Source organism: Anser anser (assembly GCF_964211835.1).
Source record: "Anser anser genome assembly, chromosome: 1".
NCBI classification, from domain to species: Eukaryota; Metazoa; Chordata; class Aves; order Anseriformes; family Anatidae; genus Anser; species Anser anser.
The window spans coordinates 122,123,292-122,177,773 of NC_139720.1; the positions used below are offsets into that span (position 1 = coordinate 122,123,292).

General features: G+C 36.2%; 2 long non-coding RNA genes across 3 annotated transcripts; one reads left to right on the forward strand and one right to left on the reverse strand.

Moving 5' to 3' along the window:
* Nucleotides 1–18,225: 18,225 nt before the first annotated feature.
* On the reverse strand, nt 18,226–29,769 carry LOC310892731. Its single transcript, XR_014578344.1, has 4 exons — nt 29,198–29,769; nt 29,004–29,110; nt 28,135–28,214; nt 18,226–19,267 (listed from the first exon to the last, which is right to left on the reverse strand). It is a non-coding gene; the product is annotated as an uncharacterized lncRNA (long non-coding RNA).
* Nucleotides 29,770–33,652: 3,883 nt separating this feature from the next.
* On the forward strand, nt 33,653–39,559 carry LOC310892254. Of its 2 annotated transcripts, XR_014577986.1 has the most exons (4): nt 33,653–33,704; nt 34,048–34,100; nt 34,545–34,604; nt 38,641–39,559. It is a non-coding gene; the product is annotated as an uncharacterized lncRNA (long non-coding RNA). The 2 variants fall into 2 exon arrangements; XR_014577987.1 differs by lacking the exon at nt 34,048–34,100 and having other exon boundaries at nt 33,688–33,729.
* Nucleotides 39,560–54,482: the final 14,923 nt, after the last annotated feature.

A 54,482-nucleotide genomic window follows, 5' to 3' on the forward strand; every position in this document is an offset into this window, starting at 1 on the left:
GCCCCCTGCAGTTATAATGAGTTTTCTTTGTGTTATAGGACAACCCCTAAATGCTGCAGATAAATAAGGTCCACAGTTTTCTTGATAATTCTTACATTTCTTTTCTGAATAAGTTACTGGAATTCTCACATTTCTTTTCTGAATGAGTTACTGGAATTGCTCAGGCATGCTCTGGTACTGTACTCAGTTTGAAGCAACGATGGTTTCAGGAAACACATTTAAAACCAAATAACATATCCTATGTTTTTGGATAATTAGGATTTCCAGTCATGAAAACTTATAAAGTTGTCCTTTTAAAAAAAAATAATAAATAAATTAGAATTTGTCTACTGATGAGTATCTTAAGCCTGTAGAGTATAGTTTAAGCCTCCAAACTGCTGTCCATTTTGCTTTTATTGTAGTTTTGGAAAAAAATATTTAAGAACAGCTTTCTTGCATGCTAGGATGCTGAGAAATCCAAGATTAAATTGTTTAAGAGGAGCAAGTATTTCAAACTATGTTAGCAGAATAATGAAAGAGGATTGAAGAAGAAAATGTTCCTTCTACCATGTAAAGGAAAAAAAAAATGGATTCCACATAGTTTCTAAATAACCTTGTAGCTGTTGTTAATTTCCCTCTTAGCTGTAAAGTCCATCATTGCCAAAGAAAGGAAGCAAACTGTAACAGACACTGTTCAGCTAGAGCAAATGAAAACACAAATTGTATAGTAGTTATGCATGTATAACATGTAGACAGGGATTGTAAGAGAATGATAGTGAGCATAAAATATATTTCTGAATCTTCTGGAAGTAAAAGTCATATGAATAACTATATACTCTCTATGTGGAGCAAATTTGAAAATAACTGTTTTGCCTATAAAATTTGAGATGTTGTCTGTAATTTAAAATGTTCTCTTTGGCTTCAGATTATGCCCCCAGTATCAACAAGGGACCAACTTTCCTGTGTGCTTTAGGCATTCAGAGAATAAGCAGTACTAACAAGTGACAAATCTGCCAGCATTACAGCTCAAGAGATACTAGCAGCCCAGGCAGCACCTTAACTACAGTTACTGTTCTTCTGTCAACAAATTTTTGTCATGATACTCCAGTCTGATTTTCTATGACTGGGCTTTTCCAAGGTGAAAGGGCTCTTCATAGAATTTTCAAATAACAGGCTATGATAACTTACACATTAAACAAATGTGAATGATTCTGAATGGAGGGTCCTAGCTTGTGATAACAATCCTGTTCAAAATACAGTTTCTTCAAAAGGGAGCTTGGAGGCAGCCATGGGCCTTTTGGAAATGTCTTTGAGGTTGTTTGTAAAATAAATAAATAAATAAATAAATAGAAGAAAAGCGTAGCTAAACTTTCTTAACAAGATGGGGTAAGAAATCTTGCATAAAACACTATCATTGTATATCAGGGAGGAAGTCACAGGTAATTCTTGCTATCATTGTTCAGGAATAACTTTTTTTTAAGGATGTACAATCTGCTTCTGTTTTTTAATTGTATCTTTAAAGAGTGCTATAAAAAATAAAAACAATTTGGCAAGACCAAAGGAGTCCAGATGCTACTATTGTAAAAAGCACAGACAACTGATCAAAGAGTACCCCAATGAATTCAAATACAGATTAGAAGCAAAATGAAAATGAGAAAGAAACACTCTCCTATTTTATTGTTAGCTTTTATTATAGATGGAGAAATCACAGAAACTGATACAACAATGTCAAAAAAGCTACTACATTCTGTCCGCAAAACCTAACTGGGAAGGGGCAATCCTGTCTCTATGTACAGATTAAGGTACAATATGCTGGAGAGCCGTCCTGCAGAAATGTATCTGGGGGTTTTGTTCGACAGCAAGCTGAAAATGAGCCAGCAGTGTGCCTTGGTAGCCAGGAGGGCCAACCATATCCTGGATTGCATCGGCATTGCCAGCCAGTCAAGGGAAGTGATTGTCCTCTACTCTGCACTGGTGCGACCTCACCTTGAGCACTATGCGCAGTTTTGGGCTCCACAGTATAAGAAAGTTATAAAACTGTTAGAGAGCATCCGAAGGAGGGCAACAAAGATGGTAAAGGGTCTAGAGGGGAAGACGTCTGAGGAGTGGCTGAAGTCACTTGGATTGTTCAACCGGGAGAAGAGGAGACTTAGGGGAGACCTCATCACAGTCTACAGCTTCCTCAAGAGGAGCAGAGGGGCAGGCGTTGATCTCATCTCTTTGGTGACCGGTGATAGGAATGGCTTGAAGCTGTGACAGGGAAGGTTCAGACTGGATATCAGGAAGAGGTTCTTCACTGAGAGGGTAGTTGAGCACTGGAATATGCTCCCTGGGGAAGTGGTCACAACACTGAGACTGCTGGAGTTCAAGCATTTGGACAACACTCTCAGACATATGATCTGATTTTTTTTTTTTTTAGGGGGGGAGTGGTCCTTTGGGAATTTGGAGTTAGACTTGATGATCCTTGTGGGTCCCTTCCAACTCAGATATTCTATATGTCTATATGTCTAACTGAAAGCAGTAAAATTCTGTTGTGTTTAACCCCCATAACAAGGATGTGAATTCTGTGATGAAATATTTGCTAACATTTCTCTTTTGACATAAAATTTTGTCATATAAGCAATAACATCACCTAATATGATGTGGTTCTATTAGTGAACATTACTATTCCTGAACTTTATTCCAATCTAAAGAAAATGTTTGCACATGTTGATACAGGAGTGTAAAGTATAATTGAAAATCATAACAATATAACCTAATTTAGTAATGTAAGGCTAAATAAAAATCTAAAAATATGAACAGTTTGATTATTTAAAGTATTAAAATTTGCCCCATGATTCTGGTCAAGGATCTGAATAAAAGTTTGCTTAGAGTTTTTCATTGGTATAACTTTTCACTATCAATGCTATTTCCAGCATTTAACAAATGTTGGAAAAATCAATTCTACTGATTTAAAGAAACTGTATCAGGAAAATAAGAAAAAGTTTGTATCTCATTAATTGATTTGCAGCCAAAAATACTTTGTCTAATTCCACAAGGAAAAAAAAATCTATATTGTACTGCTTTAAAAAATGCATTAATGGCCTTTCTTAGGACTTTCTCTGGGGAATTATGTACCTCCTACTATGCTGAAGATTGTAACACCACATCAGACCAAAACAGATAAATTACCAAGTCAATTTAATTGGAAAGAAATTCTTACAGGGTGGACACACACACAACAAAAAATCCAGAAATACATATATTAGGCAAGAAGAAGGTTGATTTGACCCAAACTGAAGCATTTATTTTGAAATGTCCGTGGTCATTCTTAATTACTTTTTTTTTTTTTAATTCCTCAATATATTTTCAATGCCATACTCATTAGCAGTGCTAATTTTGTATGGAATTATTTTTGTTACTTTATATATGACAAATTTTATCTACATAGTAATCCACAAGCAAAACAAATGTTTGGTTCTGGACCCAGTTTGTTGACAGATCAACATACCAGGAAAAGTTTGGGATAGACTAAATGGAAATGAAGTAACACCACTGCTACGTCATGACGTGCTGGTGAAACAAAAATCTCTTAATATAGAAGGTACTAGCCAACAACTTCCTTTCAAGAATTTGATTTTCACCTGTTTGTTATCTATTGTTATCTTGAACCCCCAATGACCTATGTTGGGTGCCAAAAAAGGACTGTGATGGGTTGACCTTTTTCAGAAGCTAAGCCCCCATCTGGTCATTTGTTCACTCCAGGTTGGGGGAGAAAATCAGAAGAACAAAAGCTAGAAAAATTCATGGGTCAAGATAAAAACAGTTCAGGAATTAAAAAGGAAAAAATATAAATAAATAAATATCAAATGATGCAGAGGCAATCACTCATCACCTCCCACCAGCAGACTGATGCCCGGCCAGTCTCCAGGCAACCGCTACCTTGGAAAAACTCCCTCTACCCCCCTCACTGTTTTACTGCTGAACATGGTTTTATACGCTATGCAATATCTCTTTGGTCAGCTCAGGTCATCTGTCTTTGCTATGTCCCCTTCCAACCTCTTGCCCTGCCTACCCTCTGGGGGAGCAGAGTAAAAAACAGAGAAGTCCTTGACATTGTGAAAGCACTGTTCAGCTTTGACTAAAACATTGGTGTTTCAACACTGTTTTGGTCACAGATCTAAAACACAGCAACATGCAGGCTGCTATGAAGAAAATTAACTCCATGCCAACCAGAACCAATGAAGTAGTATTACCTGAAATTTTCTGTTATTAAGCCTCTGTTTAAAGGTTGTTTTTTTCCTTCAAAATTCAGGAAAAATATTTTATAAATATGCACGTCTTTAATGAAGGTAATTATTTCAGTGGAAATAAAACAAAGCAGATCCTATTTCCCCCCCAGAATATACAGTACCTTGTAGATGATTTCATTGCATTGAAGACAGGAGACTAAATTTGAGTTACTGGAGGTAAAACTGTGGCATACACATCAGAAGAGAAACTCTGAAGAACTACTAGCCAGTGATACAACAAAGTCATAATTTCATTGTATCAAAAACAGCAAATGAGTGCAGGATCATATGTTCCACATCGGCAAAAGACTTAGAGAGAGGATCTGTATAAGCTAGAACAATCAAGGATAGCAAAGATAGAAGAGAGAATAGCCTTAATGTGAATAGTGTTATTGGGGGCTGGGAGTCAAATTCCAGGAAAAACAGACTGGTAAAGCATCCAGAACAGAAAGTTCAGGAAAGTAAACTGGTAATGTATTCAATATATTTCATGATGGAAAAGAGGATGAAAAACAAGGTGAAGCAGGGGTAGTTGCATAATAATTTGTTGATCAGGAAAATAACAGTATATTAAGAGGCAGAAAAAGAAAAGCTAAATTGTTGGGGAAAAATTTAAAGCAGAATAAAAACAAGGTGGTAGTTTGAACCAGGGGAAGTAAAAGAGAAGAATACATAGGAACACAGGTCCATCTTGAGAATTAAAAGGGCTATTTGATTGTGACTGTCTCAAAACAAATGTATATCATGAAGTAAAAAGGTGGGAAAAAATGAAGAAGGAATTTCCAGCTGTTAATATGTATTTTATTCTCGTGTGTTACTGTTGTGGGTTATGTCAATGTTAAATATAGGGAAGCTCAGGTATGCATGGATAATTGATGTTTCTCAACTTCTTTTTCACAGTGTTCTTGATTGTACCAGCTACTGAACACACTTTTTTTTTTTTTAATTATTTATTTTTAAGAGCATAGATAGACATTTTACAGTTTCTAGAGGAATTAACTTCCTCATTATGAATATGCATTTCAGTACCCTTTAAGAAGTGATCAAAAGCAACTGAGATCATATCCTTCCACTTTCCTTTTTTTTCCTTTTTATTCATCAGACCAGGCAGTAAAATATATAAAAGTCCATTGAGAAAGCATAAATCACTTCTGAAAGCTTATTATCCAGTCAGAAATGTATCCTGATACTCTTCATTATGGGACAGCGTTTGATCCTTATTCATCTATCTGAGTAACTACTTCAATAAGCAATTCCACACAGTTGGCTGGAATCCTGTTTAACTGCACTCCTGACTAACTTGTGAGCCTAACCGCTTACAACAGATAGCAAGGGATTTAGCATTTGAGATCACATGTCAAACAGTCATTCGACTGCTTACCTTTTGCCTCCTCACAAATTGTGAAATAACTCTCAGAAGAAAAAATTTCACATGGTCACACCATTGGGCATGAAAAGAAATCAAGAAGAAGAGCACAAGATCAATTAAAGAATTCAAGCACGCTCAAAAATAGAATTTGTTTTAAAGATAAATTGAGCGATAATGACAATGACCTTCAACAAATCAATAAAATTGTATTGAAACAGCTTAGCTAGAAAGATAACAGACTAGTAAGCTAATTCTAATATATAAGAAAAATCATAGGGAAAGGGATTATGACAGACTTGGATAAGTCTGATGAACTATAGCTCTAGGCTTCCCTTACGGCTCACAGCAGGACCTCCAGGTGTGATGAGGATATGTCTAGGATTAATTCATTCCTAGCTGATATCCATTGGTTAAACCACTTTTGTAGCTGTTAACACTGTTGAGCCAGAGGTCTAGTTTGATATGCCAAGAAAGTCAAAAAAAAAAAAAAAAAAAAAAAGCTACAAACATTTCTTTAGCTTGATATGTCTGCATTGGATGCTCTCAAGCAACGTCTACATAGCCAGCCCCACATTTCCATTCCCAAGTGACAAATCATGAAGGAAGGCTGGTGCTGCTTTAGGCAGACAGAAATGTTCTTTTTTTCTATCAATACTTACTGCCCTTACCCATGCAGTTGTTACTGCCTGGGTGTCTAAAACATGTCCTTCAGGGATCCTTGTTGGGAAAATATCACTTTACCCAGCTCTCTGTCCTCCTTTCCATGCATAGGAACTTCCCACCTCCTGGGCAACCTGGTAAGGTGTACTTATCACCTTCCTTGCCCTTGCTCCTGGAAAAAGCTGTAGTCTGTAATAGTAGGTAGATGCTAAGCTGGCCTATGAAGCTGCTACTAAGAAGGTGAGAAAACAGTTTAATAGAATCATAGAGTCATAGAATATCATGAGTTGGAAGGGGCCCACAAGGATCATCGAGTCCAGCTCCTGGCTCCACATAGGTCTACCCAAAAATTCAGACCATATGACTAAGAGCATAGTCCAAACACTTCTTAAACTCCAACAGGCTTGGTGCCGTGACTACGTCCCTGGGGAGCCTGTTCCAGTGCGTGACCACCCTCCCGGTGAAGAACCTTTTCCTGATATCCAGCCTGAACCTCTCCTGTCATAGCCTGACACACCATTCCCTCTGGTCCTATCGCCAGTCACCAGAGAGAATAGATAGGTGCCTGCCCCTCCACTCCCCCTCATGAGGAAGCTGTAGACCGCAATGAGGTCTCCCTCATTGAGACCCTCAATGAGTCTCCTCCTCTTCAGGTTGAACAGACCACGTGACCTCAGCTGCTCCTTGTACGTCTTCCCCTCTGGGCCCTTCACCATCTTAGTAGCCCTTCTCTGGACGTTCTCCAATAGTTTCACATTCTTTTTGTACTGTGGTGCCCAAAACTGCACACAGTACTTGAGGTGAGGCAGCACCAGTGCAGAGTAGAGCAGGAGTCTCAGCTGTTCTCAGGCTCAGCTGAAAAAAAAATAAAAAATCACCTGAGTTATAACTGAATTATAAATCACCTGAGGTATAAATCAACTGAGTTATAAGCAAGTTATAACTTCTTCATGTGTTAGCATGTGTTAGTGCAGGCTATATATGATTATCCTTCGGAAATTTTCCTTTCTTATTTTGCAGGCATATTGTTTATTTTTCTGTTAGGTGCCTGCTTCATAACATTTACCAGGGTGTTATCTTCATGCCAGATTTATCCTCAAACTCCATCACTTTTTCCTTTTAACTTAGAAAGACCTCAGGAAAAATGACTTTCTCCAGAATGTCAAAGTTGGACGGATCTGTTGCTGGAGATGATGATTTGAGTATATTATGATCATTAGTAATTAAAGCTTCATTTTATTTTACTTACTTTTTCCTTTCTAAGGTAAAAAGGTGAGGAAGATTTAATTACACTGAAGATGGTACTTATAGAAATAATAAAATGTAATCGTTTCGTATATTATGTCCATTAATTCTCACAAATTACAGACTATGTAGTTCTCTGTATGGAAAACATATATCGGACATTTATATGACTAGCAAATTATTCCTTTTATTAGCCAATGACCTTAATTTGAAGGTAGATACACATCAAGCTTCTGGACACAAACCTACCTCAGAAACTGATGAAAAAGAACTGTGATAAATACATTAAAAATTATTCCCTTTGGCACTCTTGCCATAAGTCATTCTTCTGAAACATGTATGCTAACCTTTCTAAAAGTCATATTCAGACTTGATGAACCACCAGTTAACTGCTGTAAGTCCCATTTCTACTTCCCTTAGATGATGTTTCAAATGTAGTGTTTGGGGAAGTTTTTTCCTCTGAATGAGATGTTCTCTGTCCAGTGGGAAGATAGAGATTCCATTATGTGTATTTTAAAAGTCATAAAGGATAATCTTCATATCTTAGGTTACATTTATTTGCTCTCACTAAATGTCCTACACTTCCAAGGCTGAGCATGAGCAATTACCAAACACATAATTGAAGAAGAGCTATGCAATGAGTAAGTGTCAGATCTAGAACCTCTCAGTGAATTCAGTGTTGTTTAGAGAGAGAGAAAGAGAAAGAGAGAGAGAGAGAGAGAAAGAGAGAGAGAAAGAGAAAGAGAGAGAGAGAGAGAGAAAGAGAGAGAGAAAGAGAAAGAGAGAGAGAGAAAGAGAAAGAGAAAGAGAAAGAGAAAGAGAAAGAGAAAGAGAAAGAGAAAGAGAAAGAGAAAGAGAAAGAGAAAGAGAAAGAGAAAGAGAAAGAGAAAGAGAAGAGAGAGAAAGAGAAAGAGAGAGAGAGAGAAAGAGAAAGAGAAAGAGAAAGAGAAAGAGAAAGAGAAAGAGAAAGAGAAAGAGAAAGAGAAAGAGAAAGAGAAAGAGAAAGAGAAAGAGAAAGAGAAAGAGAAAGAGAAAGAGAGAGAGAGAGAAAGAGAAAGAGAAAGAGAGAAAGAGAAAGAGAAGAAAAGAGAAAGAGAAAGAGAAAGAGAAAGAGAAAGAGAAAGAGAAAGAGAAAAAGAGAAAGAGAAAGAGAAAGAGAAAGAGAAAGAGAAAGAGAAAGAGAAAGAGAGAAAGAGAAAGAGAAAGAGAAAGAGAAAGAGAAAGAGAGAGAAAGAGAAAGAGAAAGAGAAAGAGAAAGAGAAAGAGAAAGAGAAAGAGAAAGAGAAAGAGAAAGAGAAAGAGAAAGAGAAAGAAAGAGAAAGAGAAAGAGAAAGAGAAAGAGAAAGAGAAAGAGAAAGAGAAAGAGAAAGAGAAAGAGAAAGAGAAAGAGAAAGAGAAAGAGAAAGAGAAAGAGAAAGAGAAAGAGAAAGAGAAAGAGAAAGAGAAAGAGAAAGAGAAAGAGAAAGAGAAAGAGAAAGAGAAAGAGAAAGAGAAAGAGAAAGAGAAAGAGAAAGAGAAAGAGAAAGAGAAAGAGAAAGAAAGAGAAGGAGGGAGAGAACAAACTGAAGTCAAAAGCTCTCAAAAGAATCTGAAGTTTTAAAATTACAAGAAATTTTCTTATTGTTTTCAACAGTTGCTATGATTTTTCTACATGGTGGTACAAAATGCCCTATTGCAAGTGAAATTTTGCTGCTGTTAAACTAAACTTTTTAAAGGATAACGATCATTTGATCATTTGATCATCAATAAAATGACGAGAACTGAGAAAGAGTTACTTCAAATTTTGTCTTCTATACTCAAATAGTATTTTGAGTTGTACACAACCAGCCATATTTTCTATGTTTAGTTATGCAATAAGTAATAATAGGTGTTTGCTCAGATTTGGCCTTTAGTTATTATTCTGTTCATCTCATGAAGAGTCCTTAAATGTTCAGCAATAGTGACTACTAATAATAACAGTTAGTGGATTTTTCTGACTGTGTGGTTTGAAGCCGAGAGCTTCTATATTCTATTTGATTCCCTGAGCTCTCATCTTCATCCTCTGAAGAAAACTTCTGAAAAGCAGAAGCTATTAAATATTGAATACTCCTAAACTATAATAGAGCAGAGCTCTGGTTAGGTGCCTGGAATCCTTCCAAATTGTTCTATTCAATTAATTCAAATGAAGACAAGTTCTGTAAAACATGTATTACAATAAATGTGAGGAAGGTCAGAACCATAGCTTATAACTAATCAATAACAAATAGAAGGAAAGGCAGAAGAATACCTGTTTTCTTCATTTATTTTTTATTTTTAAACTAGAGGACTGTATCTAATGAATAAACCCAAATTTATATCTCAGGTTGTGTTTTATACCTCCACAAGGGACACCAGATTTCACAACAACCCAAATAAGAATACAAGAATTCTTGAATTGTCGTAATCTAAACAGTAGACTTTTTACAGTTCCCCTTATATCACTTGCTTTTTCTTTTTACCACCTCTTTCACTTCTCATTTTTCCATGTTCATCAAGGTCATACGGTTGTTTTGTTTTGGTTTGTTTTTCTTTGGTTCTAATTTGATTTCAGCTTGTGCATTCATTTTTATGTAAATTTTAGAAGAAGTGGTTACATCTTCATTTCTCCAGCCATCTGGCACACTGGGAAATACCACAGCATTCAACCTCTAATGATACAAATAAGAAAAGAGATAGGGGATTTCAAGACTTAATAAATAAATAAATAAATAAATAAATAAATAAGATGTGATTATTAATAATGGAACCCTGCAAATATTTTTATGAACATTTAGTGTGAGTTTTTGGCATTGAAGACTTCTGATATATTTACTTTTCAGTAATAGATCCCTTTCACATCCTAGCACAATTTTTCTGTTGTAAAATTAACAAGTAGAAATATTTTACTTTCTGTTCCCTTTGAAGAAGTTAGGCACATCATTGTTCAGATTGAAAACAAAAATACAAGAAGAAAACTGAAAGATAAAATATTAATTGCTACCACAATAATAATAATACTAATAAATAGATTTGTGGTATTTTGCATTTGCTGAATTACATTGAAAGAAGAAAAGAAGAAAGCCAGAAAAATGTTTAAAGCCATTACTCCTTGTCCCATCACCACACTCCCTGACAGAGTCCCTCCCCAGCTTTCCTCTAGGCCCCATTTAGGCATTGGAAGGCATCTATAAGGTCTCCCCTGAGCCTTCTCTTCTCCAGGCTGAATAACCCCGACTCCCCCAGCCTGTCTTTATAGCAGAGGTGCTCCAGTCCCTTGATCACCTTTGTGGCCCTCTTCTGGACTCATTCTAATACTTCCATGCCCTTCTTGTGCTGGGGACCCCGGAGCTGAGATCTTTAATGACTATTGCATAATTCTTTTTTTCTGATAATAAACTTCCCTAAATAGATCACTTTATGATCACCTACATATCCTGTATTTGAAAATTACAATCCTATAGTAATATCTCTCTATATAAGTGAATATACAAAACATTTTATTTTTCTAAATAAGATAATGTTGAGTGAATTAGAACAGGAAGAACCATGAGACTACATATGTACTTGCAAATCTCACCTGTGTTCAAAAAGGAGTAGAGCCTCACCATAGCCAGGAACCGATACTATTGTTTTGAACTTTTATATTAAAGACTTAAAATCTAATGCTAATAAGTGCAATTCTAATATAATTCGTTGTGGGCTAGACTCAAAATATTTTGGCAAAAACAGTGTTATAAAAAATTCAGACACACACACAGACGAAGCTCAGAAATGTCTTTTCTGAAGCTATTAGTGAAGTTATTAGTGAAGTTGTTCCGCAATCTATTAGAGTCTCCCAATCCCTACAAAACTTTAAAGTGTCTAGAGGAAAATAAAATATCTTACCAGGATCATACCTTGCTACAACAAGGTGTTAGTCAAAATCTCAAGTGGTTTGATTATAGAACTACCAGAATCTGTTTAAATTAATATTTAAACTTTATTCAGTAACAGTAACGTACTGGATTGCTTCCCTGATGTATTTTCCATCTCTTGTCTGGGAAACCACTTTTGTTCCATGTTGGATTTCTGCCAACAAAATCATTTGAAATTCTTTATTTAAATAAATATTTATTTATTTATTCATTTTGAAAAAGAAATCTATCCAATTTTCTCACTAGAAATATACAAAGTGTCTAAAAGGGTAAGTGTAGAATATAGTGCACAAGAAACAAGATATGGTAATTGAGACCATCTGTCTCACTAAATATAAAGCACATTTGCCTGTGGTTTACTGCCTCTCTTTCTGATCTCATTGCAGTTCCAAAATCTGACCATTCAAGAAGAGGAAAAATTGTCTGATGCATGACAAGAAAAATTTAGATGAACCCATTCCAAGATGAGTAGAACATGTTCTTAAATTCTTTCAGAGCAAGTGGAGAAGCAGAAGAGCAGAGACAAGTGCAAGAATAGCTGCTCCTTTATGGCTGCCTTTGACATTTGACTATCCTGACACCTTACACAGCAGCAGCTGATCTGGCAGTAATTTTAGTGACAACATAGCCTGTGGCCTAGAATTATTTTCTTGAAGCATTCATTACTGTCATTGCTGCTTTCATATCCATTAAGTGAACTATAGGTCTGACACAAGCAATCACTGTTCACCATTCAGGTGTCATTAGACCTGATACAGCACCATGAGGAACTAATCCAAGAGAAGTATCTTGGCTATTTTTCTCTCTCTCTCTTTTTTTTTTTTTTTTTTTTTTGTAGCATTTCATTTGCTGTCAATTGTTGATGTGGTCAGTAACTACTATATATATTGTGACATTCAAATACTATGTACACATTATAATCAGTAAATACATGACTACCTTCACAATATCATCTTATTGTGGTTTAACCCTGGTAGGCAGCTAAGCACCATACAGCCATTCACTCATGCCCTGCTCTGCACCCAGGGTTGAAGGGGAGGAGAGAATTGGAAAGATAAAAGTGAGAAAACTCATAGGTTGTGAAATAGGTGGTTTAATAGGGAAAGCAGAAGTTGTGTGCACAAAGCAAAATGAGGAATTCATTCAGTACTTCCCATCAGTAGGCAGATGTTCAGCCATTTCGAGGAAAGCAAGGCTCCATCACATGTAATCACAAAAACAGAATATCCTGAGTTGGAAGGAACACACAAGGATCTTCAAGTACAGTTCCTGGGTCCTCACAGGACCACCCAAAAATCAAACCACGTCTGAGAGCATTGTCTAAACTCTTCTTAAACTCTGTCAGGCTCAGTGCCATGACCACTTCCCAAGAAATGGTTTATTAGGGAAACAAACACTGTAACTCTGAATATCCTTCCTTCTTCATCTTTTTCCTTCTGCTTTTACTGCTGAGCATGATGCCATATGGTACGGGATATCCCTTTGGTCTATTTGGATCAGCTGTCCTGGCTGTGACCCCTCCCAGCTTCTTGTGCATACCCATCCTCCTTGTTGGCAGGGCAGCATGAGAAACAGAAAAGTCCTCTGGCTCTATGCAAACACTGCTCAGCAACAACTAAACATTGATGTGTTACCAACACTCTTTTCATCACAAATCCCAAACATATTACCATACCAGCTACTATGAAGAAAACTAACTCTATCCCAGACAAAACAATTACATGTCATCTACATTGCTGTTCCTTTGTAAGTGCAAAGCCATGCATGAAATTCCAAACTGGAGTTATTCAGCACCTCTTGACTCTAGGTATGTTTTACTGCTGTTGTGTTTGCTGATGGTTTGGTTACATTTGGTTGTTTCTATCTCTTCCTAATCTCAGGAAACAAATTAAACATAAATGGTTATTCAAGTAAAATGTGCATACATGCATAAAATATATGTAGTATGTACATACCTAGTAATACACTAGTGTATATATACTACATATACATTATATACATACACTGTATACTATGTATTGTATGAATATTTGTATTATACAGCGTATCAACATATGTACATATATATAACATGCATAGTAAATAAATATTTGGACTATATAGTATCCAAATAGTTCTAACTTTGAATACATGGCAATATACATGACGCTTGGTTCTACTTCCATGAGAAAACATGACATATATACATATATATGAGATACATATAACAAAAGGTACGTGAACATATTAACAAGGATAATATTTTAGAAAGGAATAAGAACATCTGCAACTTTGAATTGCTAAACGGTCTGTAAACACTGAAAAAAATAGATTAAATTTAGTGAAAATTAATGTGTTGGATTTTTAGGAGAAAAGTGAAAGTCAATTTTAAGACTTCTCCAGTAAGAAACAACATTTTTATTCAGAAACATTTTGTAGTATGAACACCTTAGTGTTCTTCCAGCCATTTTATAAGTTTCTTTAGGGAAAGAAAAAAGAAAAAAGCTTCAATGGAACACAAAAGGTCTTGAAAAAAAGAAAGTTAAAAAAAAATAACAATGGAAACTGGGACTTTCAGAGGTTTTTCTAGTAAATATATGCCTGGAATTCTCACTTGAATCTTTAGTTGTACATGGTTAATTAAGTCAAGCTCTGAAAAGCCTTCTTGTGCTGTCAAAAATCAAATAATGCTAATGGGAAAAATAGGTAATAAAAGGTAGATTAGTCATAAGACTGAAGACATTGAAAATAACATTGTGTTGGAAACTCAGTAAAAATTAGTTAGAATACCTATATTGATCTGAATTTGTTACTAAGGGCCTACTGGCTTGTAGACAGAGAGAATGAACCAAAAGTGTTGTTTTAGACTAACACTTCAACAATTGTTGGCCTACAGTTTTTCTCGTAAAGAAACAATTACATCTCTCATTTCAGTTTTCTGATGAAAATGTGAAGAGAGTGTAATAATTAGGATTGCTCTAATGAACCTCTACAAGAAACTCAACATAAAAATGCGTAATGGTTGTCACATTAAAATTGATAATTACCATTTTTAAAATAAAATTAGCTTCATAATGATACTAAGAAATTCCTTTTCTCTGAATACATTAAAATACACAGCAGCATGGTGAGGGAGAAAAGAAAACCCCAAAAATTCTGAACTATCACAAAAACAGGCTATTTGATTGACAAAACACTTTAATGTAATTGTATGTGACATGTTTTCTGTGACAAGGACAAATATTGGCTACAAACCTAATTCTGGCATACGCAATTTTGCAGCTTTTACCAAAAATTAAGTCAGCAATTACTTTTATTCAAAATAGGACCTGAAGATTGTATGTGGTTGTTGTTTCCATCTTGGCAGTAGAGCCCAAAATTCATAATTTATGCTCTACTGCCACAGGTTAGGCAGACAGAAGGCTGATATGCTAGATACAACTGCTATTGTAAATTTATTTGGCATTTCATTTTTCAGTCACACTAATGGTTATTTTCATACATCTTCAATCCATCATTTGCTGCTAAATCCAATTAGTTTGATTGGCAGATTTAGCATCCCAGTGGATCTTTGTCAATATTACGTAGCAGTAAATACCTTGAATTTTTTTTTATTTTTATTTTTTTTCTAAAACTTTCCTTTGTTATTTGCTCTTTCCTCACCCAGCTGACTATAGCTGCCTTCATACATCTACTCTGTAAAGGTGGTCAGGCCAGATGAAGTACATGGTGATCAAAATCCATGTATTAACAAAACCTGTGCACACTTGAAGAGGTGGAAAATTGTGACAGAGCTGGGGTGCCCTGGGGCTCAGAAGTCTCTGCCCAGGGCCAGCTCTGTGATGGACTGGCAGCAGGGAAAGCAGCATGGTAGGGAGGAAAAGCATTGGGAAACCTCCATGAGGCCCATCCCTGGCCCTGCCAGTGGGACACCTGCACCAGACTTGGAGTAAACCCATCCCTGAGGCCATACCCAGCGGTCCTCGGTCTGCAGTGAGCCCTGGTCATTATCCCTGTCCCAGCTCTGCTTACCACCTCTGAGCACAATGAGATTGGGCTGCCGGAGGAGGTCCCTGCCCTGCTGCTGGCCCTCGCTGCACCCTGGCCAGTTGGGCTTTAAGCTACTTTATGAATACTTAAAAGAGATGAAGGCATGAAACTTGTGCCTCATCATTCAGAAGAAAAGACACAGAGCCAACTTCGGTCTTCAATAAAAAGATAGGTAGTTTAAAATCTATAATTTCCTGTGAAGGAGAATCATTAGGTGCCATCAGCTTAACTTTTTCCATACAGCTCAGGCTGAACACTTGTTTTGCATTTTATGTGAATTTCCAGTTCCTCTTGCATCTCCTTCCTGCCTGCCCCCAGTGATGTATATTGGTTCACTTTTCTATTCTCAACACAACCCCAAAAGAGATAACAGATCCTCACTCTCCACTCTGGCCTTCCTGTTGCATGGTTCAGCTGTCACAAGTTTTGAAACTAAGTGGTTTATATTTTGGTGGTCACATTCTGCTGCTTATTACTTTCTGTTAAGTGATACTCTGTGTTTCTAATGGGATAAAGCACCCTCCATGGGGAAAACTCAGGCAGCACTGACTTCTCCCCAAACTGCTTCCCAAACGTGATTTCCAGAAACCTGCAACTTTCTGTCATTCCCCAAAATTGTGGTGCTCAGTGGTCATCAGGGAAGACAACACTCCCTGTTCTTTGAAAGGGGGAAAGGATTTCACTATGATACCATCAGCAGTGGTGAAAAGACATCTTATGTAGCTGGCTAGATCAAGTAAACCAACAGTCAAAGGGGATTAACAGGAAGAAAACAAATTACTTGATTGAAAGGAATTCATGTACAATTTTAGTGAGACTTAATAAGAAGGAAATGCTGAAGAATCTCTTCTGTGATGCTGATATAAGTACAGCAGGTGTTAAATTTCTTAAAGGTGATATTTTTAATTATTTTCACTCATAAACTAATAAACAGATTTACATAGAAATGTTCAGAAAATTCATTCCACACTCAGCAACACACATGCTGTCTTTTCATACATAACAATGAGGCTAAATCCTCAATTTGGTCTTAATTAAAAAGCTATAACTAGTACTTCTATAGGGTTTTGTTTTCTGGACATAGTGGGCAGAAAGAGGTGAAAAGATGATCAATTTATAGAAAAGGTCAATGAAGTGAGTCCAAGAAAGGATTAAGCTGTAAGAGAAATCAGTTTACGTTTATTCACAGGACAGCTTGGTGCAGTCATAAGATGGAGGAACAAAATATTTGCATTTACATGCTATACATATTGGTGGCTAGGTCAGTTGGCATGTTTCTCTCCTGAAATGGCAATATATTATGTTAATAGATAAGCTATGTGGATTCTGAGTGACATATTCAACACTGACACAAGTTTAGGCCTGCAATTGGACTTGCCAGCAAAATAGATTAATATATAACTTTATTTATTTATTTATTTATTTATTTATTAAATACTGAACTCCAGATTTTCCTTAAAGCACAAGAAAAATCTGTTAGACAGCCTCAAATATAGGTCTGTGGTGATTTGTTTCTCTGAACTTGGGAGAAGCCAGGAAGAGAAATAATATGAGACATGATTAAAGGTAAAGCACAATAACAAATCTACAAGGGGAAACTTTATTCGCCCTTGTTCCAGCTATAACTAAGCCTCTCACTTTTTTCTTTTTTTTTTTTTTCAGTGCCACTTTCTTAGAATTGATTACTGTAAGAGCAATAATAATGATTTGTGAATTTTTGCAAGGAGTCAGGCAATGATATGTCATATTTGAATAAAGAATATTGGAAAACACTGATCTTTTTCTAAAAAGATTTTTTTATCTTGTCTTATTTGTGACTGTACAGGTAACAAATTGACCCTTGTGATTCAAATTTATGAGGTATCGCAAAAATAAAATTGGAATAGTTCCATTTTTAGAGTGTTCTTTCATATGGGCTCTAGTCATCACACTCTTAGATGGGGTGGAAGGGTTTCATAATTGTTTTTTTTACTGATGAGGTTTATGTATCATCCAAACATTAACTAACACCAGCATCACCACCACTACCTCCCAGTACTGGTCATGCAAACATATTTGATACACTTGGGTCGGTGTTATCTGGGTGCAGCAGTGTTTTTATTTCCAGATGAAGGAGAAAAGGCTTCTCCTTAGCTACTAGAAAAGGTTATGAATAATATTTGGTAAAAAATGCATTTCACATAGTGTTAGTGATACCTACAATGGAAAACTAAGAGTTATGCTAAAATAAATAAATAAATAAATATTAGTGTTGAAAATGGTCACTAATTAAATTCCTTAAGCAGCAATTATTGGTCTGATCACACTTCATCTTTTGATTGATAAAGATAAAAATAATTATTTAGTTATTAAAAATACTAGTGATGCAAAATAAGAAACAATACCATTACCTTGCATACTGGAGCAACAGAAATGAAGTGTTCTAGCTAAAAACAAAGTCATACACTGGATTGATTATTAATGTTCAGAAATTCTTCTATAAGCTTGCTAGGTGTATAACTGGAGGACACCTTCAATAAATTAGCCCAGCATAGCAACTGAAACCTGTCATGCTGCTATTAGAAGAACTAACATTATCTTAGGTACTCACCAAAGACAAGTGGCAATTCTGATGCTATTGCTTAATGTGTTGGTGAACTTTATTTGGCATACTAAACACACACACACACACACACACACACACACACACAGACAGACTTGTGTTAAATTATATTCAGTGAAAAAGATCCAAAGAAGAGCTGTTAGTATTGTGTATATACTACACAATCTGACATCATTGCCCAGGTCTTTTGCAGGAGGACAGGAAGTCAGCTTGCATATCTTTCAAACAAGCTTGGAATCAAAGTTAACATTTGGAGCTTGTGAAGTCTGAGAAGCAGAACATATTATTTCAAGGTTGGGTCTGCAATAAATTGGCTATCCAGGTTCTGTTCATCTCAGAGCTCAGGCAGAAGAGGTTTATACCTAATTTTGAGCCAAACTTAATCTTATTCATGTAGGGTTGGTCCCCAAACTTACAAGATAAGGGTTGCTTTTCATACTAGAAATATACAAGCTTTTTGGACAGATTAATGACAAATGACAAGCACTCTTGTTAGCAGATGAGTGATCTTTTGTGCATGCAAATATGGGTATTCACACAGAGAGCAGCCATATGTATAATTTCTTTCTATGCTTCTATGATGGATCATATTTTAATGTGTGGAGTTTCTTTAGATCAGAAAAATGTGTTTGCAAAGCTTATGCAGACATAACCATTTCTGTATGCTCCTTTTTAGTTCAGACCCTATTCAGAATTTTCAAAACTGGTCAGGGAGAATGACTCTTTTTTTTTTTTCTTTAATACCTGTACTGCAAATGAATTTTGTGTGCATATGTATTTGGGTATTTGTGTACACAACCTATATCTACATTAAGAACAGTTGTAAGAACAGGGGAAGGGAACAAATCTTTACAATGCACATTTCAGGTATGAAAAACAACAGTTAATTCTATCGTTTTCAGCCTTTCTAACTTTTTTTTTTTCTTCTGCATATATTTACTGCTCTCAGCTGTTGTTTTTCTTTATTCTGGAAAATTAGTTTCTAAACTAAATGTTATATAGAAAAAATATATATATATTCTGAATTGAGTGGACAAAATTATCCTGATTTTTTTATTTTATATGTCACTGTTTGGACTATTAAATCCCAAATTTACTATTTTTCCTATTGAAAGATGACGTATGGCCTGCAAATAAATAAAGCCTCCAGGTTTCTTTCCAGGGATGCATCAGGCCTTGGAAAGGCCAAGTAGTTTTGTACCTGCAAGAGAGGAAAGAAAAAAGATTGTCCTTTACACCACTGAAACCATTCATGGTTCCTCAAGCAAAGGCTTTATGTTCCCAGTGGACATCCTAAAGCAAGGTAAGTCTCATATTATTTACTACTGCCTCCAGACATGTTTGTGAAACAAGAAACCCCATGGATGAGAGCTCAAAAGTTAGAATAGGTGTAGAACAGACTTTACAGCCTGCAGGTAAAACCAGTCTGTGTTTGAAAGTCTTTGTTATGACATCTGTTTGCTTCTTCCTGGACCAAGCAAGATATTGGAAAGCAGCAACCATTTTTAAATGAAATATCCATAATTGTAATTTGTAATGCCTAAGGTGTAATTTCCCTCCCTCTCCTCCTTAAGTATTCAATTTGAAAGGTGAGGTCATGTAGGTAAAATGGTAGTTTGATAAAGTAAAAAATGAACATTTTTTCAAATGTTATAGGGAATCGTACAGTGTATAGTAGCCCTTCAATAGTTAAAGACTAAGAGATCATTCTGACTTTGTGTCTTTGAGCCTCCTTTATGACTGGAAGACATTATTACTACTTTTTTAAAAAGAGTAATTTCCACTTCAATTTTTGCTAGATAGATTTGTCATTAGAGATTAATTATTATTATTATTATTATTATTGCATCAATGAAGATAATTCAGACAGCGCTGTTGAGCTGTAGAATTTAAGTATTAATTATGTTTTCAATCGCTCCCCTCCCCCAATATTTTGTGCTGTCTCTTCTAGAAAGAACGAGTACCTAACAAAATAAAATGTGAATTTTCTGAAAGATCAATGAAATCTATTGCACAGTACCAATTTGAAAATGAGTAAAGATATGCTTACAAGATAGCCACTTGCAAATTTGAAATGTTAGAAGAGCTCATTGAGCTCCAGCAATTTTATGGGCACATCAAAGAAGCAAAGGACTCCAAACCTGTCTTCTAGAAACTGCTTGTCTCTTTCCAAGGTTTCTGAGCAGACTGATTTAGTTTATACCCCACCCCCCCCCTCAAAAAAAAAAAAAAATAAAATAAAATAAAAGTGCAGCTTTGAATGGAAACTCAAGTTTAAGATGCTTGACAGGATTCTCTCTTGCTTGTTCCACTTGTTTTCTTAATAACTTGCTCCCAGTTCTATATTGATTGTGTGTGTACATTTGAAGACTGAATTTGAGAAAAACATGATAAGGTTGCATGTATAACCTATACTAAATAATTATATTATTATATTATATTATATATACTATATATATATATATATGAAGAATATTAAAACCTTCAAAAGCCATATTTTGAGACTGAACTCAAACCTGCAGAGCAACCACTTTCCAAATACTTCTCCTGTGGCCCAGAAGACTATTAATATGAAACTGCAAACATAGTTTTCCAATCATGAAAAAATATCTATAGACCTAAAGGACAGTATTTCTCTTTTCAAAAAGAAGTAAATGAGAAAGAATCTTTAGAGGGAAGTGAGTTCTAAGAAAATGCAGGCAGAAATCCTGGAAGAAGTCAAAAAAAATCTTAAGTTTTCTAGAAAAAAAAATATTTTATTTCTCTGAAGAAACAAGTTTAGGGGAAAGCGAAGTGTTATCAGCCCTTAGTTGCTAATGTTTTTAAAAAGGAAGCACATACAGACTGGCTGCTAAAGAGACCACTGTGCAATTTGCTTATGTAACCTGAATGATGTAAAATATTGCATTGTGTTTTGTCTTGGGGGTGGAGGAATTAAGAAGAGATGTATGTTTTAGCAGTGGGATTTTTTTTTGCATATAGGAAGTTAACAGGAAAGGCCCAGAAATATTCAGAAGTACAACATGGTCGTCGTGGGAAAAATCTCAGAAGCTGACTGGAGATATAGAGGAAATTCTCTTTGTGAGGAAGCCATCTGTCAGGTCATGCTGAGTTATGCCAAAAAAATGAAGCAATCAGAGCACAGTGGGGGAAAAAGTTATAAATATGGGAGTTAAAGTCAGCTTTATGTTCATAGTGTTTGATTAATACAATCTGCTGAAAGAGACGGGTCCCTAGACTAGTACCACTCTGGAGATGGACTATAGAGCCATTATCAAGGAACTGAAAGGCACTGTGGTCTTTGTCTTCTTAGGAAACCAAGCTAAAAATAATATAATGGCCCAAACCTAAAGTTCCCCACTGTCTTTTCAAAGAATAAAAAGAATAATCAATTTTTTCAGCAAATAAGCCAACCAGTCAGCTGTTACCCCAAAGTGGGCACAGTATCTGAGCTGAGAACACCCTGCTGCTTCTAGGTGGAGGTCCTTTGAGTAGCATTTAGCTCCAGAGGGTCCAGCTGATGTGGTACAAAATGAAACAGGATTGGGCTGCACAGCTTCAGGCTTGCTAGGTAAGGGAAGGCAATATTTTTACTTTTGTTACTTGAAAAGTGAGAATCACCTAGTCTTGAGGCCAACATACATTTGTATTTGCTAATATATTTCCTGAGGAAAGAAACTTACACATTCACTCTATTAGGTTTGTGTTACTAGTTGAATTCATTAACCAGTTCCTACCAAATCTGGTGATCTCAGATATATTAAGTTCTAAAAGTTTTGTGAAAATGAATGACCAGGTAGGGAAAAAAGTACATATTCATGTTACTTATATATGGAAAACCTGCAGTATGGGCTACTAAGCACAGACTGTAAATGGTGAGTGCCTCAGGAAAACAGGTTCCATAAAAATATATACCTCTATACCTTTTCACTGAAGGAACTACACTAAACTAAGAGGGAGGAAAAAAAATGTTACAAGTGTGAGAAAAAGCAGAAGGAATTCTGAATCTTGATTATTCACAGGTGAAAGTAAGGAAGAAATAATTAATGATTTCCTAGTCTGTCCTGCTCAAGCCTGCATGATTAAAATAAAATAAAATAAAATAAAATAAAATAAAATAAAATAAAATAAAATAAAATAAAATAAAGTGTAAGTGAAACGTGTTGCTCATAGTACAGACTAATACTGAGTTATGTTAGGTGAAGCAAGAATGTTAATGCCTTAATGATAATGTTGAAAGATGCCGGGAATATCTACCATAATTAAAACTATACAAGATATTTGAAAATCAAATTTAGGTCTTTTGAAATCTTGTGATTTGGAAGGGCAGTTCCACCACAGTGACTGTAGCAGAGATGCTGGAACTTACATCCTTCTGCTCTATGAAGGACTATATTTAGTCTAAAGTATGTTAGCCTTTGATATGGAATTAGCGTGTTTTTAGAGCATGTTGTGAATCTGGATGGCTTTCTGGCCTGGAAGAAAAGGCCAATACTTCTTCTGGAAGAAAGTAGAGAAAGGACATGGAAATGGATATAAACATCACTGAGAAAAAAAGTGAAACTACACACTCAGTTTTGAAGTTTATAACTAATTAAGATTATCAGTCATTGTACTGGATAAAATCAAAATCATAATAGCAAGTATTTATCGAGATCCAACAAAATCAGTCTTTATAAAAAGCTGTCACTGTATTGTTTCCATACTGTAAATGCATACTATATATGAATCTGGTGAGCCATTAATGTAGATTAATTTGAAAATATGGTCTAGGACTTTAACAAATAAAATAGAAATTAAAAGTCCATTTTAACTGATCTCAGACATGTAAGTGGACTTTTAGGTATCTGAAGTCAAGGCACTGTCTTTCATACAGTTTATGAATTATGGTTTTGTTTAGTGTAGAGAGAGAAACTTTAAAAGAGAGATCACAGGGCAAGCAGAGAAATGAAGTAGAAGCTGTAAAACATCAGTCATAAGAAGGATTGGCCATCTCTCTTTGTTTAATTTTTCGTGTCTTTCTTTACATACTATATATCACAGTCTTCACTGGTGTCCAGATTGAAGAGCTGGAAGGTACTGTTTACTGTTAATGTGTTTCTGTGATGCATGGGCCAATGCTACTGACTAAGGGATTTATCTACTTACAAGAAGATCAAATGATTGACACAAAAAAAGAAAACAATAGCTTTCTTTTCTTCTTGAAAAATGGGTTTTGTGTTAGTCCTTGAAACAATCTAGGGACACTGTCTGGATTTACACTTTAAAAATGTGGACATCCTAATTCCTCCATGTAGTGTCACCTGATTGTAGCTTCATTTTCTCTAAATTGAAAACACTTTTAACGTTCTCAGAGAATGGGCTTCACAGTGTTTTTCATTGATAAACTTACTTATTTTCCAGTTACTGGATCACCAACTTTCTACACAGCTTACAAGTGAGGTCTCTGGCATTAAGTAGCACTGTTTAAATAAGTTTAGCTATTCCAGGTTTGTTTATTTAAGATACCCCTGCCCACATATTCACTAGGTTCTATTTAGTAAAGCACACTCAAGAACCCTTGGAAGCTAGTTCACAAACTTGATTGCATACAATGGTAGAGATACTGCTGTAGAAATAATTTGGCATATATTTACATACACCAGATAGATATATATTTATGTGAGAGCTAGGTTACAGCTGTGCTGTTTAAGGGTTTGGTTTTTTGTGTGTTCAGAAGGTTTTTGTGTTTAGAAGTTTCTAGAATGATGAAAGAGGGAAGGTGCTCATGTCTAACCTGATCTCATCTAGGGATGCTGGTCTTCTAAAAAGACAGGTATGTAATATATGAGTGTTTTGTACCTTTTAAATACATTCTGATTATTTCTTTAAGTGTTCTAACATTGGAACATTATTCATTAATACCATTATTATTATCATCATCATCAATGATAATTTTTAATTCAAATTTTCAACACCCTCTAGGAGCCCACGCTCAGGATCTGAAACCCAATTGTGAGTCTTGTACAAACATAAAATGTCCTCTTACAAAGTCCTGAAAAGAGCTGGAAAATGAGGGAAACCAGGAGGAAGTATAGTCAGATACCAGTAAAATGATTTCATATCTCAGTAACTTTATTAAGACTAATGCAGAACTGCAAGAAATTAGATAAGCTTTCTTTCCCTCTTGTGTTACTGGCTCGGCTTTTGCTGTCAGTCTCTTTTTTTGTATTTTATAGTCCACTTCCCTGGACTATATCCCTCTGGAAGTTTTGAGGGAAAAAAAGGCCAATGTACAGATGATTTCTGCATAAATCTTTCAGATCATCTGCATAACTATCTGGCTTGGGGGCTAGGGGAGGAGACAGAGCTTACCTAAGTCTCACTGACAGAAAAATGCATCATGGACGAGATTTGTAAGCAACTTTCTCCAGTGTAGATTGTAATGCAATTAGCATGAACACGTGAAAAGCTGTGACATCCACTGTTCAGTGGAAACAAACAAATAAACAAAAAAAAATCACTGACATGTAAGCAACAAATTAAGTTAAGACCGTTAATCCTTTTTTTTTTTTTTTTTTTTTTGATTTGGATCCCTGCTGATTTCAGTGGAGTTAACAGGAAAGTAACATGTTACATCCACATTAAATAAAGTAGTAATGGCTTTGTGATTGTAATTCATTTCAGCATGAAAAAAAACCACAATCAAAAGAAAAAAAAAGCAATTTCATTAGTAATTTCCGCACCCACCAATCACCAATGTCCAACAGATAGTGAATTTACTAATCAATGGTTTTGCAGTTCTTTCACAGATGCTTCTTCAGCCAACTTCCCTTCTTACCTCTTCGGTTTTGCTCATTTTCCTTGCTGACATTTCTACTCTTAGTTTCATTGCCATCAACAGTATTTTCAATATGTGCTACTTGAGGATTCTGCTATTCAGGTTCATTTCCACAACCATTATTATCTTAATCTCCTTCCCTCTCTTTTTTCCCCCTGAAGTGCTCCTTCCATTCAGTTCCTACACTCTGTTCTGTAGCATGGTTCGGAAATGGAGAAAGAGCCCAGCTAATGTTTAAATAGTAATTCAGCAGTCTTTAACCCACTGAAGTGTACACATATTACCACAGCATCTATAATATCTTCCCCATGATTACCCAAGAGAAATTCAAGTCTCCTAACTGAAGTTCAGATCCAGGCAGACACATTACTAAGTTGAAAGCATGCAAGAAGCTCTCACAAAATAATGAAGAGTATGTTAGGATAATGTTGCCTTTGCTCCTTACCTGCCCACCAGACAGACTTAACTTTAAGTATACAGCTGCTCATTAGGATTCATACAACTTCGGGGAAGTGATTTCCTTCCCTCAGCTCCTATCTTCCTATAGTGTTGTCTTGTGTCAGCGGTGCCCGGCATGAACAGATTATGGGTAATCAGGTTTGCCCAGTGCAGAGCTGGAAATTCAGTGCTTCCCTGCTCTACAGAAGCCAGTTCTGCCATTAGATTCCATCTGGCCTCTGATTTCCAGTATAAAGAATTTCTGGAAACAACATAATATTAGATCAATGGAAAAATTGCTGCTTTTAATGCTTGCTGGTTTACCATAGGTGATTTAGAGGACTTTTCATATGTTATTATGAAGCAGCTCTGTGGCTGGTCTCCACACCAAGAAAAAGAAAAAGCATACATTGCCTCTTCCAGGCATTCACCTTCAGTTAGCAGAATTGAAAATAAAGTGGACTAATCAGCAAATAAGAGGAAAACCAAGCTAACACACAAACAAGCAAAAACAAGAAACATAACAGTAGGTAAAATAATATTGTGTTTTGTTGTTGTTGTTTTAAACAGTCATGTTTTTCTTTGCAGTTTCTTCTTTACAAATTTTGCAGAGAGGAAGAAAGGAAGACGAAATACACAAGATACAATAAAAAATCTAGATTGCAATACTTCTGGTCAGGCAGCCAACTAACCACTGCCATATCTGTTGGCAGAAGATGAAGGTGTTCTTTTCATGGTATTAAGAGAGAAATTTAAGTCAACTTCAAAACCTTCAGTAACCTACCATACTCAGTCTTCTGGAGCACACAAGCAGTCACTGTTGTAGTCATAATTTGTTTCAGTTCATTGTCATGATGTAAACATGAATAAGATCCATAGAATTTATAGAAGTTACCAATAAGAAAGAGTGGGATCCAGTGTGTTTATCTTAGTGAAATAATATATATGTTAGGCACTGAATTATTAAGAAATATAAGAAATAATTCAGTCTTTCCAAAGTAAGCTTATAGACAGTGGAGCCAAATACAAAGCTCCATGTAGCTCAGACAGATTCAGTGCACTTAAGTTAGAAATATATTTCTCTCCCTTGAGTTGGGTTGAACTCACTTTAGATCTTTCTTCCCCCTTTTCTATTCAATAGTTTCCTTCCTTCTTCCTTCTACAGTATTCCTCTATTCCTCCAGTGCAGGATGAACAGCTGTGGGCACCTTCAAAGGGTGCCTTCATGATCTGAGAGCACCTTCAAGAATGAAAGTTGGAAGTCATTGCAGATTTTGTTCTGGCCTTCAGGGTTGAAGTTGGTGATTGCAAAAGGCACTCATAAAATCTGAAACCTAGATGAAGAGCAAGGTGTTTTTTTGTTTGTTTGTTCTGTTTTGTTTTCTGCCATGCCAAAACACAGGATGGAAGTGAATGTATGGTCCCAGCTGTTTCTTACTCTAATCCTTCTTCCAGCAGGGTGGAATTAAGGAATAAAAAAGAATGTGACAGATGAACCAGGTCTATCAGCTACATTTTTCCCCTCACACTTGAAAAGTAAAGCCAAAAGACATTTTTTCACAATCCAGCTGTGAAGAGCGACCCTACCGCATGAGACAACATGGAAAGGACTAGTAGAAGCTACTGTGTCTCTTCCTCTACCAGTTCCCATTCCTCCACCAGTCGTCCCTCAACTCCACCTGCAGTTGACATCAGAAACAGAATAAATTTAATTCCCTGAGGCAACAGGCAATGCTAGTCCATACTAACCTTGACAGCCAGTATCCTATCCCTACAAAGTTCCTAAGTATCCAGGAAAACCACAAGGAATGCTAGCAAGCTCTAGTCCGTTTATCTGTCTTCCAAAGAAAAGCAACCAAAAGATATGGTGCAGTCCTTTTGTAAAGTTGTATGTAAGAACAGCCTCCTACCCTAGGAGTAGTAGTTACTCCTCACCTGAGGCTTAAACACACGTATCAAAAGACTGAAGGTCCTTGAAGGAGGAGACAGAAGGACACATTTTACACTGACATTTAGGCTGTCACTGTTATGACAGGTTTCATGGGATAGAAGACAAATAGGAGGAAGCCTGAATCTCACTGGAGAGCTGGAATTTCAAGTTCTATGACCAAGAATGTGAAAGCTTCTGATAGTGGATAAACAAACTATCCTGGAAGGAGGAACTAGCTGAATGAAGGCCACTGATGCAAATTGGGTTTCCCACATCTCAGCATCAAATGCTGTGCCCTGTGCTGAAAGTTTTTGGTGACTGTTATTTCCTATATTTCTTATATTCTCAATGTTAACTTGTTATTGGAGAATGAATATAGGAAATCCCTCCCTAGTTGCAGCTTAACTGGCTGCTTCAATCGACTTCCTGAGAACTGGCTACAAGCAAGTTGTGATGAAGAAAGACTGAACATGGAAGCAGGAATTAAAGGCAAAACATTGTCAAAAATTTCTACTTAAACATCTACTTTGGTAGCAGCAGCAGTCAACAACAACAATAAAATACTCTAAGAAAGGTGATATACAGTATCACTGATTTTATGTTTTAAGTATGAAAACCCTACAGCAGTCACAGAAACATATTCTACATATTCCATACTTCACTTGTTATGGACATTCTCAGGTTGAAAAGGGCCCATAAATCAACTATTTCACTTGCTTGCTTGTTCATATCATTAGATTATTACACACACACACACACAAAATATAAGTAGTATCTCTCTTCAGCATGACTAACTTTTCAAGATTCTGTGAAGATTTTGTAGTACTTTATGTTGATCTATGTCTGAATTATAGTGCATAGCTAGCTAAGAAATGATTACCTGTATCAAAACAAGTGACACTTGACATGGATGGTTATCCAAGGAGCAGTCAGATGTACTATGTTTTGACATTCATGTTTCTAGGCAAAGACAAAATACAGGTAGATTAGACCTTTGTGTAGGGTCCAAACACATCATCTGGCAGGACTGTGAGGAATGTATGTTACATACAGAATACTGCTTAAGATTCTAGTTATTTGAGATTTTTATGTATCTATGAATCAGAGAAAGTACTTTCTTTTCCCTTGATTATAGTTTTCTTTTCCATTTTAAAACATTAATTTGCAGGAGTGTTTCTACAGGTGTATATTCATTTTATGTAATATACTTAGGAGTGAATTAGTTCGTATACAAGCTATGTCACAGTAGAGGTTATAAAAAAATAAAATAAAATAAATGAGAAAGACTGCAGATAGCCTAAGTACTCAGATATCTTTTTAATTTTACTGGAATACATCTACTGAGGCAATCTGAAATACTTTATTACTCAATGGAAGCACATACTACAGAAAGAAAATGCCAGTACTGTATGAGGTAAACCTTGGCTTTTGATATGGTAATTTTGTAGTAATACTAATTTAGCTAGATTAATAATATCACTGTCTATGATGTTTTCCTTACTGCATTTTTTGTATTCTCCCTAACCATTTAAAAAATAAATATGAAAAAAATATATATATATTCACAATAGCAAGGCTGTGTTGCTAAATATCAGGACCCCATTTAAATGTATAGTGAGACATTAGATGATGAGACTCTGAATTAATACGATATATTCCCCTCAGTACCACTTCTAGTTTCTGATGGCTATGATTGGAAGCATAAAGGAGCTTGTGTGAACGGCTGTATGGCAAGGGAATTGTACTTACCAAGGTGATATTGAATGCCTTGAGCAAAGTATTCATTCAAAGCCCCAACCTCAGTTACCATCTCCTACAGGACAAAATACCTTTAACGGCAGCTGATTCCCTGAAGTCTAGAGATATGTCATTCACATTAATTATGGTGTTTGCAGCTTGATATATCAATCTGTGTTACCACCCATTTCTCAGGCAAGACTTACTGAGCAAGACTTTTCTAGTGAAGAAAGGTTATTGCTTTCCTTCCCTTCAGAATTTGTAGTCTTCTGTCTTTCATAATGCTGAAATAATTGCTCCCACCAGGATATTGCCCAGCTGTGCTCAGTTTATAATTTGTAATATTTTCCTTTCTATAAGTCAAGTAGCAGTGTGTTTTTATTACTTTCTCCCAAGCGGATAATGATCCAAACCAATCTATTTATTTAGAGAATTGGGGAAATGGGATTGAAATTCAACTGCAAAATGCAAAAAAAAAAAAGTACTTTCTGTTTTCCAAGTTGTTATATATATATATAAATATATATATATATTTCTGTTACTTCCATTGTTAGTCACAATGCTTACAGTCTCTCAGATTTTCTGTCCCATTGTTCATTAACTGAGAAGCAAAAATGTTCCAGCATGTGATAAGAATTTTAAACATGAAAAGGTTAAGATGCTGGTTTCCATTGCCTCCAGGTCATCGTGACAGAAAGGTGAAGATGAAGCACTTTTAGAGTCCATAAGAAAACGTGACTATGTTAAACATCATGAAACCATCATAGAAAAGACTGAAGCTTTTCTGTTCTCAGCTGCAAACTGTTTATGCTTTTTCTTTTAATTTACTCAGTCCCAGTTCTGACAAATGGATGTGCTTTCACTTAATGGAGCTTGAGAGAACCATAGCACAGCTGTTTAATAACAAATTATTGGTAAATTTGACTCTATTAGCACAATGGATTGAGGTTAGAAATGCTAAACACATAAAAACTTCATATAAAACATGTCAGCTGTCACTAAAAAAGTAGTGGAAGCCCTTAATCTTAAAAATCAGTAGTTGGGAGAGATCATTAAGTAACTGATTTCTAAGATGGAGTTGGCTGACTAGGAGACTGTCCTGTGAAGGGATTTTATTTGCCAAAGTGATATTCTATAGCAAACAGACTACAATGTCAGTTCTCTGCCAATGGGCTTTCATTAACCACAAAATAGCTCACTCCCTGCAGGATGAAACACATACATTTAAATCTTTGAAAGCTTTCTACATATGCCATGTCTTCAAAGTTCCTATTGCATCTTGAAGCCAGGAAATATAATGTTTCTAAAGAGATCCAGGCTGTCTTGGCTCTCCAACTTACATTTACCACTTGACTTGGATCCTTTTCCTAGTCTAGCAAGTTAAGTCGGACATAAAAATTATAAATTGCAGTCTCGGAGGTGGTATTAGCACACATTATGCTTCCTGTCAGTTTAACCCCCCAAGGATGAGGGCTTCTCCAACTCTAGCAGTACTAACAAGCACTAGTAAGAGAGTACATGAAAAAGCATAATATTTTAAAACTAGACCAAGCTGCACCAGAAAAAGATTTATATTTAGACTAGAAAAAGAATATCGTTAATGATGGCCACATTCCCCTCATGAGTTGAAAAATGAAGTTCAAGCATTTATTTCTAAACCAGATAAATGATAAAATGATAACATAGCCTTAAGAATGTCAATAAGTATTGGGGAATTCTTTAATTTTTTAAAGTACAAACTGGGACACTCCCAATAGCACATATGGATCATTTAAAGAAAACTCAGATTTCAAAACCCTGGCAATTTTGAACACTTACCTAATGAATATTCAATGCCTACAGTACTAATTGGGATAAAGTAACTAATACAGCATTGGTAGATATTTACATCTCCCCTATTATATCTAGTTGTTGGTGTTCAGTAGTATTTGGTTAATCCCACTTGGTGATTGGTGGCTCTAGATCTGGGAGAAACAGAGATAAAAATCCCTGTGTGGCCTTACAGGGCAGATAGATAGTTGTTTGCTGCTTCCACTTCAACTGAAGGATTATTAAGGAAAATGCGGAAAATCCTAGGTTTAGAATGAATGAGGAAAGTTGTCTCAGAACATAACACTGCTAGTGGAGTTTAAGAATACTACTGTTACAGCAATGAGTTCATTGACATTGATTGCAAAGAGAAATAGCTTTTATTCAAAGACTTTTGTGAGGGCTTGTGCTTTCTCTTCTCATGTATATACATGATTTAATAAGAAATTGAGATAGATTTAATATTGTCGAACCCATACATGAATTCTAGGGATTTTCATAACCTAACAATTATTTTGTAGCTGAATCTCATTTATCACTCTTAGTTGTGCAAGCCTGAGCCCTAACTATCCATGGTAGATAATGCTCCCATGCAGCAAAATTTATTAACATTTCCATCTTTGCTAAATAAATAGACCTCTCTTCTTCTTCAAACCCTTTTACAGATTTTTATTTATCATCTGTCCTCTACATATGCTGAATTTTGACAGATCACAAAAATCCCCAGAAGGCATTTCATCTATCTTATTAGCTTTGCATTTTATGAAGTTTTCTATTTAGCAGACCACAGAGGACAGCTTAAAAAGTAAAGTAGTTAGGAGTAGAGATTTACAGTTTGGTAACAGTAAGGTAAAGGCTTAATCTATCTTAATAGCACACTAGTTGTAATAGACTTCTGGGAACAGATAGGCCACCTAAGAGAGGTCAGCAGTGATGAAAAGACCCCATCTGTTCTATTTGGATGATGAGGTTATTCAGCATGAAACCCATAGGAGGGTCTCAGACAAATCAGCAGAGAAGATGCAAGTTGTGTTTTCACTTGCCACATCCATGGCATTGTGATTGACAAGCAGATATAACACAGAGTGGCATCCCTGTGAAAGTACTAGCACCAATTACCCTCTATCAGTTAATTCACTGACCATAGGTGGCTTGGCAAAGTGCACAGAGGTAAGATATCCTATCTATTATTCATTTACAGGTGTAGGAAGTAATCATACTTCATTAAGAATCATTCACCAATAATAGTATTTAACATGATTACCTATAAAGTGGCAAGTAAAGAAACAATGTTTTGTATTGATCTTAAAAGAATACAAAATTACTGAAGTAAACTAGTAATTTATTGACCCTGTAAACAAAACCACTCGTTAAAATTCATTAACTTATAATGGTGCACTCCAGATGATCTGCTATCTTGCATTTGCTATGACCATTTGTATCTCTGTAATATAGGTGCACTTTAGGTGTGTATCAGGTTCATTGTACTCTTGTCATCTGGCAGTATATTAGGCTCTCTTTGCAAACATTCTATTGAGTTAAAAGCTATTCTTATGTCCAAAAAGCATGGAAACGATACTTTAAAGTATAAACAAAATATTCTAATATTAATCTTGCTGATGCAGGTACTTACAGCTTTGAGTACTATATTTATTATGCAATTAAGGACTAGTGTTTTATAGCAAGATCTGAATGATGTACATTAGTGCCTTAGGGTAAGATGAACTTTTGAAAGTTAATGAAACATCTGTGTCACTCAAATCAATCTAGTATTACCAGAAGAGACTACAGAGCAGAGGAAGGCTCAGAATGTGTGAACACAGCACTAAGAGACTCCTAGGAATAACATAAGTGTTTATTAAATGTGTGGAACACTGTGCTTTGCCTCTGCTCTCCTCCTGTGGACATCTGCTTGTGGTGCAATGTCTTCACCTGTCACCCACCATGGCAGCAGATTCCTCTTCTTTTCAGTTTAGGCTTGTACAGACCTGCTCTTTGACATAAAAATGGAATTTCTCCTTTGTATTCTCAACTCCTCTCAGTCCTACCATCATGAAAACTGAAGTTACTTTCTTCTTAATCTAATCATTATTTCATCTTTTAGTGATTCCTCCATTTTCTCTGGTCAACAAGCTTTTAACTTCAGCTTAAAATCTTCATCTCCTTTTCTCTCTTCTACATAACCTTACATGTTCTTGCTAGTAAGAAACCCTGCAAAAACCAAACAAATGAAAAAAACAACAACAAAAATCAATTAATCCATTAGCATTGAAGAAAACTTGTTATATCTTAATATCAACAACTTGATCTACCTTTTCTACAATTTGAGAGCAGGAATTGTATTCAGCTTGCTTTTGAAATGATTAAATGTTGTATGAGCTATTTGACTTTTGACTGCTGTGAAGAAGTGACATTACCTTCACTTTCTTGTGTAATTAATTTTCCAACTAGTCAATCACATCTTTCACGTCTGTGGACCCTTCTCCAAGGGGGAGGGGGAGGCATAGGGGTGGAGGTGGGAATGAAGGGAGGTTAAAAAAAAAAAAAAAAGAGGCCTGACATTATCATTTGGCCACGTACAGCATCTTTCTGTGATGTATTTAAAAAATAAATAAAAAATAATGCACACTTGTAGTCAACCCTATGTGAGAAATGAATGCTTGTAATGAAGAAGTATTCTAACTGGCTAAGAAATACAATAATGTAATTTTTTTTTTAATTAAATGATATCTGTGATACAAAAAGTTGTAGAAGGCATCAAGACAACTGGTTCCAGCTGGTTATGAACAGTTGATAGGTATGAGTATGCCAATCTAAATCATGTTTGCTTGCATGCCTCCAGTTATACTGGTTGAAGATTTTATAAACAAAACTGTAGATACAAGTGGGGGGTTGGGAGAGGAGGTTTGATTGTCTGATTTGTATATATGTATATATATATATATTTTTTTATTATTTGTTTTTGGAGGGGGGGGGGCGGCGGGTGGGTGTTGTGGAGGGAGGGCTGGTTGTGGCAGATCTTCTCATGTAGATATAGGAATATACTTGAGCTGATATCACCAAAGCTTCAAGCTTTGTAATATTCAAGCATTCATAGTATCATGATTATACTGTTAAAAATTAACACTGTTAAAAAGATGACTGCATATAAGTATGCAGATAACTGTGTATGCATATAAGTATGAAATTTTGGGGAAGGTTAATTTTAATCATAAATGACTGTGTTTGGCATTGTCTTTTCATGTAGCTTTCTACTTCTAAGATCGCATCCTTCCAAGATAATTTCTTCTGAGAAGCTAGGTTAGCTTAGTTCGTGTCTTCTTGCACTAGTTGTAATACCTTCTTGGACTAAGCTTTCCTACAGGTTGTATCCAAAAAAACATGTGATATTCTGATGCTTAGATCCAGCCAAAACCCCATAAAGTAAATTTCATCCATAAACCTTTATGGAATGGCTCTGCTAACATAGGCAGCTCATCACCACTGCAGTAGTCAATAATAAAACACTCTTCCTGAGCCCCTGCTTTGATTAAATTATATTTTAACCAATATTAAACTGGAAAGAGCTCTTATTATGAAGGGGGTAAAGGGTACTATTATTTTTCTCTATACTGAGAACAGACGTATATTCTTACACTGTCAGCTGTTACTTCTGACAATGACAACAATTACGAAAAATAGACATTTGCAAGATATGGCAAAACTGCAACACATCATAAATGTTAATAGCTTTATTCATTTCAGATCTGGAATGTGACAAAATGACTCATGCTGAAAAACAGACTTCCTGGATCACAATGTGAGGTAGGAAATGAAATTAGAGATGGTTAACAGAAAGCATTTCAGCTCAGCATCCCACACCCACTCTTGAAACATTTGTCCAAAATATGCCCCTCTCCTGAGATTTGAAAGAACTTGTATACTTTTTTTCATATTTTCTCTTATTTTCTCAACTCTTATCTTTTTATCTGTCGATGAAGGTCTGAATTACCCCTTCTGCTTCTGATAGTGGTTTCAGTCTGAATAAAAACAAGAGGAACAGAAAGCTGCCCTAAAGGCCTGGTCTTGTGGAATTTCATTCCCACATTTCCTTCCCAGAATAAGATCCTAGGTTGGGAAATGCTGCTCTGCACAGAAGCAGTATCAATGCTAAACAGACACAAATAAGCGCGTTTTGGCATGGAAATATACCCTTATTTCATTATATGCCATTATATACTCTTATTTATACTGAAAATACAGAGAAAAAATATATTTATATAAACGAATAACAAACTAAATTAATGTTATAATAACTAATATTATCATACTAGTTTTTACTGTTTTTGCCATAAGAATCTTTTAACATTGTTTTTTGTTTGTTTGTTTGTTTTTGTTCCAATTTAGCACTTAAAGACATTTGAAAAGATAAAACTTCTCCATAAAATTAAAAATGTGATTTTTTTCTCTTTCTTGCTAGTAACACAAACTATTTTTTGGAACATAGAAAAGATGCTTCACTGAAGTCTGTTCACATGATAGTCTAGCTGTACTGTTTCTTCTCATTTCATCACTCTAATTAAGTATCTCCTAACATGTTAATACTGAAAAACAGATAATGTTCTTGGCTAAACTTTTCACTTCCAAAGGGTCATTCTCTTGTCACACATGAAGCATGGAAAATTGCTTTGAAGTATTTTGGGGAGAAGGTTTGGCTACAAAGTTAATTATATGAAAATGCATGGTGATATAAGGTGTTTATAACTAATCTCAAAAGACTGCATCATTGATTACTTTATTCATAGGACATGTTTCTCAATAAAAGCATTAAAAGAAAAAAACTAAAAGGCAAGTAACTTACCTTTCTCATAGGACACAGACAACTATAAAAGATATAGCAGATGAGATTAAGTACCATACCAGACAGACAGGATAAGAAACGGAATATAAAAGTCAGTGGAAACCATTAGAGGATCTTTTCTCGGACAAGTACAGCAGACAATAAAAATGAGGCCTCTCCAAGGGGTAAAAGTCAGATTCAATGAATCAGACTGACCTCCTGTTGAGAAGCAGAAACAGTGCCACGTTCATAGTGTTCGTGGTCCACATACAAGTAAGAGGCATGCTTTTTTGTTGTTGTTGTTGTTATTCTCTTCACAGACATGTTTTATTGCTTATTCTGGTGCTTTATGAGACAAAATGGTGATAATACAATGGAGCAGAACTAAAAATATACATGTTTTGTTTGTTTGTTTGTTTAATGATAGATATGTCTATATTACTCATGGAGGTAATTTGTGTTACTGTGGGATATTGGAAAAAATTGTGGAGGTAGTTCTGGGTTACTGTCAGATACTAGAATGCCCACAAAATGGCTACTCTTGTCTCTTGACCCGGGCCATGACACAGTCACCTCACAACAGGGTGTGATGACATCACACTAGTGACGTTATAGAAAATAACTTCCTCTACCACTTGCTTGATTCTGTCTATGTTGAGTTACAGCAGACTCAAAATGGAAGACCCTATTATGGCCATCATCACAGTGCAACAATTACTGCAGTAGTTATTCATGGTGTTGCTAGAAAACAGTGAGGCTGAAGATTTTAAAGACCTTCTGATAAGTAGCATGTCATGGGCGAATGTATGTGCTTCTGTAAAAGGCAATGGGAAGGATTTTAAGTTGTGTAAATAGTTGTTCTACCTATTCAGAAAAGAAAGAGAACGTGCATTCTGAAACAACTAATCTTTGATTTATTTGAATTCTTTTGAAGGATGTCATCTTAATGGCTTAGGTAAAAGGAAGATTCTTTGGATTAAACAACATTAAGGTCCTTTAAAGTTTTGGCAGCATCAAAGGAGCCAAAGGAAGTGGTTTAGACATAGAGACATACAAATATTATGATACAATCAAAAGAAGAATGACAATGCAGACTGTAGCATTTTTCCACAGAATAAAACTTTTTTAACGGGTTAGGATATGACTCATGCACTGTCAAGGACAGATAAGAAAGTAGAGCTTATGAAAAATAAAGACAAGGTTAAAGCAAAAGAACATATACATATTTGCTGTTCATCAAATTTAGATATGTTTTCATATATTACTTTTATTGATTGAAACAGGATTAATGACATTTTGAGTTAAACTTCGGCCCTGATAAAAGGTGTACAGTGTTATGCAATATTATGGTGTGTCTGTGATAACCATTAACAGTTATATATAATTGTCTGTCAGAAGTATATCTTAAAAGAAGGAATCACCTTAGTCTAACTGTTTGAAATCTGTGTCTAGATTAGTCAACCATTTGGGCTCCTTCTGTAGTCAATAGGCACTTTCAGAGGGTGATTCATCCCATACTAATATAGGCTTGGTGAATCATACCCTAAAGATGCCTCTTTACCTCCTGAGAGCTATACTTTTCCTACCAAGAAACAAAACAAACAAACAAACAAAGAACCAACACGTGGACTCTTTTTCCAATTCCAGCCAATAAACGTACCTGAAATTCCAAACATCAGCTATGTGCAAGAAACTGCTGCACAGTCTGTGGACTGAAAAGTGTTTATGTCAGTTATCTGGCAAAATATCAAATGACAAAGGCATTGGGGAGTACTGCTGGCTGTCTGTTAACCAGTTGCAAACAGAAAAATATTTGTTCAGGCATACCATAGTGCTATATCTTTTTTTTTTTTAAATGACTGCCATCGATCTTTGCATAAAATAAAGCAGCAGCCTGTGCTTTCTTAGCTCTGTGACAGCGGTTTTAATTGGGGTTTGGAGGGGATAATGGCTGCTTGCCAGTGCTATATGCAATCATCCAGCTGTTCAGACAGCTAAAGACCTTAAGATGTAATAGCAAAGGAGCTGGCAGACACTCAGTCTGCCTGCTAGAGACCAGTGAGCATCCTAGCAAGCTATTTAAGACTTTATTTAATATGGCAGTCATTAACAGAGAAAAAAAAAGGAAGAAGAACTGTGTAATTGATTAGCTGGAAATGCACAAGTTTATATATATTAAGGTACTCCACTATGCATGTCATTGCCTCCATCTAACAACCTTTTTTTTTTTTTTTTAATTTGATTAAACTATTGAAAACTCTGAAACTATACGCATCTATTTGATATTGATAGTATAGGAAGCTGTCAGCTGAGTTTAATATAAAGAGGCATTTATTGAATAAATCAACACTGCGCTATCAAGCTTCCAAATGTAAAGACTTGGACCTTCATGTAGGGAACATGTTACTCTGGCTCCTGATGAATTCTTCTTCCAGAGAAATGGTAATTTGAAGGGTCATTTTGTTGGAAAAAGAAACAACATAAGGTATGTGTTATGAAGATATTGCACAAAGTTATATCAAGACTAGGAAAGTAAACATCGAAATGATACTAAATCATAACTGCATTTGTTCCCATTTCTGCAGCTTATCTGTAATGGGAGAAACTATGCTCAACCTTAAACAGAAGAGAAACTAGCAGAGAAATACTGCTTTAAGTGGAGCACAGTAGTTTCTTATTATCTATTGATCACATTTTGACCTCATTGCTCTCTGGCACAATCATTAGTTTCAGTGGGCTACATCAGTGCAAAGAAAGTTTAAACTATACCTTGTATTGTTCTGTGAATACTAGGATACAACATTCACCATAGAAATATCTTATTTTACTTAATATTTTTTTTTTTAATATATATACTGAAAGAAGTAATAGGCTTGCTTTTGTAAGGACAGCAAGAAACGGAGTGACCATAGTTTCAGTAGTCAATCATATATCACATCATATAAAAGAGATATTTTAAACTCTTTTATGTTCATTTATATATTTCAGATGTATTGGGAACTTCTTTATGTTTCATTTTAGGCTTGTACCTAAGACCTTATGGACGATCATTGGTCTCCTGTTCTATAAGAAGATGTGGAATGATAAAAGGGTATATCATGATATTTCATCTCTGTGGTCTTTACCCTTTCATACCATCCACAAGGACTGAGGCTACTTCCAGAGCTCCAGTAATATCACTTCCAGGTTATTTGAGCATTACAGGTCTATTGCAAGGGAAGTGATTACCAGTTTGGACCTTTCTTCTCACAGCAAGCATACCGAACCCTGCATGCTGATAAGCTATGCATGTTTACACCCTACAGAAAAAGAAAATCTGCTAAAATGATATGTTAAATATATATGTAGTTTAAAATACAATATAATTGAGTTAACATGCTAGCTAGATTAGAAGTTTCTTGACTTAGTGATAGAAAATCTCTGCAAAATCTAAATCCTTCTCAGGTAGGAGCTTGCCCAGGAAGTAATTGTGAGAAGCATTTTAGCAATTTGACAGTACCACCTCCACGTTAGCTGAGGTTATAATTGGTACTAATTGGAAACTGATTAGTACTAATCACAAAACTACCTATTGACTTTGAGCAATAACACAATTCAGAGGCATCCCAAGTCTGCAAGCATATCATTAAGCTGGGGTCCCTGGTTCCTTGTGTTAACTTACTAGCGTAGGTTGCAAGGTCACACAATGGTAACATCATCCATCTTGTTTGCAAAAAGTCAAACATCCTGTCAGCGCACTACAAATAACAAATAAATCATAATAATGGCTCATATCAACCCCAAAAGACATACACATGAAAACTTCTGTGACTTTTCTCTAACACATTTTGCATCCTGTGAAAATTGAGATCCATGTGAGAGCAAGGGTGTGTGACTTAATGGGGATCTGAGAACATTAAATCTCTTTTTTTTTCACTACTGCAAATTATCCTAATATTATCTGGAAAAAACATAATATAGTTAAGGCCTGAATTATTTTTTGAATAGATCCCATGTGACCAAGGCCATTATAAGCAACTACAGCTTTAAATGCCCTTAGCAATACAAGTCCAGAATAGCATTGACGAGAGGATAAATACTGGGCCCAGGATGTCCTGGGGGGACAGAGTGGGATGGGGTTGTTGTTCTGCTGCTATCTGCCAAAATATATTTAAAATGGCCCTAAACCTCACATGGACTATATGGACTTGTATGAACGTAGATCCTAGATTTGAGGATGGGAGTCACTATTTCAATGGAGAAAAAAATCAACCCAATCAAACAAAAACCCTCAAAACACTAGTTTCAGAAAACCACAATTACTTTTCCTCATTTTGATTTGATCACAGTTTACACAGTGGAATGCTCTAGACCAATATCATTTACCAGGATCTTTAAGACTAAGTCTTAAATTAAGCCTAAAGTACTGGTGCTCTTTTAATCAAGACAATAATGGAAAGATGTGGATTTGTTGCATAAACAAATCAGTAGACTTTCTTTCCCTTTGGTAAGAAGTGCAGCGTGGTTCAGCTTTTGATGTGGAGATGCTGATGCGTTACAGCTGAAAAAAAATCATGAATTTATGCATATGAAATCCTGGTTTCTATAGATTCCTTGATCAAATAATAAATCTTGTATTTTAAAGCAACCAAACATAACTGTCTGAGCAAGAATCTACTGAAGTATAAAAACAGAGCAATGCACAGTAATGATACCCTTCTTCAAGGTTCTGCAGTGCAGGAGAAAGTAGAATCTGTCTTGCAAGCAGTGTTATATTAATACTCTGATTTCAGAATAATATTCATGAGTCACATCTTACTGTTAGGATGCCACATGAAAAAGGCATGGGTGGCCAGCCTCTTCAGAGTGAAGGAGGGGAACCTTAAGAGGGATCATTAGTTATTTGACAGAAAAGCTGATGTCAAACCATTACCAGACTTACTTATTTTTAAAAATTTATGTAACATCATAATTTTAATTTATAAGGGGAGGACTCAACTGTAGCTGTAGTTTCCTAAGGAGAAATAGTGAACAACTGTAGAGGAAGTGCAGCAAAATTTATTCTGGATTAAGAAGAAGAAACTTGCATTGCAAGTAGCAACTTCTGTAGAGCAGGAGCTTCCTAACAATGGCCATCTATGCAGGAGATTTTTCCTTTCTGTTTGGTCTCAATAGGAGCCTGACTCACCCTCTGAAGAAACAGCAGGGAGTGGAATTTAGTCCATGGGTGTCTCCTACCGTAACTCCATTCTGACTAGTCTTAAGTATGGTCTAGTTCTCTTCAGATAGGTCACGTGCACTTGGTTTCTTTGCACATTTCAACTTTTGCCCCAAGGTACCAATCCAAGAGCAGACAAAGTTCAGCTGTGGTAGGAAGGTATCAGGTAAGATTTGCACAAATTGTATGAATTCAGAGGTGTAAGTCTAGACATACAGAGTGTTTCTTTCCTTCTCTTCAATAAATTTTTGTTACTGTACTCTTTTATTCATGAAGACAAAGAAGATATTTTGGCCAAATCCAAGTATTACTGTAAAAATGTTACCTCTTGAATATTTTTTTCCGGTGTTTATTCTCTGGCACTGGAATAGTTCCACAGAACTATTCCACAGGTCCTACAGGATCACCTGAAGACAACCATTTTGGTTTTGGGGGAATAGACAGAGATTTCCCATTTACTAAAATACAGACCTAGCTTCTTCAAATAAAGCAATTCTTAGATGGACCCTAACATTTTTATCTGCAGCAGTCCTGCTCCTTCAAAGCAAATGTCTTTTTTGAGCAGAAATTGCCAATCAGGACCAATTGTCCTTTAGTTTTACAACAGTGACAAATGATTTTGGGAAACTATGACTCATTTTACCCCCACCCAGACAGAACTTTTCCAAGCTGTGCAATCAGTAGGATAAACCCAGCTGTGACGAATCACACCCATCTGTTTGAAAATGTGTAAAAACTACTCTGGACATAACATACTAGAAACTTTAAGTCACAAAATAAATAAATAAATATGAGCTCCCTTGACCACAAGTTCTCTCATGGACTGCACCCATGGCTGATGTCAGCTCTGCTTAACATTTTTATTAACACATTACATAGACCATAAAATATACCAGAGCATCTTCTATGACTCCAAAGAAAAAAATTTTACAGAGCGATACTTGAAGAACAACACAGGAAGAATTTATACACCAAGGTCTATGACAGCAATCTGAAGAAACTGCTTGGGTAGCAGAGGGCTAAGAGCTCTTCAGTTTTCAGCTATAAAGTTTATTAAGTGCCCAAAGTTCTGCTCTGAGCATTTCTAGAGAGGTTATCTGCACAGAATGACCGAGCAACTATCCGTTGCCTAAGCCCATGAGACTAAGAAACTCAACATCTCAGAAAATTGCTTGCACTTGCCACAATCTATTCAGGATATTCACAATGACCTGGACATAGTTCAAAGAGGCACTGTTTAACTAATGTAGTTAAGCAAGACTCACAGGGACTCCTGACAAAGGAAATTCAATTAATATTTCTACTTTCCTATTTTTGAAGTTAAATGATAATTTTTAATTTCTACTTCAAAATCATTACCTTGCATTCAAGCATTTTTTTTCAGGTGCTTATATGCAGTCTTTGTTAAATGATATCTGGAACTAAAATACCTTTTTTTTTTTTTCTTTCCTGTAAACACTTAAAAATAAACATATCTTTCCAATTTACATGCTTCCATTTAATTCTCTTATTAATGTTACACACTTGTTAAACTCTGTATAATAAGGATGGAATGAAGATGACCCAGTACTGCAGGCTGTTAATATTCACTTCCAAGTTAATAGGACTATTACCAGCCAGAAAACTGACCTTGCAGTGTGAACTGCACTTGCCTAGGTAATCTCCTTGAGCGCTGGTTTTCTGAACGACAGTGGATGATCTTACATCTCTCCTGTTAAGATCTGATTAATAAGAGCACCAGCTATAATAACCTTTAAGATAATGAATGGACTGTCCTAGCTCTCAGCTCCCTCTTTATGTGATCAATCAGGCATGAATGGAAAAAAAAAAAAAAAACACCTGAAAACAAACAATAACAACAACAAAAAACAACCAAAACAAAACAAAAAAAATGAAAAAGAAAATAAATGAACACATTGTCACATTGTAGCATGTAATTAAAGAGGATGCATTAGTATTTTGCTAATCCTGGTTAGCCTCACTTGTCTTCCTTGCTTGCCAGTTACAGAATTACTGGAGTCTATTTATACAAGACAAGGAAGTATTTATTTATGATGGGGTGTGTGCTCATTACTTAGTGTACAAATGTGAAGATGAAGCACAAGGCATAGCCATTAGGATGATATAACAAAAGATGCTCTGTAGTTGACCTCAGCTGCATGCACAGCAGGTCACACTTGTTATGTGACCTGCGAAGTTATTTCAGGAGTCACGAAACACATTTAAGTCTCATGATATGCATGGACCAATTCTGGATTACAATTATTTATGAAATAATAGCTGCATATATTAGAATTGCTTTTGTCTTGGACTTCTTTTCAGCTATCTCTTTTAGTCTGTGGTAAACACAAGTAAATCCTGTTTTTGTATATAATTATTCTAAAAGAGCCCTTTAAGATAGGCTCAGACGTGGTGGAGGTAAAACCTACTAATCATGGTATTAAGACAGGGAGCCAGATGATGGGTTCTACCTCCAGTGATGGAGTGTGCATCTACTCAGGCTCAGTGACATGTTAAACAGTTTCTGGACATTCATATCAAAGTTGGCCTGTGCTAAACAACCTCAGGCTGAGATCAGAGGAGATGAGGTATTTATGCACTTGGTTCTGCTGTCAGTCCTTTATGGAATGTAGTCCTTCATCTCTCAATTTTTATTTTTTTATTTTTTTTTTCTTCCTCCTCTGTACAATAGAAATGGCACTTATCTCTTTTGAAAAGTAGCTTGAGAGTTACTGGTGAAAGAAACCATGTAAAAGCTGAGTGAAGAAGAATCAGTTCTTTGCATTTTTGTTCTTTGAGAAGAACATGATAAAAACTTAATGGGACACATTTTGGAGGCTCTATCTTATAGAATAAAAGCAGGAAAAGCTAATATCATAGGAACAAATTTTCAAAGCTCTATAGGGCATCAAGCTATTTAAAAATAGCATGCCACTAACAATGTTTTCTTAACTTTCTCTTTAAATGGTCTGGGTACCAAAGAAAAAGGCAAAAAACACCACACTAAATTTCGGAAAAGGTTCCCATGGTGATCTGAGAACTATCAATCAGACAAATTAGTAAAATATACAATGCAGAAGACAATCAGTAAGTACATGGAAAAATATGGTATCACTGAGAAAAATCAATGTGAATTTTGTAGAGAGAAGCTTGGCCTTGCTCATCTATTAGGATTCCTTTAAAGCATCAATAATCAGTTGATACTGTATGTTTGTATTTCGAAAAACTTTCAACAGCTCATCAAGGAAATCCAGTCATTGTTTCTTTCTAAGACTCTCTCATGAGCAAATAAACACTCAAAAACATGACAGAAAGGCTAGGTACAAATAGTCAGCTTTATCAGTACAGGGAAATCACTCTTGAAGCCCCATAAATATTGTTGTTAGGCCATGCATTTTTTAATATGCACGTAAATCATCTAGAGAAAGACTGGAAAGTGAAATCACAGTGGTTTCTTCTTTCCTTGCCTTGCCTTGCCTTGCCTTGCCTTGCCTTGCCTTGCCTTGCCTTGCCTTCCACTCCACTCCACTCCACTCCCCCTCCTCCTCCCCCTCCCCCTTCCTTTCGGTACTGAAACTTCAAAGGCTGAAAAAGTTCTTCATACAACTCTCAACAAACTGTCAATACTGAGTTACTGGGTGTGTTAAAACTCAGTAGTATAGATGAGTACACCTGTGAATAAAGGCAAAAGATATGATATCCATGTAAAGGTAATTTACATTTGCAGTGAAGGGTTCTAAACTACCCAATTCCCCTGAGGAAAGACATATCAGAAGTCTTATAACTAGACTGGTGAATGTGTTAGCTCAGTAATCAATCATGGTCAAAAGAGAAAACAATGTTTAGGAAGTATTAGGAACGGAAGTGAAAACAAAGCTGAAAAACATAATGGCACTTACTTTATGTAGATGGATCTTGAATATTGTTGGCAATCCTGTCTGCCTGCCTCTACAAGGACATAACAGAAAAAGTACAGAAAAAGTACAGAAAAGAGTAACTCTGATGAAAAAAGGTACAGAACAGCTCCCAGAGAAAAGATTAGACAGACAAGGACACTTCGGCCTGGAGAAGAGACACTTTTTTTTTTTTTTGACAGAACTATAAAATCATGAGTGAAACTGAGAAGGTAGAGAGGAAACTGATTGCTGTTTCTCATCATTCAAGAATTAAGAGGACTCAGAAGAAAAGCTACAGACCAAATAAACAAATGAAGGTACACAGATGAAGCTCTGGAGTATAATGCCACGTGAAGCTGTGGAAATCTTACCTGGTAGCTTCCAAGTGAAATTAGACAGATTACTGGATGATAAACCCATCATAAAATACTAAAAATAGAATCTGAATTCTAACACTGGGTGTTCACAAACCATGGATTTTTGGTCTGATATAAGGAGGAAGATTGCTGTGTGTTTGCCCTGTTTCTAAAAATTGATTCCTGGTCATTGCTGGAGACAGGATGCTGCAAAGGTGTATGAAGTTCTGAGCCAGTAAGGCCATTTCTATGAACCTACTATTACTGCGAATTTCTCACTTGCTAGGAGCTGAAGCCAAGCTCTCTGTCCTTTTCCAAGCTAGCAATGCCACACTGAGGTATTCTAATGTCAAAAAATAAGTTTTGAGACTTAAAGGGAGTGCAAGAACGTCCTGTTTTTTCCCCAGTAACTATATTAAATACTCTTTATTTAAAGCTACAAGATGAATCTCACCACAGATCTGTAATTATTCCCTCATGTTTGTTTTAAAAATCCACTTCAGTATTAAACATGCCCTAGTTCATTTCAGTGTAAATAGTATTTTTCCAAACTGTAAATTAAGTTCTTTGGTTATATTTGAATAAACTGAGAACAAAAATGTATACTCTTTTCTTTCTCTCTCCATTTCTCTCCTTCTTTCTCTTTTTCTCTCTGCCCCTTTCTCTTTCTAACAGATAATTCAAATGAGCTGAACTTTACATTTTTTACATTAATAGATACTATAGAGAAAGAATTATATGAATTGAAAGTAAATTATGTAAATGAAATGTTTATTCATCATTAATTAGTTTTGAACATCTGTAACAGGTATTTCTCTACAATTTTAAGATTTATTGACTAGGTCACTAGAAGCTTCTGCAAGTTATTTAGTGTAGTAGATAAGATTAAATTAAGCTTTATTGTTGGAGTTGTGCAACATAGTAATTGTGGAATTACATGACTGCATTTTCCTCTCTTACATTCTTTTCTTTTAATTAGAAAAAAAATAAAGTGTTAAAACACCCATTGAGGAAAACAGTAAGGCACATATTTAACTACAATATAATTTATTCATTGAGATAAATGTTTATTGTTACTATGGCCCTGCACACTTTGCTGAAGCAAAGCCTTAATGAATGAAGCAGAAATTCTAATGAGGTCAACCAAAAATAGCAAAGGAGCTAATAAACTGCATTTTGGTGCAGCTCTCTCTTCCCTTCCATCCCTCTTGATTCCAACTGGCCAACTGACTCCATCTACTCAGCATTCACTGCAGGATTGCAGCAACAATCAGACTAGAAGAAAAAAGGGTTGTGTTTAAAAGAGCAATTTTACTGAGTTTTATATATATATATATATATTCAGATACCTCTGATTCTCCTGTTAATTCTATGTGGCTGTGATACAAACAAAATATGTTAGAGAAGAACCGTACCTTTTCCACCCGGTAACTTTTCCAGCTGACTCAACTGAGATAGTTTGTAAGGGAAAATCTGTTACAGTGCAACACTAGCTTTAAAGGATTTGGATAGCAAAATGTAGGCAATGTGGCTCCCTCGGCACCTCTCCAGGGCTAGGAAAGGTATGGTTAGTTTTAAGCCAGGTCTACATATGGAGAAATATAGACTTTCTCTGTGCAGAAGGTCTACCTTCTGGGTTTATATTTGATCTGAAAATCTTACAGAGGTACTGTCATTTTTATATATATAAATGTTTGCATTGTTATTATCTTGAAAATTAAAAAAAGATACTTTGCAGCAATGATGCTCATTCTGCCACAAAAGACAGGAAACAATAACTCTTTGTTTTTAATTATTTCAACTTGAGCAAAATGCTTCAGAATCAAGCCAAATGTGAGACTGATATGCTAAAAACACAGGAAATGCACTTCATTCCTCAAGAATTAACATTATTTTTTCTTTTATTGTAAATCTTTTTTTTTTTTTTTTCTGTTGTGAAATTGAAGTAAAACATTTATGCATATTAGGACGATAGTTCTTCAAATGCCAATGCATGAACATCAGTCGGGCATAAACACGGCCCAGAAGGCCAATTGCATCCTGGGCTGCATCAGAAGAAGAATTGAACAGCAGGTCTAGGGAGGTGATTGTCTCCCTCTAGTCAGTCCTGGTGAGGCCCCACTTGGAGTACTGTGTCCATTTCTGGAGCCCCCAGCACAAGAACAATGTGGAGCTGTTCAAGCAGGTCCAGAGGAGGGCCACAAAGATGATCAAGGGGCTGGAGCACCTCTCCTATGAAGAAAGGCTGAGAGAGCTGAGGCTGTTCAGCCTGGAGAAGAGAAATCTCCTGGGTGACCTCACAGTGGCTTTTCAGTACTTAAAGAGGACTTACAAAAAAGATGGAGAGTGACTCAGTCAGATAATGACAGGACAAGGGGGAATGGTTTTAAACTAAAAGAGGGGAGATTTAGATTAGAGGTTAGGAGAAAATTCTTCACTCAGAGGGTGGTGAGGCACTGGAAGACTTTGCCCAGAAAAGTTGTGGATGCCCCATCCCTGGAGTTTTTCAAGGCCAGGTTAGATGAGGCCCTGAGAAACCTGATCTAGTGGGTGGCGTTCTTGCCTATCACAGGGAGCTTGGAACTAGATAGTCTTTAAGATCCCTTCCAACTTGAGACATTCCATGATTCTATGACTGTATGGATTACAAGCCACTTCACCCCTGGTACAGTTTCTTTCTTGCATCCCTGCAGATGTGGACACTGAAAATGCGTTCAAGAGGGCTCCATCCTGCTCTAGCTTTGCATTACAGTTTGTGCTATGAGATTAACAAAAGTCACCGCTATCCAGGCAGGAGTTGCATCCAACTCAATGTTGCAAGTTGTCTGAATAAAAACTGTCCAGATGAACATCAGTAAGGGACACATTTCTGATGAAAAGGACATGCAAATTAAGTTCATCTCTTCTGTTTCCACTGTTGTAGATGGCTTTCATCCTTCCACTGACAGGGTAAAAAGGAAGAGCATAGAAAACCATATTAATAGTGTTGCAACATTGAATCTCAGCCCTGCAAAGATTTAGGAACCTGTTTAGTTTACTTATGTTGAGACATATCCTCTATTACTACAAATTTATATTGCTACATTGAAGTGATTTACCATCTCCACCTGTGAAACATCTGCCTTTAATACTAATGCCTTTAATTTCATGGACCTGGACACATGGTTGATTATTTGAGAGAGCTGCATGCCTTAAGTTTTGCACAGAAATATCTGCTAATCTTCACTTTTGTCTTCATATATTCCTTGTATTTTCTTGTTCTTTTCCTGGGGGAACAATGTTTGTTAGTTTATTTTAATTATTGTCAAAGAGGATGACATTAATTGACATGTGAGACTGGTGCATTTTAAAACATTTATGTTTCTAAAAATACATTGACCTGAATGTAAGAAAAGTGAAGTTTTTTCTTTGGTTGATTTTGTTCTTTGTTGGAAAAAGAAGTCTGAAGGCTTAAGCCCACATTATGAACCAAAATGATCTTCCAGACAGTGATTCTCTAAATGACTCCCTGGGTTCCTGAGGGCTCCTTGTTTACATATAGTCAACTTGTGAGTAATCTTGACATACTAACATGAAGACTGTGCAATCCTTCTATCTGGTGGTTCTGCCCCTGCCTCCTTCCTTGCTGAGGGTGGCTTACTGGAGGTTTGTGGGGTGCTGAGGTACCAAGTGCCAGGTGCAGTGGAGAATGTACCTGGTGCCTGCCCTGGCACATCAAAGTAGTCCATAGAGCAAACAAGAGGTCTGTGGGATGACATTTGTCACTGGCATTCCTTTGGTTGTGGATAAGATTGTGGCCATTGGGGTACGGAGATAATGGGCCATAAAATAAGCTAAGCATGAGTCTGTGAAAGTATGGGTGTGGGGGGAAAGAGAGGAAGAGTTGTATGATTTTATTTGTATTCTTTGGAAACAGACATTCACCTTAACTTCAAAGCTCAGAGCTTTCAGACCCACTTATATGATTTTCATTACTTTTAAAAAAATAAGCAAATAATTCCTAGGGCTTATTGAAAAAAGTCAAGAGAACAATATCATGACAGAAAATATAGTTTTGTCTAAATGAAAATGGTTTGTCAGAGCAGATTTTCTGATTTTATGAGTTTCAGAGCAATTATTTTTGACTTTCTCATTTGAAACTTTCTCTTTTCATTCTAGCAATGTCAAAATATTTCATTCTGGTATTGCTAAAATGTTTCCTTTGGTATATTGTATTGTAATGTTTTGTCACTATGAAATATATCTGAATGGTAGCTACAAAAAACATTTTGGTAATGTCACTGCAGTGGTTTCATATAAACACCTTTTAAACTTTCCACTGCATGAAACAATTAAAGAGTTATATTTTTTAGCATAGTTTGGGACTAAAACAGTAAAATTTCAGAATTTCACATCATACCCAAAAAAGCATTTAAAATTAATGTTTTAAATTATTTAAAATTAATTCAAATAAAGCAATATTTGAGTGGATTTAGTTTGTTGTTGTTGTTGTTTTGTCATTATTCTGGAGTGGATCCTACAAAGATTTGCTTTTTCACAAACACTGTTCTCAGAGGGGTAAAGCAAATCAAATGACACAATTATTTAACACCATTGCCGATTTCAGGGACCTTCTGTGTCAGAGGTGAGCAGAGATGTAGTAGGGAGTTAGTCACCTCATGAATACTGAGATGATTGTAAACCCCTATCAGTGTAGTGTATATTCGTCTTCAGCCAATCTTCTGATTAGCACTGTACTCTTGCCTAAGACTAGTTCAGAAAATAGAACTGGGATCTACATTTGCTAAAGCTGACTCCATGCATGAACACATTTTCAGAGTGGGAACCTGTTTGCTAATTTCCTCACCAGAAATATGGAAATCTGTTAAAATATAACAGTTGATAGCAGAAGGGATATTGGATGATAAATAAAACACTGTAGAGCTGATGTAATGGTAGCAACAAGGTGAAATGAGAACTCTCACAGTGCAGTTGTTTGGGAAGTTGCATTGACTCCTTGTCAATACCTATCCCCCTTCACCCAGCTGTATTGAAATGGTGTAACTGTTACCCTTGGAAAGGGTGATCTTTATATTAATAATTTTATTTTCATCAGACCCATTTCTATGGTATTTGTTTTTGCATCTTTTATGAAGAAAAACAGGAGTTGAAGCTGAAAGGTTGAACTACATGAGACATAAAAGATGAATAGGTAAAACATACCACTACATACATACCCACATTACCATCCCGCCATGCACTGGGAGGCAAGTAAAACTGCAGAATGCTATCCAGGTATTATCTGCTTGTCACCGCTCCTTAGTTACACATGCAGTGTCCACAACTGTATTTCACTCATTTCATTAACATTCAAAAAGAAAAGCATCTGTATATTAAGGAAAACAATAGATGTACATATAATGATAATAGAAAGTAGATGTCAGATTTCATTTCTTAACTCCTTGGCAGACTCTGCAAAAAAAACAAGGTGGGAAAATGGTGGTTTAGTACCAATCTTTTCCATATAAAACTGTAAGAGGACATTCAGAGACATTTTAATGTCCAGCTTGATGACAACTTCATATGTTCTATCAACAATTAATGGCAAGAATGAAGAAAAATACCAGCATATATATGCCAGATGTATTCTGAGATCATCTTATCCCTCAACGTGCATGTGTTCTGTGTTTACCTCATAGTGGGATAATAAACGTGTGGAAATAAGCAATTTGGTTTTATTTTCTGTTTGAAAAGCAAATTGATATTTGCAGTAGGGGAGATCAGAATGTTACAGATTGGTTACCCAAGTTACTCATTGCTCTTTCTTTGAAAGTCTGCTTACAGTTGCATGTGCATAATGCATCTGACAGCAGACTGAGCCTCACATGATATTAGCTTGAAGCCTTCTGGTACAGAGAATTTTATTTGTGGTGCTAGCTCTGAAAATATGATCATATTGCAGAGGCTGCTTCCCAAACAGGTCATATCAACATTACTTTGTTAGACCTTTTTCAGCGTAGACATCAGCCTCCAGGGCATGACGCTTACTCCATCATCAGAGAAATGCACTTACAAACCCACACAGTCTTTTTTTCACAGCCCATTGAAAAATATAGGGCAAAATAGATTTCCTGGAGAGGAAGAAGCCTTGCTCTGGGCAGGGCAAGACCTTTCTGGCCACTTATCCAACAGAATAACAGCATGAGGTTGCAGGGTTCCTGTGAAACAGAGTCCTTGCTCTCAGTGAAGCTGGAGGGTGTACTCTGCCTGACTGCAGGTGTGCCAATAGCAAGTTTGCACATCTGCTGGGTACAGATGGTTTGCCTTTGAAGGATCAGAACCACATGTTTTTGGCAAGGGCACAGCAGTAGGGCAAGGTCAGTTGGGACAGTGCCTCTCACAAGTGTAATGGCACAGAGGGGTTAGGAGGAGGTTGGCTGCAGGCCAGCACTGGTTGAGCATTTTTCATTCTCTGTCCTTTCATTTGGCCACTGCTCCTAATTTCAAATTGCTGCTGAAACGTAAAGTATCCACTACACAGTAGAGAGTGACAGATAAGCAGTTTTTAAGAGAGGATGTAGACACTTATCACACTTATATGACCTTGTTAGATTTTTTCTGAAACTTTGTATGCAGCTATATATTACCATGTGTGTAGTAGCTTAGTCCAAAAAAAAAAAAAGCATCTTTAACATGGTCCTCCTTCTCCATGCTGTCAGGGCCCTGAGGGCACTTCCAGCCCTGAATGCCTCCTCGGCAGACCTCCAGCCTGCCCTGGGCCCAGGCCCCCATGTCAGCCTCAGGGCCACAAGCCCCTGTTCCAGCAAGGCCTCAACAGGCCCAGGGTCCAGCTCCCCAAAGCCTCACCCTGCCCAGCCACCGACTCTGTCTAACCAGGTCCACCCATGGGCCCACATCGCAGCCCAACCTCAGTCGATCCCCAGGGAGGTGCCCAGGGATGGGGCTAGGGCTGCCATGTTGTCCCCTGGCTGCCCAGATCCTGGTGGGGCAGTGGAATGGGCCCTGGCTGCCAAACCCTGTCCTGACCAACCGCACAGGGAGCCCCCATGGTCCCCGGCCCCAAAGGAACTTCCCTGCTTTTGCTGTTCCCTGAGATGTGTGAGAATGGTCAACTGAGTGGACAAAACTAGGAATGTCCCAAAGTGCTGAAGGATCATGGCCACACCGAGTGATTGAAATGTAAAGTGATTTCTGACAGCGTGTATTCAGCTGGCCAGCAGAACACATCAGTGCTTTGCAGAGATACAGCTGTGTGTGTCTTTCCCTTAATATTTCAAATATAAGAAATTGAATTCAATGTACCAGGCACATATTTTCCTTACAAATATTTGAAAGTGCAAAACATAGTTTATAGTGTTAGGAATGAAAAAATATATAATTGAGTTAATATATAAGATAGCCAGGCTTGCTAATATGCTCTACTCATGAATGGATCTGACTAAAAGCTGCCTTTAACTCTGCAGGTAATTGAAGAATGTCACTAGAAAAGAATGACCTCTTACTGCATTTTTCCTTCCTTTGTATTGAAAGGAAAGATTCAGATGCTTCTAACTTCCCCAATCCTTTTTAGTCATTAGATCTTCAATCTCAATGCAATTATTTAAAACATTTTTGTAAAAATTCTTTTACAATCACAATGATTTATCAGAGTGGTTGCTTCACAGTTGACAGGTCAATCTATAGATACACTTGAGGATGATAATAATTATAAAGCCCTTGACAAAATGTCATTCACAAATAGGGTTTTGTTGCATGCATTTTGAATGTGAATTTAGTGCTTGCTGAAAACCACTGTCAGTCCAGGAAGATGAAGTCTGACTTTTTTTTCTTTTTTCTTTCTTTTTTTTTTCCTATCAAGAAGCACTTGATAGCAAAAATCCCAAGTAGAGCCTTGCTAATTTTGGTGCAACACTAGTCTTAAATGAGACAGGTATATGGTCTCCATAGATACATAGCAGACCTTGGTTTTTGCTGAGAACCAATATGAGGGTTAATTAGTTCCCATTTAGTAACGTGCAAATATTCAGTAATGTGCAAACATGACTTACTTGAATTGGATTGTGGCCGCACACTGATTTCAGAAAGACAAGTGAACAGTCATGTACTGGTAATGATTATCAGCTGCTGCTGATCTAGGCTAGATTTGCAGAAGAGATCTGAAAAGTCTCTGAGAAGCCTTGCTAATTAACCTCACATTAAAAGGGCCTATCTGTAAATTCATACAAAACTCAGATGACAACTACAATTTTAACAACAATGATAATTAGACTAATGCAGTTCCTCTACCCCTTCTCCTCTTCAGAGCTTTAACTATTTAAGAAAATACCATTTACATTTTATGCTGTATTCTCAAACAGCAGCCCATACATAATCTTATCCTTTTATTCAGCTCCAATCTTTATGCTTCTTTAACAACTATTTTCCAAGTCCCAAAGGCTCAAATTCATTAACGTTGCTCCACAGAATGACATTTTCCTTCTTAGGCAACACTGCTTATAAAAGTAAACCAAGTGGAATTTTACTGGCAAGGACATAGTAAAACAGAAATGCTTGATCACTTTTTTTTTAAACCCTTTTAACAATTTATCTAAAAATTGGTACTATAGTTAACACAGTGCTTGATGAAGTCATTTTGATGAATGCTTGTAAATTTTTTGCTTCATGTACAATGCTCAGATGAAGGTGTCGGATTTTCATTTGTGTTCAAATGTTCAAATACATTCAATATTGAGTTTATTACAGCACTACATTTGCATATATATATATTTTTCTATTTCTACTCACATTCTTGGAGTTAAACAAGTGCATTTACAAATTTGCAAGACTAATAACATGTAAAATGAAACGAACTTGTGAAGGATATTCAGATCAGAAACTCAGTGTATTAGCCCCTCCCCCCCCCCATTTTTTTGTGGTGGTGGTGTTTGTGTGTTTGGATTGGAAAAAAAAAAAAAAAAGACATTGTTCTAGGTGTAAAAGACATTCTTCCATGTGTCTATAAACTGTAGAAATAATAATGCATATGCCACACAGTGATATTTCTTTAACTGTATGTCTGTAAATTAGAGCCTTAGAAGATGTGCTCAAACAATAATGAAGGATGGATTTAAAACATGATCAAATCCAGCTCACATTAAAGTGAATAAGACTTTTGTTGTAAACTTTAAGGGGACAAGGGGACTCAGGAAAGTTTGTAACAATAAGAGCAACATTGCTACACCAGGCGGAAAAAAAAAAAAAAAAGAAAAAAGAAAAAAAAAAAAAGCCCTGTTTGGTGTTTTAGTCAACTACTAAAATGTTATTGAAAAGACTGGAATATGGGAGAAGAAAACATTGCTGGAGTTCTGTGATATCCTACTTTCGGTAATGATCAGGGCTCTCTGGAAGTAAAACACTTCATGTCCGAATTAAACA